General features: G+C 35.6%; 3 protein-coding genes, 2 long non-coding RNA genes and 1 pseudogene across 8 annotated transcripts in view; 2 read left to right on the forward strand and 4 right to left on the reverse strand.

Annotated features, from left to right (window-relative positions):
- Positions 1-17959: 17959 nt before the first annotated feature.
- On the reverse strand, positions 17960-18706 carry LOC147517138 (uncharacterized). The gene is made up of 4 exons (XR_015213809.1): positions 18593-18706; positions 18435-18468; positions 18188-18323; positions 17960-18095 (listed from the first exon to the last, which is right to left on the reverse strand). It is a non-coding gene; the product is annotated as an uncharacterized LOC147517138 (long non-coding RNA).
- A 44-nt stretch (positions 18707-18750) lies between these two features.
- On the forward strand, positions 18751-23530 carry LOC147517139 (uncharacterized; annotated as a pseudogene). The gene is made up of 9 exons (XR_015213062.1): positions 18751-18815; positions 19566-19675; positions 19780-19868; positions 19964-20042; positions 20910-20938; positions 21474-21567; positions 21926-22015; positions 22267-22462; positions 22979-23530. The product of XR_015213062.1 is annotated as an uncharacterized LOC147517139 (transcript).
- A 609-nt stretch (positions 23531-24139) lies between these two features.
- On the reverse strand, positions 24140-25622 carry LOC147517140 (uncharacterized). 2 transcript variants are annotated; one of them, XM_086589520.1, is made up of 3 exons: positions 25498-25622; positions 25133-25405; positions 24140-24684 (listed from the first exon to the last, which is right to left on the reverse strand). In XM_086589520.1, exons 2-3 carry the CDS (start codon positions 25398-25400, stop codon positions 24632-24634), a joined length of 321 nt encoding a protein of 106 aa, XP_086445646.1. In that variant the 5' UTR covers positions 25401-25405; positions 25498-25622; the 3' UTR covers positions 24140-24631. The 2 variants fall into 2 exon arrangements, with proteins under 2 accessions (XP_086445646.1, XP_086445645.1); XM_086589519.1 differs by lacking the exon at positions 25498-25622 and having other exon boundaries at positions 25133-25491.
- Positions 25623-45571: 19949 nt separating this feature from the next.
- LOC147517141 (F-box protein SKIP23-like) lies at positions 45572-48933 on the forward strand. The gene is made up of 2 exons (XM_086589523.1): positions 45572-47130; positions 48679-48933. The coding sequence occupies exon 1, from the start codon at positions 45798-45800 to the stop codon at positions 47103-47105; it is 1308 nt and encodes a 435-aa protein (XP_086445649.1). The 5' UTR covers positions 45572-45797; the 3' UTR covers positions 47106-47130; positions 48679-48933.
- Positions 48934-49560: 627 nt separating this feature from the next.
- Positions 49561-56383, reverse strand: LOC147517142 (ABC subfamily C protein). Its single transcript, XM_086589521.1, has 4 exons — positions 55134-56383; positions 51705-51883; positions 50959-51153; positions 49561-50062 (listed from the first exon to the last, which is right to left on the reverse strand). Exons 1-4 carry the CDS (start codon positions 56320-56322, stop codon positions 49934-49936), a joined length of 1692 nt encoding a protein of 563 aa, XP_086445647.1. The 5' UTR covers positions 56323-56383; the 3' UTR covers positions 49561-49933.
- Positions 56384-65982: 9599 nt separating this feature from the next.
- Positions 65983-72089, reverse strand: part of LOC147517143 (uncharacterized) — a 6363-nt gene continuing 256 nt past the window's right edge. The window contains exons 1-5 of one of the 2 annotated variants that reach the window (XR_015211356.1): positions 71950-72089; positions 70826-70924; positions 70687-70736; positions 66599-66828; positions 65983-66488 (exon numbers count right to left, since the gene is read on the reverse strand). The exon at positions 71950-72089 is cut by the window's right edge and continues 256 nt beyond it. This is a non-coding gene — a long non-coding RNA (uncharacterized LOC147517143). Of the gene's footprint in view, positions 66489-66598; positions 66829-68482; positions 69332-70686; positions 70737-70825; positions 71480-71949 lie in introns of those variants that run through there. The other variant, XR_015211355.1, reaches the window with a different exon arrangement.

Below are 72089 nucleotides of genomic sequence, written 5' to 3' on the forward strand. Positions count from 1 at the left end.
ACCATTATGAAAGAAACTGAAGAAACGGCAACGAAAGATACCGAAGAAGCCCCAACACTGAGAGTTGAAGATCCTCATTTGGAGAAGATGATTCGTCGCATGACTAAGTTAGAGGAAGCACTAACTCATTATCACATGCGTATGGAGGAGATGGAAGAAGTTATAACCACTATGAAAGCTGAGGATCGAGGCACATGAATATGATCTCGATGGTATGATGGGTATCGCCACGGGTGAAGAGCAGATTCATAAATTGAGTCCGAGATATCGCGGTTAGAGACTGAGGTAGTCAATCTTAAGGAACAGTATGACCTCTCAGTTGCTCGCCTGGGTAATAAAGATATCGAGGTTGTTAGAGGTCTGAATCAATTGGAAAATATAAAGGTAAGCAGGAATCATACCATTGTTACATACAACCAGCTGTTTGAGTTGTACAGGAAAAAATTGGGAATGGATCCAGAAGGTTTTGCCCCAATTATTGTCAAAGGTAGGAATGATTAATGGTTATTTGTTGACAATTTACATTATGTTTTTGTACTAAGAGAAGAACTGAACTAATATATATTATATGTTTATTGTTAAGGACATGTTTTTATTATGTTGTAATTTTGGAATTTTATTGTATAAATCTTGGTTTCCATGTAGATTAAGTTATAACTAATGAAATTTTTATATATTAAGGACCACTTAATACGTCGAGATGTATGCCTTTGATTATTTTTAAGAGCATAATGGCCAAGGTTTGAAATAGTTTTCGTTTGAAGACATATATTGCATAAGTATGTAACATAATAATGTGTGTTGTTATTTTAAAGTTGGGTAGCGTAACAGTGTTGTCTTGAAACATAGCTAATAAGGAAGATGCGCCTACTATCCAAGGAGGAAATAGTTGTTAAACTATTTCATTTAAAAATATATATTTTAATCATTTGTATCACAATACAACTTTGACAACACACTATTCCTTTGGCTGCAAACTATTGTGACGTCGAGTAATGATGTGACATTTGTAATGCTTGTATTATTAAAACTAACATTTACTTTATAGAAAGTGTTTTTTTTATGTTATGAGGACTTTAGCTGTATTATAAATAGGTTGCTATTAAGATAATACTTAAGTATGGGCAGTTGTTTAGATTATAAACAAAATTACATTATGAAGTTTAACAAATTGGAGATAACTTTTATTTTTGAACAACTTATAATAGGACACAATACAATTTAACGGCAATGAAAATACAAAGACATTGGAAAGATGATTTATTTTTGTGCAGCCAACAAATTGGCAAAATATTATTTGCCAGCTTAGAAACACGTTCTACTACTCAAGAATAGTAGCATTATTGGTTGAGGCCTTGCTTCATTGGTAGATTCTCTTTCGATGCATCCATAATGTCTCGTTTCTGGTTATGGGAAAAATGGTATATTAGGAATTTTGTTACCGGCAAAAATGAAATATGTATTACACATACCAAGTGGCTCAATTGTGTCAAATTAATTTGATTTGCCATCATCAAATGCCATTGTGCTTTTGGATTCATTTGAGGATGGCTTCACACTTGTCTGAAAGTTTTACATGTATAACTGTTAGGTTAAATAAAAGTTTAGAGAATCAGGATTAATTTGGGACTTACGTTTTCCACCTTGGGCAACACTTTTGAAAGAGTTAGGTATTTGTTTTTCTGTCTTTTGTTGAAGTCTGTGACTTTGATTTGAAATGTAGCTTTATATCCTGCTATTTTGTCAAAAACTTGCAACACTTTTTCTGTACCATTTTCCTGCACAATTATATATACATATATCTAGTTGTTAATTCATGGGGGAGTATAAAACATGCATAGGGAGCATAAGATAAAAAATATTGTACCTCCAAATCCATATTAATTAGATCTTGTGCGGGTAGTTGTAATAGTAAAGTTGCCTCACGATCCAAAGGCAAGAACGCTTGCGTAACATGTATCATTTTCTATTTCCATCATTAGTTGATACCTACACACATTATATAATTTGAAATCTGTAAGTTAAGTTGTGAAGAAATAATTGGTTTGTAATGGATTTAACCTTTTATTAGGGTCGACAGCGCCGTGTTTTGGACATTCGTAGTTGTTCTCCTCGGTTATTTTTTTTTGGCAATGTGGACATGCATCGTAGGACCACCCGTAGTCATGAAGCACGCTAGAAATTGTTGCTTTGCAAGTAAACTTCATCACCTATGAGCATACATAGGTGAAGGTTACATGTAGGGTGTTCTATAATTGAGATGGAAGAACTGGAAATTTAAAAAAAAAAAAAAAACATTGTACTTGCGACGAAATTTCGTTTGTTGCCGCAATAATTTCAGCCAAACTTTTCTTGTTTATGTCTGAGAATTCTTCAATGCTTTGCAGGTTTATTTCTGTGGCATCTCGTAATCGAATTGCATTTCGAATTGGACTGTTGAAAACAAAATTGTTGTTAACAATGTTAGTTGTTGCACATATTTGGAAGTTTCTTTACAATTTTTTTTAGCTGCAATTTGTTGTTTTTTTATTATTATATTCAAAATGGTTAAAAAATAAGGAATAATGTCAAATTTCTTTTCTTAAATAATCAGATACCATTAAAACTTTTAACAGTTGAAGCCGTCACTATGACTACTGTTTTGTTGACATGATTGTTGATCGTTTGGTCATCAAATGGGACCGCACAGTTTCCCCATAAGGTTACTTTCAGCACGTATCCCCTACAAAATTTCACAAATCAATTTGCGTATATCAATAGTAAGTGCATATAAAAATAAATAGTATATTATGACTCACTCTTCATCTTGGAGCTCCATTTCTCTTAGCCTAGTCTCTTTTCCATTTTTCTTTATTACATTTCTGAGTTCGCTACATGCGTAGAGGCGCCTGACGACATCTAAAAAAAAATATTTACAAAAAACAAACAAACGTATGTATAAGGATTTGAAGTAAGAGTTAATGAATCTTTTGTAAACAATCACATATGTTGTTACCTGTGAGGTACTTGTTATCTACTCTCGTTGACAATTGGCTGAAATTGGTAAATGAGAATCCAAATTCTGGCAATTCTATGCATCCGGATTCAATCATTTTTAGCATTGTTCTCCATTTGAAGTAAATAATATAGGCATGAGATGTTAGGTCATATAATCCTTTGAATTTGGATGGAGAAAACCATTCAATTTGATAAATGTTCATCTCAACTAACTGCCGGTTGAATTTTGATATCAATTGTTTAGGCAATCTTCCATGTATTCAATGTCCCTGTTATACACAATGACCTTGGTAAGTAAAAAATTGTGATGAATTATCTAAAAATTGTCAAAGTATGGTGATATGCGATATATACTTACGTGTTGGTCGATGAGTAACATGTCTAAAGACTTTAATTCATCTATGGAGTAATCAGTTACTTCTCATATTCTACTAACCCTAACAATAATTTTCCAACTTCCGTCAGTGGCAGTAATGTCGTTAATACAATGTCGTGGGACCGTTGCCATTTGTGAGATCACTTGAGGTTTAGACCGGCTGTATAAGCGTGGGGGAAATATGCTGAAATTGCAGAAATGATGATATGTAATTGTTTGAACAGATAGTGAGAGCCATTGGAAGGCTGGATATTTCCCACAAAAGATTATTTTAAAATTTACCACTTTGACCCTCTTATTTTTTATTCAATATACAACATAAATCACAAATAGACTAAGTTAATTCAACTAAATAATGGTAAGATAAAATAAATAAAAAAAAATCTCGCAATTTACTTCTTTAACTATCTCCAGTCAAATATGCAAATAGACATCTAAAAAACATTTTGTTTTCCAAAGTCAATTTCATTTTTAATTATAAAAAACCACTAACATCAAAGACACACTATTAAATTGTATTTAAGAAATGGATACATAGGTAACACGACTCAAGTGGGTGTCAACATAAAAAGGAGAAAAAGTAATCATCAAAATTTGAATTTTTTATTATTATTAATATATGTGTGTTAAAAGTTAAAGAAATGAAAAGCAAGTGGACAAAAAATAAACACTTCTTTCGATGTATTTTCTTGTTTCTCGAGCTTGTTGCTTCTCACTATGCTCTCAATAGCTACTTTATTTATCTCAAAGATCTTTTATGCTTGGATGAAGTGATACTCCATAAATGAAATTTGTTTCAATAATTGCAGAAGCGATTAAACCTTAAAAACAAAATTGGGAAGTTCTAAAATGGAGTTTTGCATACCTTAAGTTATTTATAGAATGATAGGAAAATCTTGCTTTTTGAATTATATAGGAAGTTTGGTGGGAGGGGTAACGAAGTATTTATAGCTGGGAAAAACTGCTGCGAGAAATAGAGCTAGAAAGTGTTGGGTCTATCATGGGAGATGTTCCAAATGACACAGGGAGAATTTTATCTTCTTTACTGTCAACCACTCTACAAGTGGGAACAAAGTACTTTAAAAGTATATTTGATCCGTATAGAATATAATATTAGGGAGGCTATGCAGCTTTCTTTTCACAACTGATTATGTTAGCCTACATTCTAGTATATACCATGTTCCAAATGAAGTAGAAACTCACTGTCTTATTTCTTGTCAACCACTCTTAACTAATATTCAATTTACTATTTCTATAGTTAACCAAGTTTTGGCATACGAAGATTTGAATGATTTTCTTTGTAAATAGTGCCTTTGCCTGAGAACGGGTTTTTCTGTATTAGTGTCAATTTTTTTTTTCATATGTATTGGTTTATACTATTTTTCTTGTCGTATCAAAAGTAGGCGCAACTTTTTAGTCAAGTTTGTTTGACTATTAGTGAGTCAAATTTTTTTTTGAATCATCTAAAAACTGTAAAAGTATGGTGATATGTGATATATACTTACGTGTTGGTCGGTGAGTAACATGTCTAAAGACTTTAATTCATCTGTGGAGTAATCAGTTATTTCCCATATTCTACTAACCGTAATAATAATTTTCAAACTTTCATCAGTGGCAATAATGTCGTTAATACAATGTCGTGGAACCGTTTCCTACATGTGCACTAAGTTGAGCAACTTTTGTGATTTGAATACATAATGCATAGTTCCAGGAGAAAAAATTAGTAGGAAAACTATCTGCATAGTCCGGTTGTTAGTGTTTATTGAAAGTTAGTAGCATAACTATTTATTGTCGTGGGACCGTTACCTACATGTGCACTAAGTTGAGCTACTTTTGTGATTTGTATACACAATGCATAGTTTCAGGACAAAAAGTTAGTAGGAAACTATTTGCATAGTCCGGTTGTTAGTGTTTATTGAAAGTTAGTAGCAGAACTACTTATTTAAATTATGTGCATAGGTTAGTTGCATAGGTGGGTGGTTCACATTGAGGAACCAAAATAATTTTATTGAATCCACAAGGGTCAGTGTGTTGGGATGGCATAAGAAAAATGGGTTGGTGTTAGGCTTTCGGAAGTGTAGATTTGAAAATTGTGGACCTGAAAATAGTTTGGATATTGAAAAAATTGTAGATTTTCATTATTTTCTAAACAATAATTGCATGTCATAAGCCCACTTCAAAAATTATACGTAGCAGTCCGTACTGCAAGAAAAGCATTATTAATGTGAACATGACCGATCTTAAAATTGTTTGAAAATTGATTAAAGCGATATATGCAAAACATTATTTTGGTTTCTCAATGTAAACTACCCACCTATACAACCAACCTGTGCAAATAATTTCATTAAATAGTTTTTCTACTAACTTTCAAAAAACACTAACAACCAAACTATGCAAATAGTTTTTCTGCTAACTTTCTTTGCTGGATCTATGTCTTTTTCTAGAACTATGCAATGGAAGGACATCAAAACAAAACAACGCTATTCATTGTTGAGATAATCAAATTATTTTAGTTCGTCAATGTGAACCATCCACCTATGCAGCTAACATATGCAAATAATTTAAATAAATAGTCATGCTACTAACTTGCACTAAACATTAGCAACCGGACTATGCAAATAGTTATCTTACTAACTTTTTTTGCAGGAACTATACATTTTATATAGAATGCACAAAAGTGGCTCAAAACAGAATTCGGTGTATTGAAGAGATATTATTTGTTGCACAGTGAGTAGATGTCGACGATACAAAATAGGCTTACTTTGCAAGTAAAAACTAAGAATATTTTTAGATGAATAGATAGTCATTTGGAGAAACAGCGTCAACTTGAGAAACAATATGAGTACACATGTAGGAATTAACTTATTTTGTTTGGGAGATTGTACATTTTCTTAAAGAAAGTTGTTTTTTTTTTTTTTTTTGTTTTGGTCCTCAACAATAATTGGATAGCATAAGGCCACTTGGAAAATTAGGCCTAGCATTCTGTACTGCAAAAAAACCATAATTATTTAGTTGACTCATGTAAAAAATAGGTACGGACAGATTAATTTCAACTTTGTACGATGGAGAACAGTGTTATAACTTTATCAAAGCTTTAAAAGGCGTGCGAAGGAAACGCCAAGTACATTTATTTATGTTTCCAAATGTAAATGTATTTAGCAACATGGTAAATTACAAAGACCTAAAGCATTTTATAAAAAATCACGATAACAAATTAATTAAGCATATCAATCTGTTTGATTTCTTATAGACGCAATTGTATTTAACAATTATGTATGTTTCATCGGAAGATTAATCAGTTGAATCTATTTATGAACGAAGAAAAACAACAAAAGTATAACGCCCACCACATTTCAACGTACAATAGTTCCCAATAAACAAAGTAGGCCTACTTTGCAACAGGAAGTAATAATAATTTTAGATGTACAGGTACTCATTTCAAAATAAAGCGTTAGCTTGATAAAGACACATGTAAGATTTGCCTTATTTTCTTGGGGAGTTGGTACATTTTCGTAAAGCAGGTTGTTATGTTTTTCATTTTTTTCTAAACAATAATTAGATGTCGTAAGTCCACTTCAAAAATTATACGTAGCAGTCCATACTGCAAGAAAAGCATTATTGATTTGAACATGGTCTACCTTTAAACTGTTTGAAAATTGATTAAAGCGATATATGCGAAACATTATTTTGGTTTCTCAATGTAAACCACCCACCTATGCAACTAACCTGTGCAATCATTAAATAGTTTTTCTACTAACTTTCAATAAACACTAACAACCAGACTATGCAAATAGTTTTTCTGGTCACTTTTTTTGCTGGATCTATGATTTTTTATAGAAGTATGCAATTGAAGACATTATAACAAAATAACACTGATCATTGTTGAGATAATCAAATTATTTTGGTGCGTCAATGTGAACCACCCACCTATGCAAATAACCTATGCAAATAATTTAAATAAATAGTTCCACTACTAACTTGTAATAAACATTAACAAACGGACTATGCAAATAGTTATCCTACTAATTTTTTTTGCGGGAACTATGTATTGTGTATGCAATGCACAAAAGTTGCTCAAAACAGAATCCTATGCATTGAAGAGATATTATTTGTTGCACAGTGACCAGATGTTGGAGATAGAAAATAGGCCTACTTTGCAAGTAAAAACTAATAATAATTTTAGATGAGTGGATACTCATTTGGAAAAACAACGTCAGCTTGAGAAACAATCTGAGTACACATGTAGAAATTAACTTATTTTGTTTGGGAGTTTGTATATTTTCTTAAAGCAAGTTTCTATGTTTTTTTGTTTTGGTCCTCAACAATAATTGGATATCATAAGGCCACTTGGGAAATTAGGCCTAACATTCTGTACTGCAAGAAAAGCATAATTGTTTAGTTGACCGGTGCGAAAAAAAGGTACGGACATATTTATTTGAACGTTGTAAACTGGAGAACAGTGTAAAAACTTTAACAAAGCTTTAGAAGGCGTGCGAAGGAAACGTCAAATATATTTTTTTAATGTTTTCAAATGTTAATGTATTTAACATTATGGTAAATTACAAAGACCTAAAGCATTTTAAAAAACATCACGATAAGAAATTAATTAAGCATCTCAAACTGTTTCATTTCTTATACACCCAATTGTATTTAATAATCATGTATGTTTCATCGGAAGATTAATCAGTTGAATCTATTCATGAACGAACAACAAAAGTATAACGCCCACCACATTTCAACGTACAATAGTTCCCTAAAATTGTTACATATACAATATAATTTTCATTTGTAATAAATATGCATGTTCTTCCAACGGTTAAAAAATGTTTACCGTTGGGGGTTGTAAAAAACAGTTACGGACAGATTAATTTCAACTTTGTAGGCTGGAGAATAGTGTTAAAACTTTATCAAAGCTTTAGAAGGCGTGCGAAGGAAACGCCAAGTATAATTATTTATGTTTTCAAATGTAAATATATTTAACAGCATGGTAAATTACAAAGACCTAAAGCATTTTAAAAAACATCACGATAAAAAAAAATAATTAAGCATATCGATCTGTTTGATTTCTTATAGACGCAATTGTATTTAACAATTATGTATGTTTCATCAGGAAGATTAATCAGTTGAATCTATTCATGAACGAACAACAAAACTATAACGCCCACCACATTTCAACGTACAATAATTTCCAATAAACAAAGTAGGCCTACTTTGCAACAGGAAGTAATAATAATTTTAGATGTACAGGTACTCATTTCAAAATAAAACGTTAGCTTGAGAAAGACACATGTAGGATTTGCCTTATTTTCTTTGGGAGTTGGTACATTTTCGTAAAGCAGGTTGTTACGTTTTTCATTTTTTTTCTAAACAATAATTGGATGTCGTAAGTCCACTTCAAAAATTATAATGTGAAGCATGCAGACTTTTAAGAAAAGCATTATTGATTTGAACATGGTCCACCTTTAAACTGTTTGAAAATTGATTAAAGCGATATATGCGAAACATTATTTTGGTTTCTCAATGTAAACCACCCACCTATGCAACCAACTTGTGCAAATAATTTCATTAAATAGTTTTTCTACTAACTTTCAATAAACACTAACAACCGGACTATGCAAATAGTTTTTCTGGTAGTTTTCTTTGTTGGATTTATGATTTTTTCTAGAAGTATGCAATGGAAGATATCATAACAAAACAAAACTGATCATTGTTGAGGCAATCAAATTATTTTGGTGCGTCAATGTGAACCACCCACCTATGCAACTAACCTATGCAAATAATTTAAATAAATTGTTTTGCTACTAACTTGTAATAAACATTAACAACCGGACTATGCAAATAGTTATCCTACTAATTTTTTTTACGGGAACTATGCATTGTGTATAGAATGCACAAAAGTTGCTCAAAACAGAATTCTATGCACTGAAGAGATATTATTTGTTGCACAGTGACCAGATGTTGGAGATAGAAAATAGGCCTACTTTGCAAGTAAAAAATAATAATAATTTTAGATGAGTGGATACTCATTTGGAAAAACAACGTCAGCTTGAGAAAAAATTTGAGTACACATGTAGGAATTAACTTATTTTGTTTGGGAGTTTGTATATTTTCTTAAAGCAAGTTGTTATGTTTTTTTTGTTTTGGTCCTCAACAATAATTGGATATCATAAGGCCACTTGGAAAATTAGGTCTAGCATTCTATACTGCAAGAAAACCATAATTGTTTAGTTTATCGGTGTAAAAAAAAGGTACGGACAGACTTTTTTGAACGTTGTAAACTGGAGAACAATGTAAAAACTTTAACAAAGCTTTAGAAGGCGTGCGAAGGAAACGTCAAGTACATTTTTTAATGTTTTCAAATATAAATGTATTTAACAGCATGGTAAATTACAAAGACCTAAAGCATTTTAAAAAACATCACGATAAGAAATTAATTAAGCATCTCAAACTGTTTCATTTCTTATACACGCAATTGTATTTAACAATCACGTATGTTTCATCGGAAGATTAATCAGTTGAATCTATTCATGAATGAACAACAAAAGTATAACTCCCACCACATTTCAACGTATAATAGTTCCCTGAAGTTGTTACATATACAATATAATTTTCATTTGTAATAAATGTGCATGTTCATCCAACGGTCAAAAAATATTTACCGTTGGGGGTTGTCTCAGTTGTTGTACTATAAGAGTTCAATCAAAAATTTATTCTTGAGTAATTGTCTTTGTTCATGTACCTACCAATCTTGTTTATCACTTAAGCAGAAATGGGTGGAGCTCCTATCAGAACATTTGTACCACCGAGATAATAGAAAAACTTAATTCTAAAATTAATTGTTGGAAAAAAAAACTTAACCGAATGAAACCCAAATTGACCCATTTAAAGGAAAGGATTAATCCTTAATGATGATATTATGACTGATTTGTAACATTTTTTCAATGTTATTTTCTTTTACAGGTTTGTCAGCTTTGTGAGCAAGAAGGACACACATGTCCAACTTGTCCCTACCTTAATCGAAGATGTAGGGAGGAAAATTACAGAGGCATTATGTATTTGGTCAAAGTTTGGGATCGTTCAGGCAAAGTAGTTGAAATGTGGCTGAAATGCGATTAGGTTGGATGTTTTAGTAAGGAAATACAATATACTGATTGCAACCAACCTATGCTTCCTAATGAAAAGAAAATCACACTTGTCCTTGATTGTTATCTGTGTGGTAATGAATGTTGTTGTGTTGTTAACTATCCTAACTGAAGTTTTATGCCTCTTAGGGTTGATGTAAGTGCTAAATGAACTGTTGTAAATGTGAGGGAGGTGCGAAATAAGAGATGTTGGTACTTACATGAAGACCACATAGAATAATTGAAAGTTTGAATTTATGTCATAAAAATATTACACCACTTCCAAATTGCATAACTAACAGTAACTTAACATTAAAAAGTTGTAAACTCTTAACTGGATGCAGAATCAGATGACGAAGGAGCTCGTGGGCATTGACGACGGGTTGTTTGAGAAATCAAAGTAGTCACAATAGCTTGAAGTTCATTGATATGTTGTAGAACCTGCTGCTGAAGGTCTCCCTGGTTTTCAAAAATTTGTCTCTAGTTGCCCAAAATTTGTGCCTGGTTTTCTAAAAATTGTGCTTGATTATGCAAGAACTGTAACTGTTCTTCACCATACACCTCCACATGATCTTGCAAATTCATTAATTGTGTATGAATGAATCCCTGGTGTTCGTACATTGCCCTCATGAGCTGGAAAAGAAAACGAATACCAACTATAGGATTAACTATCTCCCTCAATGCATCTTCAGTAAAGTAATCTACTTGGGCTGCAGGTGACTCCTCCTGTTCATGTCGAGTAGTGCACATCTCAACAGGTGTCCAAAAACCCGCAACGCAAGTTCTGTAGCTGGCGACGTTGCCTGCCGTTGAAATTTTCAACCTAGCAAAACCAGTATAAAAACCCCAGCGTAACATGATTTTTGTGATTAAAGTTGGTAGGGGAGCAGAATTCTTTCGAGCCTGTGTAATTGTGTTCCAAAGAAACTGCACCATACAAAATTCGTCTTTTTTGTTCTGCAAAACCCATAGTAGGTGGAGGATCGTCTTCGTAATGTCGCATGCTTTTGATGTACCGACTACATTGTGAGCCAACCACTGTGTCACTGCTAGTTGGTTGCGCCTTAGTGAGTTCTGGTAAACACAACGTGCCCCTCAGTTGCATTCGCCATTAATCACTGTGTCAATCATCAATGTTTTAATAGTATCGTAGGGTGCCTTTTGGAGTGTGAGTACATTGTCATTCATTGCAATGTGTGTACTCTCGGAAACTAGTTGCGGAGTGAACTCAAACTCGCGTTCATTCAAACGAACGAAAAAACAACCATTTTCGAATCTACCATTATTGTAAAACATTAAAACTAATTCCGGGGAATATGCAGCATCGGGCCGATGTAAAAGAGATAACCAACATCTACGTTGTAGTTCAATATCAAAAAAAGGTTGGAACAGGCCTTTATTGTAAATCTGTATAAAATTCTGCTCGGGAACAATTCGTCTGTTTTGGGCCATTTGTAAGTTAGGTTTCTGATGAGAAAGATAAATGAGCATGGATGTAGGAAAATAAATATTGTTTTAGGGCATAAAACTGATGGGGATGGATGGGTGTGTGTATAGGTGAGCCGATTTTTTTTAGATGTGGAGAGATAAGAAGGTTGGGTTTTTTTTTATATTGTTACACTTGTAAGTGTGTCGCAAGTTTTTTTGTATAAACATATCTGTGTCCCTTATTTTCTTTTTCTTTAACAACTTTTTCTTACAATTTAAGCATGAGGGATGTCGCATGAGGAATTTTAAAAAATTGTTACATTGTTTAGCACAGTTGGAGAATTATTTAACAAAAGATGTACGTAGATATAACTGTAAAAGAATTATTTAATAAAGAAAAATCAATTTGTCAAACAAACTTTTTTTTTTGGCGTTTAATATTAAGTATAATATAAAAAAAAAATACTACAACGTCATTAACTTCATAAAATCAGTGCGAATGCATGTGTTTTAATTCTATCAGTGGTTTGATATAATGGAGTCAGTTTTAAATAATGTAAGATCAATTATTGTGAAGGGATAAATACCCACGCGCATGTGTGTCAATGCTATCAGTGGTTTGATATAATGGAGCCACTTTTAAATAATGTCAGATCAATTATGGTCAAGGGATAAAAACCCGTGTGCCACTTTATGACGCATGGTTGATTGCATATTGTAATTTAATATAAAGTTTGGCAAAATTGGAAAAAGTCAAAGGAAAAGGGTCCTTATAGGGAGTCAAGCATTGGACTTACTTCTTTCAAATTGACAGCACGCAATTCATTATTTGAATGATACTTGTGTAATTAATATATTAACATAAATTGTTTTCCCTTGTACAATATGAAAGCAAAACTTCTGGGTACACTATATTGGTAGTACTGTTAGATGAATCAGGTGGTAAGAGAAAACTAATCCTCTTCGAAGATGTACTGTTAGATGAATCAGGTGGACAGAGATATTCTAGGAATAAACACAGTTTCTCCAGCTTATGCCCCAGTTAAAATAATTAATTGAATCACTTTTTTTTTACAACGAAGCACGATTAGTCTTGTCCCGTTGCAGAGTCCATCCCTTGGTGCAATATTCCTAAGCAACATTATAGGGCAGAGAGTTAAGAAATTCACTTGGATAACGGGAGCCATTGTTTTCAGAATTGTTAGCATCATCGATGATTTTATTTGCTGCTAAGTAAGAAAGCTTTTCTCCAGGAAACAAATTTAGAGTTGCTTCATTGATTAAACTGACGTCGTATTTTCGTGCAGAGAGTATAGTTCGTTCATTTAGAAAAGCTGGTGATGTTGTGCCCGCCATATCCAAATTTGGATAAACTGAAGAAATGATTTCTTCTTGATTTCCACACTAATGTATGCCTGTAGGCAGATCGACCATTTCCGCAGGAGTCGTTCCAAGCTAAAAGTCAAGAAAAAAACAAAATTAGCTGTCACTCAACTTTGACTAAACATATATCTATAGTAAAGAACCATAACTAAAAGTTTAAATTAACAACTAACCTCGACCAAGTAATTGGCAAAGTTTGCATTATCAGGGTCTGACACATCAAGGCGCATGTTTTGGACCAAGTGCACAACATTAACATGCCGCCATAGCTGAGATCTCCTCAACGATGCACCTACAAATTGCTCCCGACCCCTTTTGGTATAATAGGGAGGGTTTGTCTAAAATCACCTCCAAGAACAACAGTTATTCCACCGAAAGGATTTGAATTATCCCCCGATATCTCGGCGTCCTTTTCAACAAAACACAACACGTTGTCTATGTTGCATCGGCACTTCATCCCAAATTATTAAGCTTGTCTCTTTGAAAAGTTTAGCATGTATTGAGTTTTTAGTAAAACTGTAGAATGTTTCATCCATCACATTTAAAGGAATTTTAAAAGTTGAATGGACCGTTCTTCCAATTCCACCAGATAACAACAACGCTGCAATTCCAGATGAAGCAACCGTTATTACTATATGACCAAGACTGCGGCAAATTGCAGCAATTGTGTTGTACACAAATGTTTTACCAGTCCCTGCTGCTCCATCCAAAAAAAAAACTTCTCCCCGGTTGTTTACCACTGAATCTGTTACCTTGGTATGGGTGTCACGTTGTTCGTCATTCAGACGCAATACATTCGAAGTGGCCTCTGCGTGGAGCCCATCATGCTGGAGCTGTCTTTGCTCCCAAATGAGTCTGTTTTCTGTAACTTCATCCCAGTTTCTTCTGGGTTTAGGCATGTCTGGGAAATTAGATAATGTTCTTCCTGCTTCAAAAAACAATTGGTTCAACAAATATAACCTATAATCAGCTACTTGTTCTTCGGTTGGGTAAGGAATTGTGAATGTGTTACGTATTTTCATTGCAAGGTCATCACAAATACTTGTTGCAAATTCATTCCACAATAGCACAGGACTTGTTGGGGAATATTCTAAAAGCATAATGTTGAACAATCTTCGCAGTTGGTAGCCAGTGTTGATTATGGACACCTCTTGTAGACATTGCCTCCATTCATCGTCGTCTTCTAAAAGACCACGTGCAACACATGCCGCTTTAAATGTACTATATTCAGATCCGTTGACAATACGAAGATCTGTAAAGGATGTAGGACCTTTGACTACTGTCAAGAGTAAGCGGAGGTAGAAAAGTTCTCCAGCATTTGGATTTACAAAGTACATTCTCCCAATAGCGCAACATTGGTCTCTCTTCTTCTAGAATTTTTTGTTTTTTTTCCAAACATAGTGCTGTGGGAATTCCTGATAAGTAAATGCACGGGCCTCTGCATCTCGAGAACACTGTTCAAAAAAAGTTGTCAAGGTTGATTTCTGTTTGTCTGCTCTAGCAAGAACAGCAGCACTGGAGTCTTTTGCATTGAAAACAACATGATGCATTCCTTCAAGATGAACTGCTAATCTTTCAACTTTTGGGTACTCCTTGTGCAAAGGAAATTCAAGCAGACCCCATGCTGCCTCCAGTGGTCCCACATACCTTGCATCAATATACTGTTGAATCTCATCATCAGTGCCAAGTATCACCATAGTTGCCCTGTCGTGGCCTTTGTAGATGTATTTGTGAATGTATTTAACGACACGAACTGATGAACATACTTCAACGTTTATATGGCAATTGAACATTTCTGATAAGAATGGGTTGTAAGGCACTACATCCCTGTTATCAACTTGATAATCCCGAACTTCGTACTCCTTACCATTATTGCGCCTACGGTAAATAGGATACCCAACTTGATCCATTGTTGTTTCATCGGTGAATTCACGTGGATAATGTTTGGTACACTTTCCATACTCCATGCATGGGGCCTGCGGATTCTTGGCGCCACAGGGTCCGTGAACCATACACCTCTTGACAGTTTCAAAAAGTGTTGGTTGGGAGACAGGGTCAGGAAATTCTGCGCACACTATCTTATCAACCTGTTTTTTGCGTTATGCACCTTATCGGCCGTTTTGAGACAGGATGAGGGGCATGCATGTGGGGAGACCTCGTTTCGGAATTCTATTGTATATACATGTGCAACGGCTTTGCCGAACACACCATTTTTGAGTATTTCTTCCATGATGGCTTTCCTTTTCAACTCAAATACACATGCGACCACTTCTGGATGGTCCGGGCGGTTTTGTGTTTGCTTGAGTGCTCTTCTAATCTCTCGCCAGTTTGGGTTTGTCAGTAGCGAAGAAACACATCCGGATGTTTATTGTAACGCTATTATGGCCATTGAGTCCTGGTAAATTTCGTACATTTGTCTTGGGCCCTCAGATGACTCGGCGGAGAATGTAACGCTGACCGATCTCTTCTAGAGGCAACCCTTCCATGGAAATGTCCATCAAACACTTATACAAATCCGCACGAATGTGGTCTTGGTTCATCCGAACATAATGCAAACGGTTCTGTTCAGTTGCAGCCCAGGCATCCACTAACCACTGTTGAAATAGAGAACCTCCCCTCAAAATAGATGAGTATTATGTGGGGCGATCGAATAAACGATAAGCGTAATATTGCACTTGAGTCAAACGAGTTTCACCTGGACAATTGTTAGCAATATCCCATTAGCGCAGATCTGGTGCCCAACCAAGGTCTCCTCTAGGAAAAGCAAAGACATAATGTAGGGTGAATATCTTTGGGTGACACTCACTTATCCTTTGCAGTCCACCTTCTTTATAATGCAATGATGTCTCGTAACATGTCACATTTACTTTCATCCCCGTGCAACACAACGGCAATTTCGAAGTCGATGGAAGATTGTAATCGACGTCGATCGATTACGGGAGTGTATTGTATATATGCAGGAATATTATTGTTTACAATTGCATTTGACCTTAGAATGTCACTTGCATTTTTGAAAAACTTGGACCATGCATTCGCTTAAATAAGCACCCCCTGAATAATACTTAACACCTCTATTAACAAATGTGGATTGCGTTGCCTTCTATATTCCAGAGCGGCACTTGCATCATAAATGTATAGTTGTGTGTATTTCGGGTCATTATCACTATTTGGTAATAGGGAGCCAATTTTATGACACAATTCTCCATGAATAGTGAATACTTTTGGCCCACGGCCTCTGAGGACACGATCATTTGCTTTGACATCTAGACTTGTAAAGGCATTGCATGCGTTGTACCATCGAATATTTTTACAAAAATCTTTTGCTAGCCAATCACCACCTTCGAATAGTGATTCGAGTGGTTGGGGTAAAGGTTGAAGGCAAGGGACTTTTATTTTTCCTTGTAGGCAACACGACCCAAATAAAAGCTTCTTCTTGGTAGACCTGGTCAATTGCTCAGCGCTCCAATGGAGGGCAGAGCAAGATTGACATTGGACGTTCATTTCACCAAGATCATGGCGCACATCTGAACAACAGGCAAGGGCTCAAATGGAAGCCCAAACTCAAATACATCATAATCTTCTTCGTCAGATGTTTCTGCGTCGCCTTCAGAGGTTTAGTTAAAATCCACCTCCTTTTGATAATGGCTTAAGTCTATATCAGACGTACTCATAAGAGTAGTATCACCTGGTCTGAAATTCAAAATAGAACTAATCAGATTTTATTGACCAGAAGACACCAAAAAAAATAGTTTACAATAGTAATATATAATAGACTTACTGGCTATTAGGCAACGACGGAGATCCAAGTTGGAAAGGAGAAGCGAGATTACGTGTAGAATGCGAAGAATAATAACACATATTGTCAATGCCAGAATGTGATGCAGACAATTGTCTGACAAATTTCCTATCATTTAGACGTTGTAAAATATGTGCCTCGTCATCAACGACATTTTTTCCTTTGTCGCTCTGGCAAGACGGTGGCAATATAGAATGTTGGGAATCTCTGGACACATTGTCAGTAGTGGATGAAGAAATAACACTTGCCACTTGTGAAACGCTCTGCAAGCGTGAAGTTCTTTCCCGCTCTCTACGCGCACGTTGAGCTAGTACATACCGATTGGGTGGTTCAATTATGTTTGAACGATTGACCATCATGACTTGATGAAGTCCTTGATGTTTTTCTTCACAATTCATATCTTTTTGAGAATGTAAGTCTATCTTAGACGTACTCACAGGAGTAGTATTAAATAATCTGAAATTCAAAATAGAGGCACCAATGAGGTTTTAATCACAATAAAATTACAATATAAAAAGTTTATAGGAGTAATATTAGACTTACTGGCTACTTTGCAAGGGAGATGATCCAAGTTGGATGCCGAAGGTAAAACTACGTACCGATTCTGGAGAATCGTGGGACCAGTCTTCGCAAGTAGAATGTAATGCTGACAATTGATTGCCAAATTGCATCTCATTTGGACACTGTGATATAAGCATGGGATCATGTGTGGAACCTCCTGAAACGTAGTTTGTAACCGACGATTTAAGGAATAGAAGTTCCAACTGGAAAAGTTAGCTGCAATCGCAAAGCTCGTTCCCTTTCTCGACGCGCACGTTGAGCTAGGTCGTTCAATAACGGAAGAACGATTAACGGTGACGACCTCAACTGGTTGTGGATGTTCTGTTGTTGGGCATAATTTTGGAGTTACAATCTTATCTGCTATTTGACGTCGTATTTGCAAGTGGGGTGTTTTACTATGACAAATTTGGTCGGAAATAGAACCATGACGAATCTGTAGTAGAAGTAACTTTAAAACCAGTATGATTTTATTTCACATGAGTTAAAGTTATAGAAAGGAAAACTAAGTTTTGATAGTGGGTCGACCTCAACTTGTACTGCTGTTTGCGTTTGAATGTTCACTTGCACTATTTCTAGATTCACTGGAGCTGGTATTTCACAATCCATGTTTAACTTATGGAGTAAATTTGAATCAGTTTGTGTGCTTGTTTAAATCAGCATACTGAAAACAAATATAAGGTTATATTAGATATACATTGGAAGTTAGACTATATGTTGCGACGAAAACAATCAGAATTAAATAGTGCATGGACATTGAGTCGGAGAATCTTACCACCACCCGACCGACCGTCCTTGTTACCTTATACCTGAAACTAAATAAAGTAGTTATCTTGAAACTTTAAAACCAATCAAGGGAAAACATCATTTACTAAATCCATCAAAGCCATTCTGTCTGAACTGAAAACTTTTTTAAAAAAGATAAAAACTAACCTTGTATCTTCAATGGAAGACATCATTACCGAACAACACTGACGATCGTTGAGCCAATCAATTTTTCTTAGTGTCTCTATTAATTATTGCGCAATGAGAAATGACCTGTTATGCTGGAAGTTGAGGCAAAGCGTAAGAAAATATAGTTTAGTAAAGTAATGAATGTCAAACCCACTACGATAGAAGCAGTTATAGAAGAGCATCTGGACGCAAAAGTTGACATGTGACTGAGGTAGGGACTGTGATGGGGTACATATACAATTTGAATAGAAACACACAAAAAAAAAGCCGACCCATACAAATAGTTTTTTCTAATAACTTTCATTCGTGGAACTATGCATTGTGTATAAAATGGATGAAATGTCACTAAAAACATAATCATGTGCACTGAAGAGCTATTGTTTGTTTTTATTTTAGGTGACTTTATTGGGAGGAACATGGTGTCCGTCGAGTTCATACGGCCGTGATTCGTTTTATGCTTCGCACTGTAAAATAATTTCTTTACACATGAACGAACAACTGGTAGATGATATGACATTTGTTGTATAGTTCTTTATATATATATATATATATATATATATATATATATATATATATATTGTATAGATATATATTCTAGAAAGAATTGAGAACCGTGGAGTCAAATCTCCTAGGCTTTTCGTGTTGCCATGTACCTCATATACTGTTGCCTCTGTCGATATTTTTGATGAAGCGAAAGAATGAAAGTCCCGAAGAAGAGATACAAAATGGCACATTACTCACCCGACTAAAAAGTTTGGTGACACTAAAATGATGCACAGTCCATGAGAATGATCAAGTGGATCAATTAGTAGAACCCAGGCAAATTTGCCAACTCTTCATCATCTCTCCGAAATCAGAGAATAGTGGCTCCCGACCCACATTTAACTATTTAAGGAAGCTTTAACGAATGAGACCTTGGAATCTTCTTCGTATGTAGATTTTTCTGATGAAGCGAAAGATTGAAAATCCCGAGCCTTCTTGCTCAGCTCCAATCTGAGGCAGCTATTCTTGATAAAATTGCCTACAAGGGGCCGAGCCTTGTATTTCCAACATCTATTCAAGGTCTTTTAGCTTTTCTTATTATTACTATTTTTTCTTTCACCAATTCTTCCTCTTTTCGTTTTTTTCTTAGTTATAATGAAAGGGAACCATATTTATTTTGTTAGGTGAGAAGGGATGTGAAACTTTTACGCTCAGCCGGCTTGGAGGAGATCTTGAATTACTTTCAAGCTATGAAGAATAAATCCCCTATTAGGTATTAATATAACCTATTCTCTTCTTTTGTGTGCAATTAAGTGATGACATTTAATTGAAGTTAGTTGTTTGTGTGTTGAATATTGTATGTTTCAGTTCAAAGAAGAGAAAGCTCGATATTGATAAGCACCACCTTCAGAGGCGACTTTTAGGAGTTGCGCGTTTACTATCACAGGTGCTATTCTGGCCTTTTTTCTTTTATCCTACATTTTTTGGTCTCTTTGTTCTACTTGTGTCTATTTACAGAAATAGTACACAACCAATGCATTACAGACTTTTGATGTTTGATATAGGTTCTTGTGTCCTTGTGGTATACGGTGAACAATGGTCGTGAAGTACTATTGTTCTATTTGATATCATGTGAATTTACCTAACATAACGGTCCAAATTAATGGTGTCTACAAATGATTGTTCTAAAAGTCAGAACATGAGAAAAAGTGTCATTACTTTAAGTGACTATGAGAAGGTGTCCATTGGCCTACTAGTCAAGACTTGGGAGGTTGCCAGGTTGGTCTAAAGGTCTTGGGTTAGATTCCCACTTTGACTGGGGAAAAGGGGGTTTAAGGGGATTGTGGAATAAACATTTTATCAATCAGAAAAAAAGAAAGAAAGAATACCTCTGTTTCATTAGTTATATATTATATGTTTCTTAGAGTATTATCGTATCTGGAATGGTCTAATGTCAGTGAGTTGCAACAGTCGTTCATTGCATCTGCGTCCATGTTGCTAAGATATTTTTTTCCATTCATTGATGAGCCATGCAAGGTTTCCCTAGGATCTATGCGTGGAATGAGACCATGTTAACAGTAATGACAATGACCTAAACATGCATGGGAGATGTTTAGGGAGTAAAAGTGCATCAGTGCGTCAATATTGTAAAGGACATTCTGAGATGGAGAACCCCTTTTCTCTTGGTTAAGTGGGTAAAATACTAAAATGGCATAGTGACAAATGATTTAGGATAATGTTTTTCTTTTTTCTTTGCATTTATTCATATGGTGAGACTTCCTGTATCCTAACCTAGCCCTTGTAACTGTTGCAGATGGTCGAACCCATGATCAAGGCTGCTATGTATCCTCTCTCGCTTTGTATAATTTAAGTTTATTGGCAAAATTTGAATTCTTCTGGTTGCTGTCTGAAAATTTATGACTTGTGCCGAAGGTCAGAATTGGTAAATATGAGTTTCTTTTGAAGTGGTTTGATCTTCAGAACATTACCTGTAACTCATGAAGATTCTGATTTCTAATGCCAGTATCTGAAACCTTATCTGGTACTTTTTCTCCCCTGTTTTTAACCTATTATAGGTTGTTCCATAGCATTTATTCCCATATATGTTTAATGAGGTAGTACCCAATTTCCATAGTTCCATGCAACATACAATTTTATGTAAAACACAGCTAATTTTAAATGGAATTTCAAACATATCATACTTAAGATCAGTTTCTTCTACTCAGAACATATACCAATATTGACAATATATTATATAATCAAGTCATTGAATCCCTTTTGATATGTTATTATAATATTAAAGCAGACATCATTTGCTAGTTTTCTTCTGAAAATAAGTCAGAAATGTGCATCACAATTATTCTTAACTGTTCTATAGTGTGTTAGCCTCCTTGCTTGCTCGAGCATTCTTTACAGGATTTTCTCTATCAATTCTATCTCTGCTTGCACGCCTACGAGTTTTGGTCCAGCAAGTAAGTATGAAAATAGCTATTTTTAAATGGGTTTTGTAAGTTGAGAAATGTAGGATGCAGACGTTGCCATTGCTTAGTTTAGCCATTTAGGCAACAACTATTGCAGCTACACTGTTCACACATTTTAAATATAGAAAGGTTTCGTATTTTTTTTTCTCCTTTTTCTGCTAAACAGAAAGATTTCATTCTTGGTGTGGCGTGTGAGCTCCACCATATTTACAATTTTAGATATTAGGGGTCTCAAAGCTGAGGTTTTCACATGTACTCTAAACTGATTACATTGTGTCTTGCTTTGTCATTCCGGTTTTTTAAGTCATGGTTGACATGCTCATGTTATATTTCGTTAATTGTTCCACAGATGTTACTTGATGTTGTTTCAGTATTCAACATGGTCTCATCTAACTCACAAACTGCTCAATCCGCTGTACTCAATCTTAAAGGAGTTGAGGTCTGCCTACCATGTAGATTGCATTTCTTCATGGGTCTCAACAAATCTCTTTATTCCTACCATGTAGATTGCTCAATCCGCCGTACTCAATCTTAAAGGAGTTGAGGTCTGCCTACCATGTAGATTGCTCAATCCGCCGTACTCAATCTTAAAGGAGTTGAGGTCTGCCTACCATGTAGATTACATTTCTTCATGGGTCTCAACAAAATCTCTTTATTCCCTTTGGATTCAATAATTTATTATATTTACAGGTTATTAGGGAACATCATCCCTCTGACAATGATGGCATAGCATTGGAGTGTGTGTGGGAGAAGGATAAGTTTGTTTTACTTGAGAAAACAAATAATATTGAGACCAAGAATCAAGTGAAGCATGTGGAAGATGGAACAGAGACTGCCCTGAAATCATCAAATATACAGTACCAAACTATAGAAGCTTTTCTTGGAGGTGAGGACTTCCATGAGTTTTGATAATACCTATTGCCATAATAGAACATAAGCTTTGCATTTCCAATATTTTTCCAGTTGTAGTTCACAGAAGACAAGATTATGTGTTGATGCTTCTACCATGCCTCAGCTATATAACATGAACATGATGCTCATCAGGAGGTTGGAAATCACATTTAGAGCTCATACAAAGATCTGTGTCCTTAATTCGAGCTGATTAGAAACTATTAACCATCCAATTTTAAAAAGTGTTGAGATTTAATTAACAGACCATAATAATAAAAAATATAAAAAATACTCCTGCCTTGATACTTTATTTTCCTATTATATTATTTATTATTTAGACCTTGGCATTCTCCTGTACAATTATCAGGAATAAAATCTTCCATGAAAATGATCCAGTTGCTGAAAAATCACGTGTCAATTATTTGTTTAACAGTGTGCATTTTGAATGGATAAAGAATATTTTTATCTATAAAAATTGCATGTGTAGCATGTTCTGATTAAGTATGTCCAGGTGATGAATTTGACTGCCCACATATGGATACAGACTCCTCCTCAGAAGACCTATCAGGTCCTACCAACCACAGGATTCATGCAACTGATGCATCTACAAATCAGTTAGTTGTGATAAACAATGAGATGGAAGATGTTGATAGCGAGATGAGAATCGAAAAGGATCACCTGACAGGAATTTAATTGAATACGGAAAGAATGCAAGTACAAGTTCATTTCCAAGCCCTGAATTGCAAACAAAATTGAGGGATACAGTGGCATTTGTTGCGGTTGGTCAATCAACATCACATATGGGGAGTGGGTTTCAAGAGGAAAAGAGCTGCTAATGAAAAAGAGCACTCATTTTCCCGTCAGTTAACTGGTGGAAACGGTAATAACAGTCTTTTATTGGACTAGTTGCCTTTACCCAACTGATATTGATTGTTAGTGCAATAGCATCAGTTTGTGGAGTACTTGTATATGTGTAACAGAAAAGGTCCGCAGTTGACATTTTAATTGGAAGTGTAATGGAAAACTCATTATTGTTGTAGTGTAACATTTAATCTTGGAGGTTTGATGAGTGGCAGAAAGAATTTCTGTTTTTTTCGTTAAAAATAAGTTGAGGGGTTAGGCAGACCCCAACCTGCATTTAAAAAACTTGATTCTTACATGTACATAGTACCCTACATATAGATACAGCACATTTATCCTCCTCAAGTATACTACACAGATTAGCATCTAGAGGCAGGGTAAAAACATTGGATACGCGTTTCTCTAGTATCAAGCTTGCCAACATGTCAGCAGCTCTGTTAGTTACCCGATAAACATGTTCAAAAGTTATAACATCAAAATGTATTGCATTTGATCGGCAAGCGAGGTAAGCATCTGCATTTCAAGAACAAAGGTCTGATATAACCATGTAGGTGTCTCAAAACTCTTGATAGCCTGGATTGATCCGAGACAGTCAGAGGCCAACGCAACTCTTTTGGTTCCAACTTTTTAGCAAAGCAGCAGTCCTTGCTCTATAGCTCTAACTTGTAGGTAGAGAATAAACTTTATTCCCGTAGAACCAGTATCAGCTATTAGAGTATTACCCTCCATATCTCTTAAGATACCACCATAGCCACAGCTCTCTTGTGTGACAGTACCATGTGTCCATGTGCATTTAATTCCCTTTTAACAATTACTGAATATGGCTCCATTGTGCATTATAAAATTTCTCTATCCGTTTACAACTAGTGAAGTAATTGCTGATTTGCTGTGATTCTCACCAAAAAAAGAGGGAAAAAAGAGGAAAAACACTGCTGTGATAAATTCACAAGGGGCAGAAAAACCCGAAGTCCTAAATTATTACTTTGCTTCCGCTATAGGCACTTGCAAAAAAAATTGGAAAATAAGAACTGAGAACGTTTCCACAGAACTTTTCACCGTAGGCAGCAGTGGCTGCACCACGAATTCTTGAAGTGTGTTAAACCTGGAAAGTTTAGATCCCAACGCCACATGCTATGACTTGTTCCAAGTGTTTATTGGACAGTAAGTAAACATGGCCTACTGTTGGAAAGTAGTTCATCCTTAATACTAAAAACTCGTTCATCAAATTAAAGGCTGAAGAAATGCTGCCGACCGACTAAGTTCGCCAACGCCAACAGTGACTGGAGGAGTGCAAAATCCGTCCTCAAGTATTCCTCAGAGCAACGCCTAGTGCAGCGTTTTCTGCAAGGCTAGATCCTTCACACAGCAAGAAGTATAAAATTCAAATCTGACATTTCTGTAAACATATTATCTGGAAAATTCATAGTTTAACAAAGTAGGTGACATGGAGTTATTGAGGACTCTCTTTGTTATCAAGACCACAACAAATCAGTCGGCAATGCATATGACTACCCCCTTCACTGAATCAGATCAAGATCAACACCAATGGAGCAGCCAAGGGTAATTCTGGGCTATGGTGCTTCCTTCAGAGATAACCAAGGTAACTTTAAGCTAATTATAGGTAGCCTTATAAAGCCTAGCTACCTACGATAACTTGAATGAACTTTTCAATGATGAAATGCTTATGCAGATGCATCATTCCAATGCAGATATACTTCCAGTTGTTTCTCTAATAAATTTGCTAACAGATATTCGGTTCTTGACTGTAAAATAATAACCACTGGATAAATGAACAGTAGCATACCTGCTCCACTGTGATACTCAGAGTGCACAGAGAGAGTGGCCATGTCAGCAATCATTTGAAAAGTGACACCGGAGGCAAAGTACCAATTAGGATCATTTGATGGAGCAGTAAACGTGACAGTTGGAGGATCACTGTCGCCAAAAAAGCAACCTTCAAATCTAAAATAACAAAATGGAGCCGTGTGGCCAGGACGATCACAAAGTTGACAGACTACAGGTTCAGGTGGGTTTTCATTTATTTGTTCCACTTGTAACTCCTCCTCGGCCATCACCCCTGCCACATTAGACATCTCAAACTAAAAATGTTGTACACTTTTCTACTAAATAAAATGCCCTGGACATATACAAGGCTTTCTATTCACATACCTTGATTTCCGATAATCTTTTGGAACAACTGACGATTTAAAACGAAGCTAGCAGCAAATAATGATGGGCTGAGAATTAAAACGAATGAAAGGGCAATCGACGGCTGTCAACTTAGGGCTTTAAAAGGTCTGTGGGCTTAACCCGAAGCACATATAGAACACTGAGCTGGCCCATAGGACAAAATGGTTTTAAGCAGAGGAATTTCAGTTTTAGGCACTGTTCTAAAAATCGGTCTAGGCGGCCGCCTAGGCGGTCTCTAGGCGCTAGGCGGTGCCCAACCGACTCGCCTAGGCCCTAGTCATTTAAAAAATCGGTGAACCGACTAGGCGGGTCTAGGCGGACCGATTAGGCGGGCTAGGCGGGTCTAGGCGGCCTCTAGGCGGTCCAGTCAAGTTTTTTTTTTTTTTTTTTTTTTTTTTTTTGATTAAATGTAGAAAAATAAAGGCCCGTGTAGGCTTAAGATTTAAATGAGTTTAAAATACTTAAGTCTAATGTAAATTATGTCACTATAACAAAGAGTATGTTTTTATATGAAGTCAATATTCTTCAACTATTACACATTTTTGTAATAAGTATTTTTGTTTGTGTTTATTTTTTGAATTATGGTAAATGATTTTCTTTATTTTTTGTAGTATATGTGTATATTACTATATATATTAGGAAAAAACCGCTAGCCCTTCTTGCCCGTCTAGGCCTTTGGCTAGAAAGGCACTAGGCACTAAACTCTCCCACCGCCCGACTACCGCCTAGCGTTTTTTAGAACACTGGTTTTAGGACAAAAACACATTCACATATTATGAAGTCAGTCTGTTTGTCCTTTAAACCGAAATTATTAATGATAGTTGTTGATATCACCCCGTTTTTTGTCCTAAAACCGAAATCACTGTTTACTCTCAATTTATGTGTTTGAGCCTAAATTTGTGCATATAATAAAATATGTTTGGGGCATGCCTGTGTTCTTATGGCCCAAACTACTCTTTGACATTAGAAATGCTCAACATTTTATTTTTGGAAACCATTTTACATTATATTGTGTAGTAAGTGGCATTTCTAAATATAGGATGAGGCATCTCTTTTTAATCTCGAGTATTTTGTGTCCTATGGCTGAATCTAGTATTTTGAGGCATCTCCTTGTATGAATCTAGTATTTTGATTTTTGAGTCCGACTAGTTAAAAAAATACAAAATCCATTTTGGAGATTTTATACTTTAGTTAATTAGAATTTAAAACTATCACCTTGACTTAATTTCCAAGTATGTATACCCGCGATAAGGGCAACAAACTGAAAGTAAGCATTTTACATGGGGTCCTGTTAAATACACGGCCCTGTTTCTAAGAGGGCACTCTCCACCCCGATTACATTCAAGTAATGTTCACATTTGTTGCACATCAAGAAATGCAATTGAAATGACAAGAGGTACTAGTGCTTAATGAATGTTCATATAATATAATCACATATATTATGTGTATGTATATGAAGCTATCAACTATTTAACAACTAGATTAGTTTGGAAAAAAATTTGGGCACCACTAAGATTAGCGCTCAATATTCTTCATCTCATACAAACTCTCATGCACTCCAATATAAGTTCACCATCCACATGATCTTCCTCGCCACATGATCTTCCTCGCCTTTTCGCATTACGCTAGTTTATGTTGGTGAGATACGATGAAAATGTTGGTCCTATATATGTGTGAAATATTTGAGGAAGCCAAAATCGATGAGTTTAAGATATCATCACAATAATTGATTATTGTTCCCTTCCTAAAGTTATCCTAGTATAAATTAATAGTTGAGGAACGTACCATAAAGTTGAAAGTCCTTGTATTTTTTTTTTAGGTAACTTGAAAGTCCTTGTATGAAACACGTATCTGCACATAGTTTCAAGTGGTAGTAGAATAGGAAAAATCATAAACTAGGATCCATAAAGCCGAGAGGTGATCGTGTGCTGTAGAAAGGTTTATAAATTTGCAAATGGAGTCGTATCACCGTGTTCGTCATGGAGTAGTAAATGGAAGTATTGGCTTCAAAGTTTAATAGCTATCCAAATTTGGGTCATGTAAAATTTATTTTTGGGAGCATATTACTTTAAAATTATCTTGTTAAAAAAGAAATAATAAATATCTCTATTAGTAGTTTCTTCTATAATTATCATTGCTTCTTAAATTCATCCTAAGATTTTTCTTATGTATAGTACCACTAATGAATAATGAAATTAAAACACTCAAATACGGACTACTTAGTCTTTTTCGTCATTTGTAAATTTATGGTACTCATTTTGTACTTAAATTGAAATATTGTTTAACACCATGTGATGGGGTAATCGGTCATTTCACGTGGTGGTAAATTAAAATCCCAAATCCACGCATCATTTTGAATGTACGCCAACATAAATGTCATTTAATTAGCAATTTAACTAGGTGTCTTTAATTTAGATGTTTGAAAAAAAAATGAAAAGACTATATAGCTAGAATACAAAGCGAAGGAAACCAATTATTATTTTCTTCTCGCCTACTTTATTTAAACCCAAATTATGATCTCCCACAATCAAAATAAACTTTCCTTTATGATGCGATATACACTCAGGATTAAATGGAGATTGACAAGCTATGAAGGTGGAGATTTTTCAGATATGAAAATGAGTTTATGATTCGTTGGAGGTAGGTCCTTCGAAAGTTTTAATTTTGTAGTTCATCTAAAGTGTTCCTCTATATCCATCTTCTTCTTCCCGTTCTATTATTATTATTATTATTATTATTATTATTATTATTATTATTGTGAAATTAGTGTACAAATCGTGGAACATTTTGATTAATTTTGGTGTGGTAGGTCCAAAAAATTATATTATGTGTAGAGTATTTAAGTTTCGGACTTTAGGTGACATTGATGCAATAATCCAAAAACATGCATATCCCCGAAGGCTCGAAACTCCATATACCCATTAATTATAAGTGAACAAATATCCAATAATCGATATCGATACTACATTTTGTAATACATTATCGTCTAACCTACTGATATGTTACATATATCAAGGAGATTAGGCCTGGTGCTATGGGTAGCTCCGACACTATTGGCATGAACAACTTTTTCTTACATCTCTAACTCTGTGCTATAATGGTTTATTTACTAGAGAGCTTTTGGTTGTAGTAACAGAATCTTGTTTTGAATATATACTGAATAGAGAAAAATAAAGTGGCCTTTGTGGAATCTAATTCGAGGCAATACCATTTGTTCTGTTTGTATGTTTTTGTTTTTTTCGTCGAGTTTGTTTGATTTGTGGAGAATTGGTTTTCCTGAAAAGTGAGCCTTTAATTGTAGGATTAATATAGTTAGGAAGAGAAGAAGACGAGGTTGAATTTCTAAATAATGTATTTTCCATTAAATACGTTGTTGAAGTTTTCCTGTCATAACTGTCAGTATTCTATGGAAACAAAATGGGATCATTTGAACTTTGAGTTCACTATTTCAAACCACACACCTATGTTATCTTTTTGCATCCTACCATCAAGAAATGATCTCTTTAGCACCATTAACCATCATTTTTACATTTTTGATCTAGCTAGAGTATTATGGAAAAACACGTTTTAAAGTGGTTACATCATTTCTAAACACAAGGTTTCCAGTAATATTCTTGCAATGATACCCTTTACCCTATGACATGTTCGATTGAATTCTTGTCGGCAGTCAAACACACCTCAAATGATTGATCCATTGGCTCAAATTTCTCATTGCTTGGTGTATTGGTGCAGTAATGCAACTCAAACTAACAAGGGAAACACTTAAGATTATGCAGGAGGAAGTGCAAGGACTTCTAGAAGCCAAGGTTCATTTTTTTTCAAGCTTTTATTCAATTGCAGCAATGGATGGGCAGACTGCTGCTCACCTTCAACAAGCTATTTGTAAATATTCAAGAGAAGATACTTACAATAATGTGAGTCCCCTTTTTCATTTTTTTTTGTTTTACTACCTTGTGATGCAACAAAAGTTACAAAACTTCCTCAACAATGGACAATTTATACTGATATTTGGTATTACAGAAATAGAGACCATGCACACATAAATGACTTTGTCTTATGAATGTAACAATACTTATGCTTTGGTGTCACTCCATGAGGCATCACATCCAAGTAGTTGTCACCCAATTGATTAACTTAATGCTCATGCATCAGCATCACCTTAGTAGTTGACTCTTTGACTTGATCAAATTATTTCTTTCGAAATCTCGAGTTGAATTTCCAAATCATGTAATGTTTAAGTGTAAAAGAAGATTCTACTGCAAAACTAGAGACTAAATCCTCAAAGTTTATGACTGTTACCTAAGAAGTCAGAACAAAGAGACACCCATAACCAGCAAAAAGGCCTTATAGCTGATGCAAGTGTCCTCGATGCCAGCTGATCAATTCTCTTCAACAGATATGATTGCAAGTTGTCCAAAATGACCACACAATTGGTCACAGGTGCGTCCTAACCCAACCTACTTGATGGTCCTGAAATAACCTACTTTTTCGTGAAGCTGCGAGGCACATTGTTTCTCACATTGCAATGGATATGAGGCAGCTAATGAAAATGAATTGCTGCATGTGTATGGGACATAACGGGGGCTGGGAGGAGGCAACTTCAATGTTTTCTGGTTCCACAGTAGAATTTAATACATGCAGCGCTGATTTGCTTGAAGCTACGGGGAAGTCTTGGGAAGAGGTTAGGCATTTATTTCTATTGAATTGGTATTGTTGGTTGTGTTATCTTCATCTGTAGCATATACATTTATAGAAAAACTTGTATTGTTGATTATCTATATAGATTTCCTTTTGCGGTCTGGGCGTGTAAAGCCTGATCATATAGCAAGAACAATAACACCCATATATTGACAACACAAAATCGTTCTCATAATACTAAATGTTTTATGGAGATTTATAGCCAAAAAATAGGTACAAATCCATGAGGGGTTTTTATCTCATTAGATTAAATTGAAATGTTTTTATGTTTATACCTTCAGTCTAGAGAAAGCTTGCATTACCTAATATGAGTTTAGGTTATTGTGCTGAATGAATCTAACATGTCATTGACACAGACATTCACCAAATTACATCAAACAGAAACTGATCACGTTTTAGTGTTTACAAAGGAAACTTAGGGAAATTTGAGAGATAATGCAAGCTCACTTTGGGGTTGGTGACTTGGTATTTATTTTCTAACATAAACTTTGATACGAGGACAAATAACTAAATAAGTTATGGAAATATCTTTCTTAAGTACTACAACCGATATGTGCCGAAAATATGTTGATCACCAAAAAGTGCAAAGGATTTCGAATAACTTGAAGCCGTGTCCTTACTTCATAATAGTAGAAAAGTTTATCATTAATAGTCTGCCCATATTATCAAGGTAAAGGCTCTATGTGTAGAGTATTTGAAGGAATTAGTGCTAGTCTTAGAGTTTTATTATTTGGCTTCATGGTCTTATATTTCTAGGTTTAGCTGACACTGTTTGCTTTATTTCCTACTTGGCTACAATAATCTTTTATGGTTTGACTTAACAGCGAATTTGTGACTACTTTTAAGGAGTTTAAGGTTATAACGTCGAGGAGTGAGGTTGAGGTATGTCCTCTGATCATGGCCCTTATCCTGAGTGATACATTGTCAAGGTGTAATGAGAGATGATGCTTTCTAATGAGATCAGTGCAGCTAAAAGACATCACTACTGTTTATTGATAAGTAAATACTTTTGACAAGTGTTTGATAAAGTGATTTAATACCTTTTCTCTACAAATTAATAAAGCAACTGCATGATCTAAAGTTTACACCATGTCGACGCCATCAATGACTCTGTGCCTGTGCCTATCTCTATCTCTATATCTATATGTATTTTAGAATCTTAAGAAACATAAGTAGTTGAGAATTATTTGAATAAGAATATTGTGACTGAAAGTAGAGATGATACTTTGAAACATAAAGATCAAGCTTTTGTTTTCAGTAATGTTTTGTCTACTATTAATACTATACCTTACACAAATGCATGCAGGGTTCCCATTCTACGATAGAGAGGACATTGTGTTATTGCTCAAGCTACGTCTCTTCGACATAAGCTTCTTGGTGGACTCACTATTTGTAGGTATACTTCTTAATTTGTATAAGTTTATCATCAATTATGTCTTTGTCCTCTGTGATTAGATCAGTATATCTTTAATTTATATATTCATGGAGTTGAATTATTTTACTTTTATTTGTGTGTTATTTGTGTGAGTTTAGGGATTCATTTCCTTACTGGAAAATGATCGAGAAGCAATGGATGCACACGCTTCTAGTGAAATTAAATCTTTTGTGAGTGCATGAAATTAGATATTTTATAAGTGCATGTCCTCTAAAAGCAAGCGTTGGAATCAAACTTGGTAATCACCCTCCCCCCCCAGTTGATTATCTTTATTTGTCAATGCAAGGTGTGCAACGATTAATCATTAAGGTGTCAAATTTATGCAGAAGCCTACCATTGGAAGTAGATATATAGATCAAGATGTAAGCTCCAACGTAAATGTGGTTACTGCTTTAATTTGAACAAAATTATTACTTTCTTTTCCTTGGATTGGAATCATGTGAAGGTAGTGTTTGACTACGATGTATAAGAAAAATTGTTGTGTTCAATCCACACTCGCCTAACACAATGTTAGTTGAGGCATATAGAAGGCTAGGCATGACATTCTTGGTTGTTTAGACATTAGTCAAGAAAGCAGAGCACTACACTTGCCACTGTGATCATCAACCTGCCCAATCTCACTCCACTAACTATGTATTGAATATAGAATTGTTCGTATGTTTAATGCACCCTTTGGATTTATCTCTATCAGGTAGGTGGTTGCAATTGTGATTAACATTGTTTCAGTAACTAAAACTGAGGACAATCCACTACAACAATGAAAGCGAACCTTTTGGAGTTGTAGGAGTAACATACTAGCAGGGTGCGTGTTGCTTTGACAAGCTTGATAGTTTGACAAGCTTGATAGTTCATCATAAATCCAGTAGATGGGATGACTCTCCTCAAGTTGGAGAGATAGACCATCCAATTTTTCTATAATTTTATCTAATCCACAGGGACTGACCCAATTTTAGTTGTTATCGGTATGTGTTTATGCCTTTCATTTTCCCATTTTGTTATGGTACCTATTATTGTCTTAAGAAACTCCCATGTTATAAGTAGAAAGTAGATACTTTGTTTGGAACTAATACACTAAACTACTCCCTTTTGCAAATTTTTGAGGTTCAACGGTTTTAACCGCACCACATATTTAGGTCGAAAGAAAGAACAAGAATTGCTTGATCTCAAAACTGACAGAATCTATTTTAGTCCATGTAAACTATTTAATTTTAGTTGCACTTTACAGAACTCATGTAAAAGTCGTTATCTATTGTACAAATAGTTACAGTTTTATGTGAAAAATTCCGCTTGCAACTTTACAGAGCTCATGTAAAAGTCGTTATCTATTGTACAGATAGTTACAGTTCTATGTGAAAAATTCTGCTTGCATTCTTGGTAAAAAAATCTGCACACATTCTATTTGTTGTAGTTTTCTTTTTTCTTTTGTGGATATTCTAATGCCCATATATCTCAAAACAATCTTCATAATAATATACATAGACATGAATTGTTAATCATGAAAGCCGACAAATGGTAAAACCCACAACACAAAATTTCGGTATATTTCTTATGTATGCTCAAACTCTCCAAGACTCTGACAAGTTTATTGGTTATCCCTCTGCCCACGTGCATTTTTGCTAGTATATATATCTTCTATCTAACAAAACAGAATGGTGTGGGGCCGAAGGGCCACATCTGGTGGCTACAAATCTTCCTAAAAAATTATGGCATGGATCCACTGTATTCCAGGCCTTGAGTTGTTTACTCTCATTGTGTGTAATTCACTCAATCACACTTGATAATAAAGTCAATTGTGGTGGATCAATGTTGTCTTAGTCAACATTAGTTTCTAGACTATGGGCTGGGCTTTTAACTATTTAGGACATTAAGTCACAACAAACAATGGACCAAGTGCGGCACCTACTAGGCTCTTGGTGCACGGTTGTGTTATGTCGTGTTTACGGTAGTGCCGAAGGCGTGATGAGCTGATCAGTGTCGTACATTAAAATATCGAGTGTCGGGGTAGCGCAGGCGCGCCGTAGGCACGGGCATACCCTAGTAAGTAATAAAATGTAACACTAGCAGACCCACTCTTACGAGATTTCGAACGTTACTGCCCATCACTAAATCGATAAAGAGGCTTGAATTGCAGCCGTGCAGGTCCTACAATTATCAAAACAAACTTTGAGACATGTTGCAACTTAAATAACATGAATCATCGTAGTGCTTAAATTTCTTTGTCAATTTTGCTTGCCCCGACCTTTTAATACTTTCCACATTTTTTCCAAATTTCCTAGTAACTGTTTGCAATATATCCATATATTTGTACCTCTTTATTTATTTATTTATTGGCAAGCGAAGTTGTTAACGGGTCCCCTAACCTTCATGGACCTCTTTATTACCTCCAATTCATCTTTGAGTTCCTCAAATGAGAAACAAAAAAAATCAAATACACTGGTAGAATAAGGAAAAAGTCCGAAAGGAAATATATACAATTAAAAACACTAGATTTTCACTCACTAATCTAAATAAAGGATATAAATTCAGCTAAATACAGGCATATAACTAATATTGATCAATGTCAATATTTAGGAAGAGACGTAAGCAAAAATGACAACTATGTAGGACCATTCAACCAAGGCCTTACAAGAATGGTTTCTTATAGGGCAAGCATTCATCCTCAATTCCGGTCCCTCTCCAAAACATATATTAAACGTGTTTATAACGTACAAGCAAGCAAGACTTGTACAATCTCAATATTAAAACAATAGTTTTTTAAACTTATGTCCCCACCAACTTATCGAATTAGACTTACGTCCCCAGTTCTTTGCATATTAGACTTACGTCCCTAATTTCACAGATGACTCAACTCTTTCCGTTTTGTAAATGTGTAAAGACACATTTACCCCTGAGCAGGCAAAATGATGAATATGCCCATTGATTCTATCAAGACCAAAAGCTTGCAAATTGACACGTGGCATCATCCCTCTCATTTAATCCAACGAACCCAAATATTTTCCCTAAATGACACCCAATACCCTTGCTAACTTGAATTGACCAAACTACCCTCAATCATTTTCCCTCATGTGCCACGTGTCAGCATCCTATGAAGTGAAATCAACGGTTCATAATGGTTCATGCAGAACATGTCTCATCAGCTCTGTAAAAGCACATTTTCTTAGCCAAAAGATTACTCAAATTTGCTATCTTCTTCACTGTCAACTCAAACATGATGAAAATGGTTCCATCTTCACAAATCCAACTTATTTTGGTTTAGTAGACAAACACTACACTATCTAACAAAAGAAAAACGCAAGAAGATACCTTTAAGCTCCAGTAGATAGCTTGGTGGTAGTTACTTACACGTGATCCAAAGTTGAGCTCAAGGTAAGTTACTTAAATTTCAAACCTTTAATGTTTGAACATGTTTTTAGGTGGTTTCAAGTCTGTTAAGTAAGAACTGTAAGATATTTATGAGAATGTGTAACTTTAATAACGTGTAACATTTCTAAATATTGCATTTTGTTTGTTTTGTTCCAACTTAACTGTAATTAATCTGTATCAAACACAGATGGAAATGGATTATTTAGCTAAGAGAAACTTAATGCTCCATTATCATGGGGCATTTCAAGAGGCACCTGATGGTTCACTATATGCCCATGATAATTATAGAGGTGGTGTTATAGAGAAAATGAGGAATGTGGACGAGGATAGAATAAATTATATGGACTTAGTAGATGATCTTAAGAAAAACTATTTGTTTGATATTAGTGCAGTATTTGAAGTATTGTACCTTTGTAATGGTGAGAAGGTATATGTTAAGAATGATAATGATTTGATGCAAATATGGGATAACATGGAGGAAGATATAAGTGGGTGGAGTCATGTATTTGTTGAATTTGAAGGGGAACTTAATGAGTTGGTGGAAACTATGATTGTACCAACTTCACAAGTTTCAACTCCAAAGCCTAGGAAGAATGTGAAGAAGAAGAGTAAAATGAGAAGTATGAAAAAGAAGAATTCAATCATCAAAGATACTGATGATTTTTATACAAATAAGTGTTTTGGTACGTTAGATGATTATGAGGATGAGGAAGACTGGAATGATGATTTACCACCAATAATACCTAATAGTTTAGCTCCAGCTGATATTTCAAATCCACCACTAATAGCACCTATCATTTCAGCAACATGTCCTGATCTTGAGACTTTACCTCCAGCACCACCTATAGCCAATGCATCTCCTCCACACATTTCAAAGTCCACATCACCAAACAAGTCAGCTCCGGCCACCAACACAGTTTTCACCTCCACCACAACCACCAGCACCAAGACCCATAGATAATATTGAGGATGATGAGGGGTATAGGAGTACACATTCTTCCGAGGATGAGGAGGACTATGTAATTGCAGAAATAGTGGAGTTTGTCGACTTCATTGCAGTCACTGATAATATGGAAGATGGAGATGAGGGAAGTGAACAGTCTGTAAACAAACCAACAATTTGGGAGGTAGGAATGAAGTGGCCAAACATTGATATGTTAAGACAAGGTATAATTGATTTTTGTGTAGCAAATAGGTTTTCTGGTGACTTAGTGAAGAATGACCTATTAAGAATTAGATTAAAATGTTTAGGGGAAGACAAAAAGAATGTACAATGTCCATGGGTAGCTTATTTTAGGAGACAAGATGATAAATTCACAATGAGGCTGAATACACTGAAGGCAGTACATACTTGTAAAGCTGATTGTGATATGTTCAACAGAATGGCCAATGCAAATTGGGTTGTTAGAAAAATTGAAGATCAAATGAAGGTCAGTTCATTATAAGTGTTTGGAGTTCACTATAAGAGTTTAAATAGTACTAATGTAGTAACTTTTATATTGTTTTTTCCAACGTTCATTTCAAAACCATGACTCCTGTTTTCATAAAGAGAGAAGTCATGAGGGTTTTTCATGTCAATATAACTTATTAACAGCTTGGAATGCAAGATTCAAGTGCCTGAAACAAATTTATGGGGATTATGGGGAAAGCTACAACATGATCTCAGTGCTATGTAACATGGTATACACTTTTGAATTATTTTCATAATTTACATATCTTTTTGTGTGATTTCAACTATCAAATTGATTGCATGTTTGATGGTTGTTTGTAGATTCATGAGAGTAATGGTCTTTCTACAATTGCAAAAGTTTCAAGAGATGCTAACACACTTCAGTTTGAAGGAGTATGTATTGCATTTGATGCTTGTATTCAGGGTTTTACAGTTGGTTGTAGGCCATTAGTGGGGTTGGATGGTTGTTTTCTTAAAGGGAAATATGGAAGGCAAGTGCTTAACATGGTTTCTTTAGATGGAAATAATGGTCTATTTCCTTTGGCTATATACATTTGTAGATCTGAGTGTAAGCAATCATAGTGTGAATTTTTGAGTATCATGGCTAAAAAGCTAAAACTGCACCCTTGGCCTGTTACCTTTATTTCTGACAGGCAAAAAGGTTTGATTCAAGCTGTTAAGGCTCTATTCCCTAGAGCACAACATAGGTTTTGTTTCAGGCACATGTATAAGAACTTCAAAAATCTTTTCACGGGTGACTATATGGAACAACTTGCCTGGGCTGCATCAAAGGCATATAAAATAGAAGACTTTGAAAGGTGGATGGAAGTGATAAAGAAAGAAAACATTGATGCATGGAAGTGGCTGCAAAAAGAGGGATATGAAACATGGGATATATCTCACTTTTCTGAGGAACTTAAAGTTGAACAGGTATGCAGTAATTTCTCAGAATCTTTCAATAGTTGGATCTTAGAGCTCAGAGACCTTCCAATTGTCAGTTTACTAGACCAATATCACCTTCTGTTAATGAGTTTGAGGTACAAAAGGAAACATGCTTGTAAAGGATGGGATCAAAATGGATTGGTCCCTAGAGTGAATAAGCACATAACCAAGATGATAGAAATATGTCCATCTTACATCTTTGAAGGTTCAAATGATAATCTTTTTGTTGTGAAGAATTACCATGGTGATAGGTGGAGGGTCAATATTGTGGACCACACTTATGAATGTAGGGTCCAGATGACTGGGTGCTTTTACCAAGAAAAGTTGAGTGGGTTGAGTACTGCAGCTCTTGCTTCTGGGTCTCAGAGTATAACCTAGCTTACATGAGTAATGTGAAGCCCATGAAAGATGTCAAAGACTGGCCTAAACTTGTAAGTGTTTATATATTTGTCTAGTTTAATATGCTTATGTTATTTATACTAAATTGTAGTAGCTAATCTTCTATTAATCTTAAATTTTCTTAGGATCCAACCGAACTTGTTAAACCACCTCCTTTGGTGAGGGGTATTGGAAGGACTAAAAAGCAGAGAATGCATGCTGAGGATGAAAATGATAATGGTCATGTGCAAAAAAAGAGGAAAATGACTTGTAGCAAATGTAAAGGAGAAGGGCATAATGCAAGGTTGTGTAAGGGTCTTTCTACATCAGAAATAACAAGCAATGCAAACAATGCAAACAATAAAACACCAAGATTGAAACCTAAACCTTGGACAAGGTCTAGAACTGTCATAGGAGAGTCCACTTGCATGGATAGGGCAAAGTAAGTTAAGTTTATTAATATTTGTTCAGCTACTTTGTTTATACTAAAATGTTTTTACTACTTAGTTTATACTTTGTAAACCTTGGCAGAAAGATTGTAAGAAAGACACAGGGTGGCATTAGGAAGGCAAAAAAAAGAGTGGTTTGCAAAGTGGAAGTGGTGCTCTTCCAAGTGAGTCCATATCAGAACCACCAAGCAATGCTCCTCTAAGTGAGTCCATATCAGAACCACCAAGCAATGCACCAGTAAGAGTGGCACCAGTGAGACATGACACCCTAAAAAGAGCCAAAACTATGGACCAACATTATTCAAAGCACCAGAGCACATACATACTATAGATGACTTGATTAGAAAGCAAGGAGAGGGGGAAAAAGAATAGTGCAAGTGTGCTAGTTGCTACAAGACAAGCTGTGAAGGGAGCAGGAGCAACTTTTGCAAATGTTACAGGTCCTTTCAAAGCACCAGCAGTTGTGAAGGGAACAACAAGAAATAAAGCACAAGCAAGTGTTACAGCTCCTGTCTGTCAAAGCACCAACACTTGTGAAGCCAGTACAAGCTAGACTTGGATGAATATATGTTACAACTCCTTTCAAAGCACCAGCCAGTTTGCTTTTGATATTCATGTACAACTGGTATTGGAAAGATTTCTTTTGGAATATATGTGTACAGAGTTGGACTATTTCTTTTGCAATGTGTATAGAATGTTCTATTTCTTTTCAGTGATTTCTTTTGCAGTATTTAATAATTATATGGCATATTTTCTATTTCAGTTTTCTATTTAAATTGCATTAAATATTATGTTAAATTTTATTAAGAAAATGTTTGCAATTTTGGTGATTCAAGTATGAGATATTTACTTGCAGTTTTTAGACTATGCATAGGGTGGCAGAAAATCATAAAATGTCTGCAGTTTTGGTGATTCAAGTGTGAGATATTTACTTACAGTTTTTAGACTATGCATAGGGTGACAGATTCATTTTACTAGGCTGGCTTATATTGGTAGATTCATTTCAGTCAATGCCTCATGAATCATCAAAACACCCTATTCACTTTTTATAAAATCAGACTACACCCCCCACAACACATCTCACATCAATCTTTTCTCATCTCAAGTTGCAACAGTTGGAAGTCATGGCTGCAAGAAGAATAACAAGAATTCAGCTTGATAAAAAGAAAATTAATGATTCTTTTGAGCAGATCAAAGCATTGTTAAAAGAAAATAAAGATAAGCGGGTGTTTTTAGAGTTGATCGAAAATGAGGGTCAAGGTCTGCAAGGAATGCATCAATATGTGTTATTTAAAGTTGACTGATACCATAGGGCAATGTCAAGTAGAAGAAGCAGCATCACCATATCCTCCACCAGGTTTTGCTCCTAAGCCAGGCTTTGCTCCTCCACCACCAGCAAAGGGATTCGGTTTGAAATTTGCTCCAAAAGCTAAACCACAACCAACACCAGTCCCTCCACCAGCACCACAACCAACAGCAATCCCTCCACCACCACAACCACAACCAGCATCAACCTCTCCTTCACCCAAGCGATCAGGAAGATTACACACTCCACTTCCAGGACCATCACAACTTGGTCAATCACAATCACCAGCATGTGAAGCTAAAAAAGTTGTATTGGCATTAGCAGCAGCTGGAGTGTGCATGAGCAACAAGAAGAACAAGAACAAGAGGACCTAATATGTAATGTGTCATGGTCTAGTGTTCTATTTTATGTGTCCAAGTTTGATGTTTGTGTTAGTTTGAAGTAGTTTGAATATTAGAGTCTATGTTCTATGTTAGAGTCTCTGTTTAAAGTTTGTGTTCTATGTTAGAGTCTCTGTTCTATGTTGCTTCAATGATTCAAGTGTTTTTTGTTTAGAGTGTTTTGAACAACAACAACAACAACAATACTACAACTCTTTCAATTAGACTTCAAACATGAAACTTACAACTTCAAACATGAAAGTTACAACTTCAACTTCAACTTCGAACTTCAAACTTCAAACTACACTACTGATGATTAAACTAAACCAAATACAAACATTTCAAACTACCCTTTTCCCTTTCACAGTCACTTGTGTTTCAAATCCTTCACACAAATTATCCACTTCAATTTGAACACAAACTTTGGACTTCCCATTAGAACTCCTTATAAATGAGCCCCCACACCCCAACTTGAGAAGACAACTGACTAGGCTTTTGCTTGGGCATTGACTCCTTTAGAGCATCCTTCATCCATTGAAAACTCTGGCATTTTAGGCAACTTAAAAACCCTTGACCCCATGAATGAGGTTGTTGTGAAGTTTTCACAAAACGACCTGTATTGCATCTTTTGCAAGGAGAGCCAATCCAAGGGCATCTATCATACCAATGATCAAGCTTTCCACATGAGAAGCAAGCACGAGCCTAAAATTAACAGTATGCAACTTTAATTAGTTTTCCATTGCCACCTGAATTAAGGTACAAAGTCGAGGAAATACCTTCTCCATTTGTGCTTTGGTGCTTTGGACGAGACAAGTTCACCACAACCTCCCATTTGTGTTTTGAACGAGTCAATTGCATCCATTTCCAGTTACAGATGCGTCTCCTACTTATAGATGGAAGAGCCCAACGTTAAAATCTAACGGTCTGATTCTGCATCAACCAATTTATGAACAATTGATTTCACTTCACAGGATGCTGACATGTGGCACATGAGGGAAAATGATTTAGGGTAGTTTGGTCAATTCAAGTTAGCAAGGGTATTGGGTGTCATTTAGGAAAAATATTTGAGTTCATTGGATTAAATGAGAGGGATGATGCCACCTGTCAATTTGCAAGCTTTTGGTCTTGATAGAGTCAATGGGCATTTTCGTCATTTTGCGTGCTCAAAGGTAAATGTGTCTTTACACATACACAAAACAGAAAGAGTTGAGTCGGCTGTGAAATTGGGGACGTAAGTCTAATATGTGAAGAACTGGGGATGAAAATCTAATTCGATAAGTTGGTGGGGACGTAAGTCTAAAAAACTATTAAAACAATGTTTGAGACATGAGTGCCTACATTTGGTTGTCGATTTTGGCTCTGGCTTTTCCATGCGATACTTCCCATAGTCTTATTCTAGTTTTCTGGGAGACTATTCGAAATACCTATACAGTTGCATCCACTCATAACAGGCGCAGAGGACCTGTTCAAACAAATATCATCTGAATCTTATGATCTTGAGAAAAGTCAGTAGTTCCACGTAATTAATTATATTGTTACAATTCTCTTCTTGGTAATATATATTTCTACTCACCCCAAGTCCCCAAGGCTTTGCTAGAGGGTTTGGAAATCACGAATCAGTTTATTGACTCAAACTCCTTTAGAACCAGATCTCGTTGCTAGTGATAGAATGGTTCTTAAAGCAAGTCCAATGGAGGGCTGCAAAAAGGAGCTGCTAAAGTATTGCTACCTACGGACGATAGATCCGTCTTTCGAAACTTAATTATATCAACTGCTAGATGAGGCCATAAATTTGACTGGGTATATCACACCAGTCAAATTTAGAAGCCTTTTAGCATCCCCATTGAAATGGTTATATGATGTACCCCATTGGACTTGCTCTTATAGGCCGCCAAAAGTATATAGGTTCAAGGGGGAATTCATAGCAAGTCTAATGGAGGGCTGCTAAACCCTTACCACATAGGATTTTTAGGGTTTTTACCTTGCCGACCAAATATGGCAAGCCAAAACCTTGAATTTCATTCCAATCGCCATTTTTTGTTTTGAAGTGCTAAATGATACGGTCGACACATTTTCTGCCGTCCGTTAATTATTTTGTAACTTAAGTCGAATTTTTTTTTGGACAAAGAACACAGTTTCTAGCGTCCATCGAAATTTAACACACGGATGACATAAGCTTTGTACACCGTCTCCCGAAACTTATTATGGCTGTTGCTAGACAAGGCCACAAATTTGGCTGGATCACACCAACCAAATTTAAAACTCTTCTAGCAACCCATTGGAATGACATTTTGGTGTTTGGATGCTATATAGCTCTTTAGCAGCCCATGTAGCACCCCATTGGATTTGCTCTCATATAGAGTGGGAAATCTAAGAAGTATATGTGGGTCTTTGTTCAAGATTTATTCTTGCTTCTGCAAATTGTTGGCAACTTATTGTGGCAAATCCATTGGAGATGCCTTAGGAAATTAACTACATTGGGATAGCATCAATAAGGCTTCTTCAATTCCTCATATCTATATCTATATACTAAAGTAGAGACCTCTAAAAGAGATTTTTCTCTCTCTTATGTAGCACTCTAATATGAGAGATAACATTTTTTTCTCTCCTATGTGGCACTCTAATATAAAAGATAGTCTTTTCTAAAAACCTACAATCCCACTTACATGGAACCTCTTTGGAGAGTTTGAGTGTATTTCTAATTCTTATATTTTGAGAGTTTGAGTGTATTTTCAATTCTTATATATTTGATCAAATAATAAAATTGCTAAAAAATAGGTAATTTGTAGAAGGTAATTTCCTATTACGAATCAAACACTTTTAATGTTCCAATTCTTATATATATTTGATCAAATAAAAAAAATTGATAAAAAATAAGTGATTTGTAGAAGCTAATTCTCTATTACAAATCATACACTTTTAGTGCCTATGATAAAACACTGACTTATTTCGAATATATCCTTAACGCGACCTCAAAAATACTACATATTCTTCAGTTAATAAGTTATAGAGTGTAAAATCAGCTTCCGACGGTTCCCCACATTCTCTAAGGACTATGTGAGATATACTGAATTAGAACACTCAAAATGTTATTCGCATAACCCTTTCATATACCTAGAATTTGCATTTGTTGTTGGTTATTAACTTCTTAAGAAGTAGACCAATATACTTCCCGAGTAAGTGCCTGAATACCCATCACGCACTCTCACATTTTTAACATATGCATTTTTCCTCCTTTTCGTTTTTCTTTCTTGGATCTCATTCTGATTTTCAAATACATGCAGGCTACAATATGATAATACATATTGAAAGTCTAGACCTGTAAAAAAAACACCGGCTTATTATAAAGGGATACTTTTATTTACACATTTGATTTATGCTTCTTTGTATGGTATTGTTTCTTTAGACAATCTAATGATATGATATATCTAATAAGCATCCAAATACAACCTCTAACATACATACACTCGATTCAGAAAATGTCAAAGTTAACACGAGATCAAATGCCAAGGTGCAAACTTTCCCAAGTTCTTTCTCATTAATGTAGAGAACTGTGTTTCTATCAGTTTAAGAACACTATGAAAAGATTGAACGATCACCAATAGTCATATTTGGAAGACAGGTAGATGTAATGTATGGTTATGCATGTGATGTTGTTTTTCTATTCAATGTATATAGAGCAATAGAGTACGTTTATATGTGAATCCATAGAGCTTTTTCCATCACAATAAGAGCTGACTATAACAATCTAGATTTTGTATTCGGATATCATCAGGAAACACAGATGAACTCAAAAGCAAAATTGTATTTGGCACTTGGGACAGTTTCTTTTATGGCCCAAATGGTAAGCAAAACCTTAAGTATATGTACTTAACTAATTTCATTTATAAACAATACATTGGCTTTCTTTGAACTAAATATATACAACCTTTTTACATTTCATTTTAGCTCCTGGAACAGAAATTAGAACTGACTCTTATAACAAATACAGGATACAATGAGTGAAATCACTTCATTCAGGAGTGAGGATTAAATTAACTGATCGAGGCGGATGCCTTTGGTTTCCTAAGTTTTGTTATTTTTTTTCCTGAGTACAAGAAGATGGGATAGTGCTAAAAATAAATTTTCAAAATTTGTGCTCATTCTGAGTGCAGGAAAAATGTGATAGTGCTAAAATATATGGATTAGGATGCTTATAGAATGTCTATATCTTGGAGTAAGATCCTGCTAAATATGTTTCACCCCTCTAACTTCATAAATGGGTGTGGATGCTTATAGAATGTCCATATCATCATAGAGTAGGATCTTGCCAAGTTGTATAATAATATGATGTCTTATATGAGCTATTCTTGGTATTGCATAAGAAAGTTATTATTGATTTTGCATTGTAATGAACATTTCAAAGAGATGGAACTACAGTTGAACTTACAATAGCTCAATAACATTTATTCGATACGCAACAAACTTTGGTTGCAAACAGAGCCACCTAAACATTTTTTTGGTTGTAGGAATTTTAATAATTTTGGTGTAAAATATATCAAAGTTTAAAAATTCTTACGAGTGCTCTACTGATAATTGATGGATGATAATTCTTTGGTCCAAAAGAGTGAAGAGTGTTCGTGTGAATTATTGTTATACTTATTTTTGTGACACTTTATTGATACTATCAAACTTAACCCTTTCAACATTAGTACAATATTGGAAGAACTTTGTAGTACTATTTCTTCATCCGAACTTTATTTTGCAATGTGATTGCAGAAACATTGAGAATCGATAAATCTATTATAAGAAATAAGAAAAAAAATTGGAAATGTAGAATAAGATAGAATATTTGAGCATTTTATTGTAAGTTCAAGGTGTGTGTTAGAAGCTTCAAATTTGGAAAGAGAATGTTATTTGAAAGACACACTCTTCTTCCATTCATTTGATTATTAGATTGTTCAAATCTGAAAATTAATGGTCATTACTCATTTTACCCACCCAATCTTACATTAACACTATGACATATTCACATTGACGAAATACATAATATTCTCTGTTGTTCATGTTGGAATTAAATAAGAATATTTTATATGTATACAAACAATCACCTAGAAAAAGATAAAATACTTGGGAAAGTATTCTAAGTAGGTGAACACATTTTCTTGAAATATAATTTTTTTTGTATTCATCAATTCATCGTAGAACACGTTCATGTGATAAATTTTTTCAAGTGGGAGTAGTGTATTCTTTGAGGATATGGAAACAATCAATCCGTTTTAGTGATTTGATAGATATTTTAGTAATTTGTACATATTATTACGTAAGCTGAGCGGTGATGATTTACCGCTAAATCACTATAAATCTAAGAAAACTATTATACAAGCTAGATCGAGTTTAAGATAATATTATTTGAAAATTACGGATTAATATTCTAAACCACAAAGTGAAGAGGTTATTTCAATTTGATCTCTTAGTTTCCAAGTACGTATGCACTATAATCGCTGCTCATTAACGTATTTCGATTTATTTTCAATAAAAATATATTCTGATTCGAAAATTTGAGTGAGACATTTTGTAAAGTTTTTTCAGCAGACAAAGTCCAAGATCTAGTTTATGTCTATTTGAGAGCTCGACGGCGAAAGACTTCAGTTGGGAGTGTATGTTAGTAACGATGCCAACAATTTGCGGAAGCTTGTGGGCAGCCATTGGCATTGGCAGCGGTCTTTTCGTACCTGGATTTATGTGGTGTAAAAGCCTCTTGGGCAGAACTAAAAAGGCCTACTGAAAAAGGAATTCTACTACAGTTCCAACAACTTTCCCAATTCCATGTCCGCTTCACAGTTGAAAGGGCAGTGGTGTTTTTAGACGCTGCTGCAATTCTGTTGAGGGTTTAGAAATGAAACGAGGTTTTCTCCTCTCGTCACCCAAACCAAAACACAAACAACTATTCTCAACGACTCCCAACACTGATCCCTGGTCATCACAACTACCCCAACACATTCTATACTTAATACCAAAAAAAATAGACACTCTAAACGACCTTATACGTTTCAGTTGCGTTTGTAAAACATGGAGACTATCTGCACTACCTTTACTTCCTTCAAACCTTTTTAATAAACCATGGCTTATAGTCCCATACACAAATGACCACGTCAGCAAAACCGGAACAGCATGTGACAAAACACTTGGTTTTTTCGACCTTTCCACTCGTCAACTTTACAAAGTTGACTTACCAGAAATAGCCAATCATCGTATCTGTGGTTCTTGTCGTGGTGGATGGCTTGTTACTGTTAATTCATTTGGTGATATTCAGTTGTTACATCCTTTTACTAGGAAAGTAATAAGTCTTGCACCGGTTACGGCACTCCCTGGTGTTGTTAGTTGTTATTATAATGAGAGACAGAATCTTGTTTACGATGTTAAGAATTATGGCTCACTTTGTACTATTGCCTCCAATTGTATGCGTGAGTTTTATATATACAAGGCTGTAATGTTACCTTGGGCTGGTGTTGTTATGGTGGTTCACGGGTTGAATAAGATGTTGGCGTTTTGTAAGGTTAGTGATGAGAACAAGAAATGGATTTCTGTTCAAGGCGTTTGTGAGGGGAACTTTAATGATGTTACTATTTTTAAAGGAGAGTTTTATGCGGTGAAGAATAATGGAAGTGTTTGGGTTGTTCATGGTGGTTTTGATACTTCTTCCAGTCCATTTGTTAAGTTTGTTATTGGCCAACCAGATAACTGGGGGTATTATAAGAAGTACTTGGTTGAAGCCAAGGGAGAATTGTTTTTGTTAGATAGGGTTCGATACCCACTAGAACCTGGTGATGATGAAGCTGATCGGACATTGGTGTTCTCGATTAAGAAATTAATAGAATGGAATGGGCCTAAGTTTGTGAGTGTTAATTATATTGGCAAGGACTGTGCTGTGTTTGTAGGATGCAACGATTCGTTTGCTTGTTTAACTTCAGATGTTCCTGACTGCAAAGGGAACTCTATTTATTTCACTGATGACTTTGTGGATGGAGTTTCTAATATGAATAATGTGAATATTGGTAGCATTTTGGAAAACTTTGTCAACGAACCAATTGCTCGCCAGGACATTGGTGTATGGGATATGACAGCTGATGTTTTTGACAGATTGATCTATCCAAGTGCTTCCAAGTTAATGAATCCTCCACCTGTCTGGTTCACGACAAACTGACACTAGCAGATTATGTTATTACGAGGTGAGGTTGAATTGAATTGTTTTACTTAAGAGATTGCTCACTTGTATCTAATATTCTACTAATTTTTGGGGGCTCTGACTATGACTTATTCACACTTATTATATGTTTGAGAATATAATCGGATCATTTACAGTTTTGTTTATTATGTGCTCTTATCGAAAAGCAAAATATAAACAGCACTTCTATATGTCCTTATTATAAAAGAAGTTCCTCAATATATGGGGGTATGGGTCTAATGTTCTCTTCGATGGTTGTTTTATGTTTATTTCAATCTTGTGTTCTGTATATTTGTTGTCTCCTTTAATTAATGTAGGTAAACTCGACCTGCTTAAGTTAATATGGAGATCGAAAACCTGGAAAGTTAATTAATTTCAGCTTCTCCGTTCATTTATGACTTACTGAGAGGATTTTTTACCACGAGAGAAAATATTTTAAATATGAAGAATGATTAGTGTTCTGATGCTTTCTCCCTTCAGAAGTACTGACTGTATTTCTCCCTCCAGAAGTACTGACTGTAAGATTACAAATCAAATTGGATGTCTTTGGTTTGTTATTGTTAAGGTGTTGAGATCTCTTCAACAGAGTATTTTGTTTTTATGTGCAAGAGTTAATAATATTAAACACTTTTCCACAGACAAAATAAGGGTTTAGGGTTTATGGAAAAGTGTTTAATATTGTAGACATTTAGGGGTTTTAGCTTCTTTTTGCACTGTCTCCACCTTTGCCGTGGAGGCTTGCTTAAGTTAAATGCTTGAACTACAAGTCAGGAATCGGGCTCAATCCAAAGTTTCCTCCAGCCTCTTTCCACTGCCAATTCCATACTTCAAATCATTGGTAGAGATTCTGCCAAGTTGTTAGTGTTTTCCTCCATAGAACTGGGTAAATATTTCCACTAGAGCCTCTAAAAGTTGCTTGAGTAGAAGTCAATGCAGGGTTTCCCATATGGATCGCAAGCTTTGTTCACTAGTTTTTCAGACCTAAATTGGTATTTGAGTGAAAACTAATTGAGAAGTAATACACTATGTAACTTATCAAAATACTTACTGTAGGATGGGTCGTTTAGACTCTACATTTCTCCGTATACCTTATCAATATCATGAAGAAAAAGAAGAAAAAATGGCGGAAATTACTTGGTTTTTGATAACTCTAGTTATAATCAGCAGTGATCCGTTCATGCTTTCAATTTTGGGGTTTTTGAAGATGTTCTTCTTGAATTTTTTCTCCCCCTTTTTAAAAGTTGTTCCTTTCATCCGGATCTACTATCTGTCGTATCTATTATGTTTTTGTTTTTGTTTTTCAGTTTTTGGTTAAGGTTTCAAGTTCTAGACTTGTAGATCCATTTCAATCAATCTGTTGTGAATTTGTTTGAGTTTATTCTACTGCTGCTGTTTTTAACTTCAATTATACGGAATTTGGTTCTTCTCTCTGGCCCTTCTAATCTCCTGGTGTGTAGATGCCATGAGAAATGAATTTGTCGGGCCACCACCACGCCTCCGTAGTTGGGGTATTTCCTTTTGATATACTAATCTGACATTTTTACTGGTACAGAGTTGCTTGCTTTGTGCTTTGTCGGAGATGGAGATTCATGATTCCCACATAGTAGTGGCTGATGCTGTGGTGGTAAGAATGGATCCGGCAAGGCGGTTCAGCATTTTGATGGTGGTTCTACTTGGCTTTGGCCAATCTTATATGGTGTTTATGGTTATGTTTCTTTTTGTAATCCATGTAATTTTTGGCCTTGATACCTGTTTGTACATTATTGTTTTATTATGTTATAATATTAATAGGGTGATTATCGAAAAACAGATTAAGAGTTCACTGACACTGTACTTTAAGATTGATGAACTGGATTGACACCCTTATCACATACTGACACCAATTTTAAGAGAGGTGATATGCCAAAAATTATTGTGCGCAGTCCCTCTTGTTCCCAGTCTTCGTTTTCAAAGGAGACCTCCTAACTATACTTATATCTTCTGCTGTCACTGGCTTTCAGTTCAGAAGCTGATGATAAGAAAGACAACATTCTTTTTGACTTTAGTAAAGCGATGATGGGTGTAGGTTCAGGTCTTGGTGACTGACCTTCAGGCCTTTCCAGAGGTGCTTCGAACGTTTTGATTTGGTGTTAGTTTGGTGGATGTACATGGAACGCTCTATGTTTGCTAATGGCTGACCAAAGGAGAAGCTTTTGATTTGGTGTTAGTTTGGTGGATATACATCGAACGCTCTATATTTGCTGATGGCCGACAAAAGGAGAAGTTGTTGGGGTTTGTCTAGATAGGTTTATTGTTATTCATCTTTGCTTTGACTCATGTAATTTTTTATGGCTTGTGAGATGTTTGTTGTAATCTTTGGTTCATATCATGAATACAAAAGTGGTTTATCGAAAATAATAATAATAATAATAATAATAATAATAATAAAAATAAAAATAAAAATAAAAAATTGATAGGTGTAAGCCGTATGATTCTTCTTTTGCTTTGTAACTTTGAAGAAAATTAGTTAACACCATTGTATGTCTATCGAATAAAAAAACGTGATTGAACAACCATTTAGGTGAAAGTGTGAAACTATAACTTGTGGCCCCGTGGTTGAATCGCATTAAGCCAGAATTATAGTGCAGGGCTTGACATATCCAAGCTGGCACTGCTTTCGGGATCCCATAGGTAGGCGGCCTTTCAACTAATGCACACTAAATATTTGTCCATGCAATACTCGCTGCTTAGTTGCTCAGGCAATTTATGGTATGAAGGCCCCAGTAATGCTTCTTCTTTTCTTCAAACGTCTATCTTCTTCACTCTGATCACTGCTTTATAAGGGTGCGCAGGGTCATCTCAACATCTACAAGCGGTTGACCAGCATAGAGCTGAAGCTGTCCTTTTCTCAAAACAATTATTTTCATGGTCATTGTCTCCACTTCATCTCTGAGTTCCTGAAACAAGAAACAAAATCCGCAAACAAAAAGAATGTTAGGAGAAAAAAATGATTCATGTAACAACTGAATAAAAGTATTGAAGGATAAACATTTGTTTTCTCACTGACAATCTAAATTGTGGATCTATATACCTGCCAACAAATGAGTCTAGTAACTTAGTTGCCCAAATATAATTCAAGTCGATCCATGTCAATGGATGAGTCCTAAACAATAACGACAGATTTATAGGACCAGTCAACGAAATAATAGTCTAAGTTTCATTTATCTTTTACTTTGAACGGTATGGGATGGGATACTGTATAGATAACATACAAAAGCAACTAGGGAAAAACAAAAACAAATATAGAAATCCTCTGGACCACTAATCCACCACAAGAGCTTCACTATGCACAGGAGTGCACAGCTCATCAAAGACACCCATCTGAACGCAAAAGCCCCGAAAGAAGTGTCACACCAGTCCTCCCATATCTTGGACCAAAGGAAGGAAACATCCTTTGATCAAAATAACAACATCCTCCACGGATGTCGATCTATAATCAAATTGTGCCCTTCATTATGTTGTCTAAGTTTTCATGAGACTGATAAAGACAGAAATATATATTAGTTTATAGATATAGTGAGCAGAACTAGGGATCATTTTTCTGAATGAAAAGCATCTAGGGTCCTTACAAGAATGTCGATCTATAATCAAATTGTGCCCTTCATTATGTTGTCTAAGTTTTCATGAGACTGATAAAGACAGAAATATATATTAATTTATAGATATAGTGAGCAGAACTAGGGATCATTTTTCTGAATGAAAAGCATCTGGGGTCCTTACAAGAATGGGATGATATATTAGATAGGCATGTTTATGAATTATAATCCAATATCTTTACGCCTATGTTACTTACTTTAATTGACAGAGGAACAACATCAGCTTTGAGATCACCCAATTCGTCGAAAAAAGCTTCCAGTATATAACAGAAATTAGAGGCATCACGTTGGTCTTCAAACGCTACAATATAAGATGGGGAACCATCATCCATTTTCAAAGAATATAGTCCTCCAGGTCCGTCACTTTCAGAACTTCTACGCAGAAGAATTGCCTGATGAACAGAAAACAGAAAGAAGATAGCCATTAGTGGCAAATTTTATTAAAAGAGCCTATTACAAGTTAAAATACATTGTCATGAAATACAGCCTTATAACTTCATAGATTTATTAGAAATAACAGATCCACATTTGAATGGTATCTGAAACATAAATGAGACAAATTATACTATCTTGAATAAAGTAAATGGGGACATATTGCACCATTAGGTCTTCATCATCTAATAGAAATAATCAGCTGAACAATGTTAGGCGCTAGTCATGGTCTCTTGAAAAATAATGCATCGGCCCAGATGGTTCACAACTTCACATATAATTTGGAATTCAGTGTCACAAGATAAATGAGCACATAAGCATGCATTTGGACGGAAGTAAAAGAGTTATACAAGATGCTTTTACATGGGCACCTTCATATTGTACTCACGAGCCAACACAAATGGCAATCTCTCCTTGAGTTTATTTAATATTCTATTGGCATGTAAACTGATTCTATAACAAGCAAATGCAAATGCAAATTCAAGCTAATGGGGGAAATACTGATACATACTAGAGCATAAGGAAGACTCAACCACCATGCGTCATTCTCAATATATTCTTGCTTATCTCTCGCGTTGTCGACTACTTCTTTAAATTGAACATTTGTTTTGGGGATTGGAGAGCTCTTTGTCTTCATCTTGTTTGAATCTCTTGGCTCTACCAATTCTTCTTTACTTTCTCGAACAACGCCTATATCATAACAGTAACAGAAAAGTTAAATATGTCCATGAAAGTGTCAAATCTTGTACTCTAACTAAGAAATGATCACTATCATTTTTTCAGTTTATACTTCTCTTCATACACAATTACCATGAAATAAAGCGGCAGAAAACACTAGAAGAATACGTCGAGCTAGCAGATGACTTGATGGTTAGGCAATTCCAGGACAACTCTTTCATTTATTATCATAATATCAACAATGTTGGATGAGATATCCCACTGAGATACAACATGGGCAAACTATATAACAAGAAATATACAACTATACAAGGACAAACTGTTGCTTAGAAGAAGAACAATAAAAAAGGAGAAACTGGGATCATGCTTGGCCAAGCAAGGAATCCCTTCTAAACGGTCACCGAAGGGTGTGTCTCTCCAATCCCCCAAAACTTCGATCAAAGGAAAGTGAACCATTTGATTAATATAATCATCTTTGCCATAAACATCAAAGTGTCTCCTATTTCTTTCTAGTTCCAGGACATCAACTTGCTTAATAATACTTGTTGTGAATATAAAACAAATATTGATTTCAGATCACACCGTAAAACTAAACAAAACATACCTCTTTTTTTTAGCAGTAAAAGGTATTTATTTATTCCAAGACAAGATAAAAATTACAAAAGGTTATGCACACCCTAAACAAAAGATACCCTTCAAGTTCACATAACAATGTTATCCAATTACAAACGAAGTCTTGAAATCTTAAGTCCTTGAACCGCCACACCCTCAGACCAATTGTAGAGTACTTCTTTGATCTCCAACAAGACTTTAAATGCTTCATTGGCCTTTTGCTCAAATATTATCCGATTTCTTTCATTCCATAGAACCCAAACCATTTCTCTAGATAGGTGCTCCGCAATCCACCTTGACTTTGGCGATAGAGCATGTTTTATCATGTCCCCACAAAGTGCATCCTCGATTATAGTCGACAGTGTCCAAGGCTTGCTGAATGAAGCGAAAAGTACCTCCCACATCCTCTTAGCAAAATAACACCGGATGAAGGTATGATCAACATCCTCTCCAATTATTCCACAAAAAGGGCATTTATTATCAATATCCATTCCTTTAGCGATTGGCTCATCTACGGTTTGAACCCTCCTTAGAAACATTATCCAAGTGAAGAATGCCACCTTTAAAGGAATAGAAGGCATCTAAATCCTCCTATATGGAAAATCCACTATAACCTCTTGGGTTTCAACACTCTTCTCGTATGATTCTTGGTGAGAACCACATACATAGATTTCACTGTGAACACTTCGTTTTTATCCCACCAACAAAGTTGTGCATCTTCTTCCCCAAACTTATCCCACTCTTGATAAATAGTGCCCAAGAAGTTCACGAAACTTGATACCTCCCAATCATTTAGCCCCCTTCTCAAAGTAACTTCCCATTCCATCCTATTCACGCTTCTTCTAGCATCTTATCTTGGCATTTGTGTGTGTCACAAGATCATATATAGTGGCATATTGCTCACAAAGTGGTCTCTCTTCTTCTAGCCATGTGTCATGCCAAAAAGATATGGAACTATTCTCCACCTGGTAGTAGAATAACCTCTTTGGAAGAAATTTCCCACCCATTCATGATGCTCCACTATAGTGTAATACCATTAGGCCCTTGAGGTTGCTTCAGTTTCCATTTATTTTCCCCCTCCCCGTATTTAACTATTACCCTCCCTCAAAGATTTTCCTTTTCTTCTCCGTATCTCCACAACCATTGTGGTAACAATGCTTCCTCATAGCAAATAAATACTTACATCCAAGACCTTATATCCAACACCCCCTTCTTCCTTACTAAGGCAAAGCTTATCCCATCTAACCCAATGAATCTTCCTCTTATCCTCACTACTTCCCCACACAAATCTTCTAAACACCATCTCTAATTGGTCATTCACACCTTTAGTAATATGAAAAAGAGAATCCTAATAGTTGTTATAAATAAATTGACACCCATTTATACAAAGACAACCCTTTCTGAGATTGTGACTGGACGACATGTATTTCTTCATTGTTCATTTGATTTCCTACTTCTTTTTGGATAAGTAACAAACACGCTTTATTACCATCTTAATAGGCTAAAACCAATATCTTGGTGTCAACAACGAAGATGCAATTTTACCTCCCCCAGATGAAGAAGGATCAAATTTTCACCTCTAAATTCATAAAGTCACGCCTTCAATTCCAACTACATTCACACAAAAATTTCAACAGTAACAATCTACTAAACTTATCTGTGCATTCCCACATTTTCTAGCTACATTAAGATAAAGTCTTCAACATATAAAACTTTGTATATGAAACTATTTAAAACAAACAATATGATCTTCAATCCTTACCAAACCTGGAATTGTTTTTCTCAGTTTCATCGCATACCTTGCCTACCTTGCCTTGTGTTAAATACTATGTTTTTTCCATTAAAAAGTTGAAGCCTACTTAAGGAATGAGAAAAAAGAACACAAAATCTAATTGTGTTCATATGATTTAACAACTATATGACAGATTGCCTTTTTAGTTTATAGAACATAAAACCCCTGACAAACACAGTAACATGGTGCCTGGGCGTTTGTGGCAGTCCCCTGCCTCACCTCCCGTAAGGCCTTTGACAGCATAGTCAGAGACTAAGTACAGAATCTGGCTTTGGTCACTCCGTGACAACAAGGTGTTATTTGTGTGTTTTTTAAAAGTTTTTTCAGTGAGAAAAAATCAAAACCAAAAGAGGACTCAATTAAGGGCTTTATCCACTCTTTTAAATCAATTAGTGAGACCGAATTGACCCACTATAAGGGTTTTATGCTGCTTATTGCTTAATTTGGTAGATTGGACAAGCTTTGAATTAGACAATTAGATTAAATTTAGTGGAGAATGTTAATTTCCAATCAAAAAAAAAATGTTAATTTTCAATTGTAAAGGTATATTTAGAATTTTTTGTTTGACGTAATCTTCATGTATCCGTATTCCGTATCTGCGTGTGCGTGTGCATGTGCATGTCAGGCTGTATCTGTGTCATGTGTCAGTGTCTGTGCTTATAGATTCTAATTACATTCACAAAAGAATTTCATCAATAAAAATCTACTAAACCTATATGTGCATTCTCTATTGAGTTAAGGCTTAAGTCAGCCATTGCGTTTCCACATTTTCTAACTACATTAAGATAAAGACTTCAACAAATTAAAATTTAGTGTATGTAACACTTGAAAACAAACACTGTGATCTTGAATCCTTACCAGACCTGGAATTTCTTTTCTCAGTTTTCATCCCTTCCACTTTTTTCAAACTCTTCCCTGTGGACACCAGCTTTGTACCACAACTCTTTTCCTCATCTTTTCTTGCTAACTTCAACAAAGTTTTCACTTCATTCTCATGTGTACTCCCATGTGAACCACCATTTGGTAGGTTGACCGACATTCCTCGAGCTGAATTCTTTATAACATCTTTCCTGAATTCCGCATCTTGAGACCCACTACTTCTATCATTTCCATCACTCAAATTATGATTCTTAACACCCGGAAATCCTTTGGGACTATTTCGAGGTTTAGAAGAATCACTTTTGAACTTCAACTTCTTCTTAAACACTAGATTCTCGTCTTTTGAATTTCCATTCAAACGCCCCAGCTCTTTCTCATTCTTAACCTCATTTATACTATTATTCAAATAACCAACTTTTGCTACGGGCAACTTCTCCCGAAGTGAACGAAGTCTTTTTTCTAACTTATTTAACTTCCCATCCACTTCTTTCTGAATATTAGTATTAACCTTAGTAACAACAGATTTTGATACACTTACATCAGACACTGACTCATTACTACTACTCAACTTCTTTGCTTCAATCTCTCTAACTTCCCTAGCCATTGCTCTAATTTCAACAATCTTTTCCTTCACACCCAGCTCATCAACATAACCAACACTCTCATTACATTCAACTTCCATTTTCTCCCCACTTAACATTTCCTCATTTTCATCCTTATTCTTATCAACATCACCAGACCTCAAAATCCAAACGGTAATAACAGTTTGAACTACAAAAAGGCCAACTAAATAAAACACAAGCTCAACCACTGACCTTTTACTAATAACAGGTTCCATCTCAGGGGCAGCTGAAACTTGGACATTATCCAAAGCTAGCTCAACATTCTCTTCTTCTTCTTCTTCTTCTTCTTGTTCAATCAAAGTTTCAATCTTTTCGATATTTTGAGGAGTGGGCACTTGTTGTTGAGGATTGAGGAGAGGGGTATAAGTTGGAAAAGGTTTTGTTAGTGTTTTTAAAAGTTTTGGACGTAAGTGGTTTTTTCTCTTTGTGGGTTTTGAGTAGAGGGGGAGTGAAGAAATGGTTTTTCTGGTTATGAGGACTGAGCTAGGTGAAGAAGGTGGAAATGTAGTGGTGGAAGCAGAGTGGGGGCAATGGGCAAACGCCATTGCTGTGAGTACGAAAAAAACAGGTTGCTTCTCTGGGAAAGATGGTCAATGACTAAAAAAGTCGGAATGACCGAGATATTAGATGCTGTCTCGAGATTCGGTGATATGCTGACGTCAGCACCAGTTGAAATGGCAACGCGACATTTTAAAAGGTCGGATTGTTCGATTAGCCACTCGTCTCACTGAACCTAACTGGCTAAGAACCACCATGGCACCATGTACTCTATTGACTACAATTGAAAGTTTGAAACCAAATGTCTTCTCCTCACAAATGTCTCCTAGCTAGGTGATTTAGATATCATTTGAGAGGTTGAAATTTGTTGCACTTGAGCTTTCATGTCCTTTTATTTGTTTACGGAATGAAGTGCACACCCTTTAAAGATTCCACAGCTTTAAAACACCAAAAAATTAAATAGGAGACTTCATCTCTGTTTAGGGAATGAAATGCCTCTAGCTAGAATTAGAAAGTGACTAAAAGTCTAAAATGCACAATATAAGTAGAGGTTTCAAGCTTATATCTAAGATATGAGGTCCTTTGAAGTCAAAAAACCAATCCATACTTTAAATAGCATTAGTGAAATGATAGGTTATTGAGCTCTGAGAGAGAAATATTTGTTTGTTTCCTTGTAAACAAAGCAAAGCAAACCAACAGTTGCAGAGTATTGCTGTTCAGAAGACTTGAATGAAAACAAGTAAATTTGGTAAGGTGCACACAATGTAAACTGTGATGTCAACAGCATGACCATTTCAACATTGCTGCATCATTACTAACACTAGCAAATTGTGTGTGCTATGCACGTTGATGATAAGGAATATATATATTGGAGGATATGTGATAAATGTTAAAAAAAACACCATTGAAGTGTTAGTGATTATGGCGAACTTGTGAACTATCACAACTATACGAATTGATAAGGAAGGAGCCACTGAGTTTTAATAATTGAGCTAATAGATTGATCTGTCTAGACGAGAGCCTCTCCTGCGGGCCAAAGCAGCTCTTCCCCCTTCCTCTTCAGATCTAGTAAAAAAAACCCTAGATCTGATCTGTTTTAACTTTCGCCTGATCCATTTTTGGGTTTCCTCTTTCCACAAATCTTCTCCTCAACTTCTGTAGTGTCTCATTGCTGTTGTGATGAAGAAGAAAAAGAAAAAAAAGGAGCTTGGTTGTTTCTATGGGTTTTTCTAACCCATAGAATGATCGGCATAGATCGTTTGGATCAAAAGTTGTGGTCTTTGGGGTTTATGGTTTCTACTTTGTGGAAAGCCACCACCCCCTTTTTGCAGGCTAGTTCTTTGTTGAAGATCCAAAACAAGTACGATCTCAGTTTCCTCTTTCCAGTTTTATTAAGGTGTTATTTGGTTGGCAGCATCAAGTCAGATATACATGGTTGGACATTTCTCATACGATGTCGGAGGTGTAATTGGATTCTTTTGCTTGTAACTGGTTGTGGTTGCCTTCAGTGTTGGTTGGGCAGGAGTGAGGTTCTTTCCAGTTATCTTCTCCCTTTCTGGATTGCTGGTTTGGGGGGTTTTATAGTCAGGCCACCACCCCTTTGTAAGGTTCTTGGTGAGGCTCACCTTCTAGGTGGAGCTAATCTGCCGCTGTCACAGAGTTTATTGCTTTGTGGTTTGGAAACTTTTGGGTCTTCATCTTGGGGGAATCAGAACTCGTGGTTGATTAGTGCTGGAGCAACTCGGGTGGGAAAGAAGCATGGGTTGAAGATTTCAGATTCGTGTTGGTGTTGGGAGTTCGCAAGGGAATCTATCTCAAACATACTTGGATGTTTGTGTTTTTTTCTTGTATTTGATTTACTATTTCTTTTATGTATTTTTGTTAGTTGTATGTTCTGTAAGTTACTATCTTTTTAATTAATGAAATGTGGTTTTATCGGAAAAAAAAAGATAAGGACATTGTAATAACTGATAACAGAAAATAACCTGGATATAAAAAGTTTGTAAGAGATTTTGTTTACATTTACAGAGTGAGTGACCACTGAAATAATTTTATAGTCTGTCACATGGCTCTAGCAAAGGTTATGTCACTAATGCTTACACTTATTCGTGAGGATTTGAAAAGGCATAATTTTCTACTTCTTCACATCGAAGGCAACAACAGATAGACGACCTTATGGAGGGATTTTTTAACCTTTTAACTAAATTTACAACGTCTGGAAACTTTCCTGTATTTCGTTCACCATTCCGATTATATATCTCAACATAACCATCTTTCTGTATATGAGCATGCTCATCGTCATGCTTATATTCACATGTGAATTTTGTACCTGGCCTGGAACTTATCAAGAATCTAAGAGATTCCTTTAGTTGGTTTGGATAGCATAGATCCAATAGGGACACAAGGAGTAAACCTACATGACTCTGAGAGCTTCAACACACCACTTTCTAGAAGAGCAAGAGTGATTCTATCAAAGTCAGGAAATTCTGAGCACACTTTCTTTACAATCTTGCAACTTCTTCAGGAGAAGACTTAAAATGAAGTTGTGCAGGAGGTCGATTTTCAGAATAAACAGCTGCTTGCCCTAAAACAACTAAGACAGTTTGCTCCCCTAAGTCGATTCCCAACTTTGACAGAAGTAGACGAATTATATACTGTGGTCCACTCCACAATCCGTACCAGATTTAAGAAGTCTCTCGATATGGCTTCTTTTCTATACTTGACTATCTTTCCCAGATTCATTGGCAACGGTGGGAAATGTATTCAAAACTTTGACAACAGTTAATGGAGCAGGCTTGTAATTGAATCGCTCAAGCTGTGACGAACACCTTTCCTTGACAAAACCGCCTAAATCGCAACATTTCTTGACTTTGATAAGAGAAGGCTTACGGATACCAAGCTCTTCTTTAATGTGCTTCTCTGAAATCTTGTAAGTTTTAGCTACTGCCTTGATAAGATCAAAATTACCGATGCAAAGCTCTACACTTGAAAAAAAAGTGGCAATCTTGTTACTCGAAAGGTAAACAACAGCTGTCAGATCATTCGGTGTGGTAGTAATGACAATCCGAAAGCGTTACAAAGAATTTCAGTCATCTTCATTCGACTTGATTTATTTATTACCATATACCAAATCGAAAACCTGGGCAAGAAACAAAAAACAGCACTGATTCTCCCTCATTCCAGAATGCAGCAGAATTAGTATCGAAATCTGCAGGATTTTTCTCCAACTGAATGATACCTTGTCCAATCCTTTCCTGTTCAATATTGAGTGAATGAGGTTCATTTTAAGAAGGCCTTGGAGTGGTGGATTCTTTAGGTTTTTGGTTGTCTAACTTTGGTCTCTTGGATGATGGTGAAGAAGTATGGGATGATGGTTAAGAAGTATGGGATGATGGTTGTTTGTGTGCTTGAGCTCGAGCAGCAGCCATGAGAACAACATTAGCATTAGCAGAAGACATTGTAGCCTCAAGAGAAGTCACAATGCAAAGCAAAGGTGTCGATGCATACCTACAATGCAAACTCACATGGACGGTTATGTTGCTATAGCGAAAAAAAAAAATCCATGTCCAAATGTCAAATTACCTGTAATAGAGGTAGCAGATCTCGTAAAATTATGTCTAATTTAATAGATTTTACACTAAAAATTATTAAAGCGATCAAAATCAAACAAAAGGGAAAAAATTAAAGACGATGATTTTGCGTGAAGAACAGCTACTTTCATAATATCTTTTCACAAACACTTAAAATCCTATTTGAAAGCCATGTGAAAAGGTGGATAGATACAATCTATTGTCACATCATCCATATGAACTATCAAAACCACATTCATGTAAAACGGTTCACCCAAAAAAAAGTAAAAATTGGTCCAACATCGACCACAGATCTACTGTGAATAAAGGATGGTAGCGTGTTTGTTTGAGAAAAAAATAAAATAAAAAACTGATTACCAAATACTTCCTTATATTCTCGGTCTTTTTACCTAACTACCTAAGTAAGTCAAATTTGATTGCACAATCTACTACAATACCAATTTTACAAAATACCTTTTTATCATTTTTTGTTTTTACAAAATACTTCCAACCATATAGCAATTTGATGTGCATTCCATAGCTAATTAATTCACATTAAAGTTGAATAAATAAACAAAATAAATGGTGCAGAGGAATAATGATTGCCTTAAGACTTGGAAGCAAGCAAAGATTTTGATTTCTTCAAGCCTAAATGTAGTTGGCATGTAATACTGCAGAAAAATAGGTGCTACTTGTGGCACGACCTATGTTTCCCATCAATATAAGCTGGTACATCTAACTGAGTTAAAAGCGCGACTTCACCCCATCAAAACTGAACCTTGGGTCCGAATAGCCCGAACCAGGAATGCCTTTACAATTCAAACCCCTCGTCCGTATGAACCATTTCAGTTCAGAGATACTTCCTTATATTCTCGGTCTTTTTACCTAACTACCTAAGTAAGTCAAATTTGATTGCACAATCTACTACAATACCAATTTTACAAAATACCTTTTTATCATTTTTTGTTTTTACAAAATACTTCCAGCCATATAGCAATTTGATGTGCATTCCATAGCTAATTAATTCACATTAAAGTTGAATAAATAAACAAAATAAATGGTGCAGAGGAATAATGATTGCCTTAAGACTTGGAAGCAAGCAAAGATTTTGATTTCTTCAGCCTAAATGTAGTTGGCATGTAATATCACTTGAAAAAATAGGTGCTACTTGTGGCACGACCTATGTTTCCCATCAATATAAGCCGGTACATCTAACCGAAGTTAAAAGCGACTTCACCCCATCAAAATCAACCTTTGGGTCCGAATAGCCCAACCAGAATGCCTTTACAATTCAAACCCCTCACCAGATGAACCATTTCAGTTCGTAGATGAGTTTACCGCTGGCTTAGTCTCACATATAAATGTTACCGAAAACTGTGTGAACATAATTCTCCACACAATTTTGATTTCTAAAATTTTACATAAATAACGACAAATTTATACAATAGCCAAAAATTATTTTCTGACGGTAACCTCAATCTATAGTTACACTAAAGCCCACAATAATATAAACAATACTTCATGTAATATAACTTTGGTTCTTTGTTCAAAAATATCAAGTTCATGTGTTGAGGCTCTTAAAATATAGATGAAAATTAAACCACCCTCCAAACAAAAGATGCAAGTGAAAGGTGCAAGTGGTCAAGTACACGTACTGTTCTAAAGTTTAAATGTATTGGTAAACCTAGTTTTCATTATTCCAATCATGGAAAAGTTGGAGAGAGAAATCATAGAAAAATTGGAAAGAGAAGGAAAAGAAGATACCCAGGATTCAAATCAGGCTATATATTTGAAACCACTTGAGAAATACATAAACTAATGCCTTTTTACTTTAGCAATGTCGAAGCCCTTACACATACCATCAAATATCAATCAATATGTGAATCATTAATCTTGTTCCTGATGCACATTAAAGTTTGAGTTTTGACCCGAATAAACTAAAATCCAAAATTGTTTCGACTATGCAAAATAAGAAAATTTGCAAACAAACATGTGATAAAAGAGCAATTCATGACATCTGATTTTGTGGTTACTCATGTCAGAATCACAGTATATAACTTAGCTTAAAGAACAATCTGTCAGCAACTAAAGTAAATTTATATGCCTGTGACTAACAAAATTTTAATAGTACCTCCATTTTTTTATTTTTTTTTCCATCTATATGGTTTTTGATCTCCTCAACCAATACTTGAAAATCTCAGCCATTCCTTGACTGAGATGAGTCTAGGACATATACATGAAAAAACTAAGCTCATATATACATGGAAAACTCCAAGACCAAGTTGAAATGAAATGTTTGTCCAAGTTGAAATAAAATGTTTGTCTAAAAACAGTTAACAACACGGCAAATAACACAAACATGCAAGAGATGAATGATTAGTTTGATATTGTGACCATTAGTGAGGAAGCCATACACACATATTTAGTCCTAGACTCATCTCAGTTAAGGGGGAAAGAGGATGTAATTTGATTTATTAGCAAAAATGTTTGAGCTTGGCACATTCTAAACTCTTCCTCTTTCCCCCTTAATTTTTGCCATATCTTAAAAGAAATTGGGTGCTTCAAAAAATACACTTGGTGAATTTAGTCAGCTCATTGTGACATGTAGCACTTGGTCAGCTTAATGTTGGGTGCTTTAGTACTAGATTATTGAATATATAATGAGCGATTTATAGTGGCGTTGGTCCTTTTTACTTCAGGTAGGCGCCGAGGTTATACTTTAAGTCCTTTATACCATTTGGGCATTATACTAGACCACCCTTTAACTGTTATCATATGCTCTACTCCAAAGACTCTTTGCATGCATATATGTTTGTTCATTTCCTTTTCAACCGTAGAAACGACTACTAAAACCATTCTATTAGATGGTATGTACCTCATAATTAAGATTAGTATACTTTATTGTACTTTAAACAATTTACTTCTCTTTTTAAGTAAAGTAGGAATGCAATAACATGTTTTTTGCTATTTTAATTCAAAAAATTTGGTAGGATTAATTGATAGACACTTAGAAAATTTCTATGGTACATTACACATGTACATCCATAAGAATTATGGGACAAATTTTTTAAAAGTAAAGATTTGGCTTTAGTTACTAGAAGCATTTGTACTGGATTGCCTAACCATATGGCTAGAGTGGCATAGCCACAGGTTAAATTCTAGTAGATCTAACATAATAGAGAAGACTGATCCCGAAGAATTTGAGAGTTAAGTAGTGGTCCAAATTCAAACTCCCAAAATTAATTTATGGTTTAGATCTAATGTATTGGCTCGAGATATGTATTGATACCGTAGGACTCCAAAATCAAATAAATCGTGGGAGTTTAAAGCAATCAGAGTTTAAATAGGAAACACATTCATAATTACCAACTATTAAGGAAATAAAATCCATAATTTAAGCTTTACGGGAGTCCTTTCCTTTATATTTTATATGACAGTCAGTAATTAAATAGATTTAATTTAGGAAATAATTAAGGTCAACCATAACCATGGGACAGAAACTATATAATTTAGATTACCAAATTAAATATCGGGACGAAGTCACCCTGGCAATTTCTAGTATATATACAGTCCTTCTCTTAAAAGTAGCTACTTAAGTTAACTTTAAAATAAATATGTAAGTAAAACTTTACCTACAAAATGAATTTAAATCTATTTTTTTGTGGATATGATATACTCAATATTAAGATCACACATATATATGTGTAAGTAAAACCATCTATATATATGAGTTTTATCTTAGGGAGCAATATCTGGCTGCTTGTTTATTTCTTTTCTTTGTAACAGGCTATATAGATGGTTTCATCCTCTCCAAATGATAACTGGAAGAGTGAATCCAGATCTGTTATTTTACGTCTGTTGTGCACGCGTCTTGGCGCAAACGGATCGAGTCGCTTGAAAGTCTTGATCGAATCGACTCGAAAGAAAAAGAACCAATCAAGTGGGCCATCTTTGAAAGGCAAGGAAAAAGCCGGCAGCTGAAGATGGTCAAATTCGGGAGTCAGAAAGGGCCAGGCTTTGAATGTAGCGGGCTACATGTTGGCTGGGGCATGTGTTGCCATTGTACATTGGGAAACGTAGCTGGACAAAATATTGAGGAGAGGGTTTCATGAGTACCTCTGTGGTGAACGGGGAAGCGCGGTATGTCTTGAGCATTTTCTGAACGATCTGGGATGCGTCTTTGCGTACTGCGCTCTGGTTGATCCATTGCGACAACTCATTAATCTGCTGATTAACTTCGTTGGTGCCGTTCTCAACGACGTTACCAGCTGGCTGTTGTTGAGCGTCAACTTATGCACGAAGAATAGCATTTTCTTACCTGAGCAAGGAAATGCTCTCATTGGTTAAGCCTAGCTGGTTTGTGAGGCCTTGAACTTGAGCTTCGAGGCTTGCCATGCTTCGTGGGCTTGAGATATTTGGTTTTTGGTGTTTGGTTCTTTTGGTTTGTGTGAAGATGGTGTCTCAAGTAATCGAGACCACAGATGGCGCCAATGTAAAGACGTGATTCAACTTTCCTTTACATACACAGTTGAATAGGAACTGGAAAGGGTTATTATTGGGACCGAGTTCGGCTTAGGAGCGAACTGCCTATGTATCTTGCTCTCGATTCTGATGGGAGAGAAGAATCAGGTCTGACGTAGTTCATAGGAGGAGTATTTATAGATGTTGAGAGTGAATCCTCGCCCACCACGTGTAAAGTGTATCACAAACGTGGGGTCTATATTAAGGAGGCGTATGAAAATCGCCTTTATAGGTCCGTGATGATGTGGATTATTAGTCCGGGCAAGTAGCTTGCGGCATTGGTCGATGTCGGTGGCGGTGGCGATTTGTGCATGTGCATCTCTCGTTCATGATTGCTTCTAGAAGATAAGCCGAAATCACGCGTTATAGCCTGGTTCGCGTCTTTGGCGTGAACTGTCTTCTAACGCTCTCTTAGCTTGGGGACGCGATCTGATTCTACAGGTCGGTGTGGTATTTCCATCATGCTGAGTACGCACCTGATATTCTTGAAGGAGGATATCACTCCCTTACACCATAGATTTAGCACATGTTGAAATTACGTTGGAATAACACAACAAAGCTATTGTTTTGGATGTTACTGACAAATACAACACATTTTGAATCAGACATTGAATAATTTGTTAGAATATTTTATAGGAGTATTTAGTGGTAAAAAAAAAGCTGGTCCAATTTAAATGTCCATATTAATTATGATGTACTCTACTAATTGATATGATCACAATGCAAATTAAGGCAGTATTTTAACCAAATAATTTCTTAAAAAAACTAGTCATGCCCAACTGTTTGGCACTATGCCGCCTGGATGAATTTCCTGGCTCCGCCACTGTCCGTTGGTAAATCTATTTAAACGCATGCATGTTGATGTTCATCTTTCTTCTGATTCTGCCTTGCTTTCGGTTCTCCTAGTCATCACAAGTAAATAAAACTTGGTTGAGACTTCATGAAAGCATGATTAAATACATTCAAATTAGATACCAAGAAGGATTTTAAGTGGTAGTTGTTAGTTCACTTTGCAGGATTGGTGGTGAAGGTTATTGATTTATTGTGAATCTGACCTTGGCAATATGGGCGACCTTGTGCCAGTTCTCGCCAGTTCCATTCTAGTATCGTTTACAAAGATCAAGATGGCCGTCATTAATCCAAAGAGTCTGAAGAGAGGTGAGATGTGAGATGTTGTAGGTCGGTTGACAAGAATTTTAAATTCTTGCAGGAGGATATTACTAAATACTGAAGTGCTGTGAGACTGCTTATCCAATCTGGTAAAGAAATCATGGAAGCTTAGAGAGATGCTGTATTCCCTCTGGCGAAGATGTCAATAAAGGATATCCGCCGATATGTAGACGATGGAGGGCAACAAGGTTCTGGAATTCCAGGATTGTGAAATCCAGTTTTGGACATGCAATAATAGTTAAATCCTGGAGAGCAGTTTGATGTCTGACAAATTTAAAAGATTAGAACAATCCTGGATGCTCAGGCTTGTGAGAGAATTTTGTGCCACTTCCATTGGAAGAGTCTTGAGCTGATTGCATGACATAATGTTTAGTCTTCGCAGAGAAATGAGGCTTTGTAACAATCCATCTGGGAAGTTAACTAAATCTTTAAAATGACCGATATCAAGGGGCTCAAGATAAGATCGGTTTCTCATTGATCTCAATACCATTTCAATATTACAGCCCCAAAGAACTGGATGTACGAGAGGAGACAGAGATGGGAATCTTATCAATCTAGGACAGTTTCTAATGATCAATGACCCAAGACAAGGGAGTTCTTCTGCTCCATTATCCTTCAACGGAGACCATTCCTCCAAATTAGGCATGCCATCTAATTTGAGTTCCTCTAACGACGGAAATCCTGCAACCACACCTATACAATCGATGGCTTTCACAGAATTCAATGCACAAATACGAAGAGTCTTAAGGAGAGGTAATCTTTCAAGTAAAGGAAGATGTTCAATATGTTCAATTAGTGAGATTTTAACCAAGTTTGGAAGGATTGAAAAATCCAACCAAGGAAAGCCTAGTCCTTGGTACCCTTCAATAGACAATTTGTTCGCATTTGAGTGAGGTTGGAGGCCCTCTATTACATCTTTGTCACCTCTTCTTGCAAGTGCCAGTAGGACCAAGCTAAAACATTGCACATAATAATATAGGATCAAAAGAAGACTAAAAAGACAAACAGAAATAGTTTTACGATCATAACTCCAAAGTACACATTACAAATAACTCTAAAATACCTGATCAAATGTTTCCACTCCATAATTGTTCTGCAATTTGATTGGTCACGCAAGTTGACTATATACTCATGTGCCTCGGGTCCAAATGTATGACTCAAACTCTGTGGTGCTTCGAGTTTGTCAGTCAATTGATGGCCCTATTGGAATAATCACTTCTTCATCTTCATATCGCTTGAACAACCAATCATCCACTGAGACGCGACGGAGAAAATTGTGTATGGCCATGCTTGCTACAACAATTTGAACTTGTGTGTGAAAAACATATGGAGGCATTATTTTCAATATCTTGAATCTTGCCTTCAAGACACCAAAGGTTCTCTCAATTACATTTCTTAATAAGGAATGTGCCTGATTAAATTTCTCCTATTTGTTTCTAGGAAGACCACTGCGATTAAAATCAGCTAACCAATACCTAACATTCTTATGAGGACACATGAAGCCCTTGGTGTGTGTGTGTATGCAACATCACACAAGTAATACATATATACAATAATAATGAATTCATATAAGCATATATAAACATGATAAATAGAAAAGTTATTCATTGGTGATGTTTTGAAACACACCTTCCAGAGGCAATGGGAATCCGTGTTTTTATGGCCATCGTAATGTCTCGTTCAATACACGAGCATCATGAGTAATCCCTTTCCCATCCAGCCATCACATAAGTAAATCTCATATCATAATCACACACAACTAAAATATTCTGGAAACAATCCTTACCCCCTCTTCCTTTAAAAAGAATTTGCTTCTCAAGTATAATATTTGCGTCTATTAGTGTACCATCTAAAGCTCCAACAACTCCTTTGAATGACCCTCTTTTAAGACGACGTTGGTAATGAGTTCCATTTTTATGAATGACCCCATCAAATGGTGGATCAAGTATCATCTCTTTTGAGAAATGGAGCACTGCTACTAGCACCCCATGAAAATATTTGCTAATGGTTTGTGTTGAATGTTGAAATCGATCCACTATGGTTCGATTTCGCTTATTGTGACCAATAGTCATTAAAAACATAGCCATTTTTTTCCTCTATATCAATATGTTTACTATTATAACGGCACTCCTTTTGTCGAAAGTGATCACATAACATAAGAAAGGAAGGCCTCCTCAACCTTAACATGTTAAACATATTTGTATCATCTCCATGAAGAAGCTCTTGTACGTACATTCTCCCAGTAAGTGAAGATATGCATATCTTCTGCCTCACACACCTAGAATTCGTAGCATGCTTAATCCATGCGAAGATTATGATGTAATAAACCAATAACCATTGTTGTGGTGTCATTTTCGCTAAATGAAAGTAAAGATAAAAAATGTTAACTACACAATCATCCAAGTAATTAAACAAAATCGATCATAATAACTATAATCACTAGCAGTCTTGTAACGCCCCAAATCTCAAACAATTATACACCTAAGATACGTGACTTTTCTAGAAAAATTTCGACAAAGTCTCTTCTGTATTTTCAACATTCCATAAATATAAATTCTGTCATAACCTAAAAATCAAAGCAATATATTTCTCATTGGTCAACCTAGCTACTTAACCATCTCGACCAATGCAGAGCGTTAAGTAGCTTGATTGTTTATAAAATCAAACGATATAACAACAAACAATATAGAAAAATTTCGACAGAGTCTCCTATGTATTTTCAACATTCTATAAACATAAATCTTGTCATAACCTAAAAATCAAAGCAATATATTTCTCATTGATCAACCTAACTACTTAACCGTCTTGACCAATGCCAGAGTTGTTAAGTAACTTGATTGTTTATAAAAACAAACAATCTAGAATTTTTTTGATAGAGTACCTGTATGACACCTGAGCATTGCATACATAGGATAAAAAAAAAACTAAAAACTAAACACAACAATCATCTAAGTCAGCTACAACCTTCAACATTAATAAAAACTAAATACGACAATCATCCAAGTCAACTACAACCTTTTACATTAACAAAATATAAATACTAGCAATCTTCCAAGTATCACATCCTTAGGCTAGCTAGACTAGGACATAGATCGAGTAATGTTCTTCAGGAATTGGATTTTAAGCCTATTCTCTTGCATATTCAGAAGCATCTTGTTATGAGAAGGATGAAAAAAGAGAGAGCTTCCAATGAGTTAAGGTAGAGAGTATCATCCAACAAATCCAAGAGGTGTAACTCCTCTACCTCCAAAACACCTTCATCCACAAGTTTTTTTATCTCCCATGGTTTGAGTCTTCACCACCTCTACAAGCTCTCCAATACTCTTCACAAGAGGATCTGGTTCAGGAGGGTCTCTTTTACATTTTTGCTTTAAGCTTCCAGCATCACTCTTTGCTCGTGAAGTAGTCGGAACTTGTGTTTGTTTAGGTGGTGCAGGTGTAGTACCCCTATGTGCACAACTAGTAGGTACATTATCACTTGGAACCTGTGAAAAATAATCATTATATGTGCATGACAAGGGTACATCTTGTGATATATAAGGTTGTACTCCTCACAGTAGGTGACATAAGGGAATTGATCGTTATGATGATCAGCTCCATGAATTTGGTTATCCTCGGTAGCACTATCAACATTCTCAACCTTTGTAGTATGAACATTATGGGGAGTCACCATAGGAATTGGGTGCTTGTGGTTAAACCCTTCATTACCACAAGATACAGTGGGTTCAAACAAGAATTCAAGCAACTCGCTATTTGCCAACGGAGCATTCCTAAAATGGGTTGCCAATGGATATTTCTGTTTGTAACAATAGATAGCAAAAAGAAAATAAGGTTAAACAATTAACAAAGTAGTTGTATACTAATAACTCGTATAAACTAAAAAGTTGTTGATTTCTATCTTGATTATATCATCCCAAATATCATTCGGAAAATCTAAAACCCCTCCAACAAAATCGACCCCGTGTCCCGTCCTATTTGATAGAACTCTCCATGTTTGATATTGTTTTCGGAGGTAGTCCCATTGGTTCTTGAGTTGCCTTTGTGTGTATGGAATACCGTAGGCCTTGCTCATTTTTTCATTAATCCTAGTCCATGATTTTAATTTAAGTGAAGTTCCACTATAGCCATAATTATTAATCTCTTCTAAACACATTTCAATGAAACATTTTTTTCACGCATTATCGGTCTTTATCCTAGGAGTTGGAGCGGATTTGTCAACCACATCCGAAGTTGCCTTATTCTTTCCCTTAACCCGTGGAGTTAGCTTCTCCTTCTGAGGACCCATGCCCAAAATCACTCAATAGGAATCAAGGAATTCTACACAAACAAAGCAATGGTATGCAAAGAAAAGTATATATACTTTAAAGACACCTATATGATGTGCATATCACTACCTAGGACATACTTATACAAATATACATAAATCAAAAAATATATATATAAGTAGATAACCAAACAAAGACAAAGCAATATACAAATATCACTACAAACTCACAACATAGTCAGTTAGTCACTCGGGGCAAAATCTATAATTCTCATTACATATTCTATAGTCCCAGATGCAATAAATAATAAGGTAAGTGAAACACCTACCAAACAAAAACCAATTATATATATATAAATGTTATGAATATTTCAAAGCTTTGAATTTCAATCAACTTTTTATGCTACATCCTAATATCCTAAACCAAAATCCATCCATATGAACCTTCCACAAAATGCGAATGTTCAAAACCAAAATCTATCAAGAAGATGAACCTTCCGTGCAAATTCACATTCAGGATAAAATGCTAATATGTTCAATGACAGTGGGTGCTTTACCACATTTATTATTATTAGTTTTCACTCAAATTATTATTTTGCTAGTCAAAAAAATTGGTGGACGCAAACAACTTCAGAATTTTTCCAACTTAACAAATGAACTTAATCAAAACCCGGTGATTCAACATCAACTTGAGAATATAGGGACTTGACTTCTATTGAAGAATAAATAATGAATTGAAATGCTCGGAAAATAACAATAACGAATTGAAAGGCTCGGAAAATAAAAGTTCACGCCCATTCATTTAGAAGACATACAATTGATAACAAAAAGTATACATATATAGCAATAACAAAAAGTATACATATAACAATAAAGAAAGAACAAACCTAAAGATTGTTGCTTGAAAACAATAGAAGTGATGATGAGAAGTAGTTATCTGCAAAAAGAAGAATTTAATTGAGAAAAAACATTTAATTTTCGGTGGAAATTGAACAAGAAATTGAAGATTGGTGTTCTTAAACATACCTGATGGAGAGAAGGGAGAGCGACTAATGAGGGGCAAGAGAGGAATGGATTCTTTCACGTTTTTTGTTTGGCAGGAGGAGAGAGACCGAGGAACGAACGCTGAAGAGTACCAAGAAAAACAAACAACTTTGAGGGCCTTTGAATGCTGAAACTTGAAAAAACAAACAACCCCTTCAAGCTGCTGATGTTCCCGATGTGTTGGGGCAAAGTTTGAAGATGATAACAACTCGCCAATTTCAAGGTTTGCAAATTTGTCAGCCCACATATGGATTCCGGTAATGATGTAATTTTAGTCAATGAGAGGATGAGATATCTTAAATGTTTTAACTTCCCTATCGATTCCGATAACGTTGTAATGTGCATAATAGCCAAATTCATTGCTCTAAGAGAAATAAAGCTTAAGAAGTTGAACTGAGCATCCCACCTATTATCCATATAATCGTACAAAATAAGCGTGTGCAAATATGGTGAGGATTGATGCGTGCAATGAATAATGGAGGGTGACTGGCTTGATTTCAAAATCAATGATAAATGTCGAGTGCCTTGGGGAACAGTTGTTCTCCTACTACCATCCAGTGCAGAACATTCACCGGTCTTAATAGAACAAGCGAGATCATGTACGAGGTCATGCATCGCACAAATGAATATGGCACCATACTCATTTGTGCGATGCATGACCTCGTACATGATTATAACTGCTTTTGTAAGCTTTTTTACGTCAAAATCTTCCGATACAAAACCCAAGCTCTAACCTCAAAATGTTTTTTTACCCTCTCATCATTGTAAACCAACTGTGCAAAAGTAGTCTTTCCAAGGCCACCAATACCAACCATTGGATAGATGGAAACATCTTCTTGACTGTTTACATTGTTTAGTAACATCTTAATAACGTGATCTTTTTCTTCATCTCTCCCATAAACTTGTGGTTCAGTTAAAATGGAGCTAGTTTCTTGTTTTTGATGAAGTTCAATTCTTCTGTCCACAACCCCATCTTTCAAATGAAACATAGATCTTTCATCAGCAATTTCATTAAACCTCTCCCTAAGATCATCCATTCTCTTTGCAATTTTACGACGAAACGTAATCTGTTGAAAAGTAAAGCAGGCTTTGAAAAGGTCACATACCTTATTGTTATTAGTTTTATGTCTTGTTCCCAGTTCTATTTGCACAGCTTCAGTAGCCCACTCATCCAAAACATCATCTGCCTCATAAGCTGCATCCTTAAGTTTCCGTAGCCAGTTACGGGTCGCCTTATCAGTTAGTT

This window comes from Coptis chinensis, chromosome 2 (genome assembly GCF_015680905.1).
Source record: "Coptis chinensis isolate HL-2020 chromosome 2, ASM1568090v1, whole genome shotgun sequence".
Lineage (NCBI taxonomy): Eukaryota > Viridiplantae > Streptophyta > Magnoliopsida > Ranunculales > Ranunculaceae > Coptis > Coptis chinensis.

Coding starts and splice junctions, on each gene's coding strand:
- LOC147517140 (XM_086589519.1), bottom strand. CDS start 25,421: ATGTCTAATGTGGCAGGGGTGATGGCCGAGGAGGAGTTACAAGTGGAA. Junction 24,685..25,132: donor TGAGTATCACAGTGGAGCAG/GTATGCTACTGT, acceptor TGCTGTGTGAAG/GATCTAGCCTTGCAGAAAAC.
- LOC147517141 (XM_086589523.1), top strand. CDS start 45,798: ATGAAACGAGGTTTTCTCCTCTCGTCACCCAAACCAAAACACAAACAA.
- LOC147517142 (XM_086589521.1), bottom strand. CDS start 56,322: ATGGCGTTTGCCCATTGCCCCCACTCTGCTTCCACCACTACATTTCCA. Junction 51,884..55,133: donor GAAAAGAAATTCCAGGTCTG/GTAAGGATTCAA, acceptor GTTATGATATAG/GCGTTGTTCGAGAAAGTAAA. Junction 51,154..51,704: donor TGAGTCTTCCTTATGCTCTA/GTATGTATCAGT, acceptor TCTGTTCATCAG/GCAATTCTTCTGCGTAGAAG.